Source organism: Eublepharis macularius, chromosome 9 (genome assembly GCF_028583425.1).
Source record: "Eublepharis macularius isolate TG4126 chromosome 9, MPM_Emac_v1.0, whole genome shotgun sequence".
In the NCBI taxonomy this organism is placed as follows: domain Eukaryota; kingdom Metazoa; phylum Chordata; class Lepidosauria; order Squamata; family Eublepharidae; genus Eublepharis; species Eublepharis macularius.
Window position 1 is genome coordinate 82,288,339 of NC_072798.1, and position 72,089 is coordinate 82,360,427.

The following is a 72,089-nucleotide window of genomic DNA, read 5'->3' on the forward strand; positions in this document are numbered from 1 at the left end:
AGCCAGGGAGAGCCGAGCGCACTGGCGGCAGCAAGAGGGACAAGGAGACAATCACCACTGCCAGCTCCCTCTGACCATCGCCGGCGCGCTTGGCTCCCTCTCATGACTGCCAGCGTGCTCAGCTCCCTCTGGCTGCAGAGTGCTGTTAGGGGAGCAAGGAGAGCTGGTGGCAGTGAGAGGGAGCTGACCAGATTAGACGAGATGCCTAAAGAGCGAGCCTCTGCCAAGGAGAAGAGGGATTATCTCCCTCTTCTCCCTGCCAGAGGCTCTTTCTCACTACCTTTCCCATAGAACCTTGCAGGAAACTGACCCGTGAACTCCACGAGTCAGGTGTTTCATCTGTTTTGGCTTTTACACTCTTGCCACTCTACCATGTCAGCTCTCTATACCGGTGAAGGAATATTTGCCACCAAAGCATGCATGAGGGCAAAAACAAAGAACAGCATCAATGGCTGCTTGGACAGGCCACCCAACCTCTCCTAGTGGTATCTTCTCCTTTTTGACCACCACAACACCTTCTGGACATAGTCCCAATGTTCATGTCTCATGCCAGCTCCTGAAGGAATAGGTGACCAGTGTTTTGCACATATAACTTTGCCTTGCCACAGCTTTGGTAAAAGCCAGCTCTCAGAGCAGATGTTATTCTTCATGCTCACATGAACAGGTGGCCTTGTGGCTCAGGGTTCTGCCATGTTGACTGGCCAATTCTCCAGCCACACTCTTGCCACAGAGATCATCTCCATAGATGTTTTGTTCCTACCTCTATTTACCATTGAACATGGAAACTCTACCTCCTCATGGCCTCAAATATGACAGGATTTCATGGAATGCCAGGGTCCACATGAGACTGAACAACAGGGAATGGGCCTTATTGGTGATAATGGAGTGATAGGAGGAAGATACTTTCCTGAACTCTCAGAACCAAGCTACAAGTGACCCCTGACACAGGTTGGACACTTGTCAGCTTCCCTCAAGTTTTTTTTTTTTTGAAAAATTTTTATTGGGTTAGAATCCATTATTTCCACATTTACATTCAATTTTCCCCAATTTTTTCATCTCTAACCCCCTCCCTTTCCCCCCCCTTTTTGTTGACTTCCAACAGCTTTCCAACCCTTTGTCCCCTTTCCCTTACTTTTATTAGCTTCCTCTATCTAAAACAAATATATATTCTCCATTATTCTAAGCAGTACATCCTTAACTATTTTTAACATTATATGCCCAAACTGTAAGCCTTTGTTTCCATCTTAGATAAACAATTTATCCCAATTTTTCAATTTCAGGTATTTCTATATATCATAAACCATATAGATCATACATTCGTTTATATCAAACAATTTGACTTATTCTCTATATATATTACTCATTCTATCTTTTTATAATAGTTCTATATATCTCTCCTCACGTAGTCAATCAATTTGACCCATCTATATCTTCAGACATTCAGTTTGGTACAAAACTTGTCAGAAAAAAAAGAAAATATTGTTAGTTAATCGCTCCTTATATTTAGTCCTTATAATTAATTATTTTCTCTATGTTCTGTTTGTTAACCTATATATATCTATATATATGTCAATCTATTAATCTGACTGCTTATTAATTCACATTTATCTCTTCTCCCCCCGGTAAAGTCTCCCCCCTCTACTTCAATACTTCAGTAGTTCTCAAACTGCCACAGTTTTCCTCCCACCTCCCATTTCTTCTCCAGGTATTGTTTCAGCTTCTCCCAGTCTGTGTTGAACTGCCCTGAGTCCAGATCTCTCAATTTTCTTGTCATCTTGTCCATTTCAGCCATATACAGCAATTTGTAAGTCCAATCTTCAATAGTTGGCACTTCTTGTACTTTCCATTTTTGCGCATACAAAAGTCTAGCTGCTGCTGTCATATAAAATATCAACGTCCTGTGTTGGGCTGGAATTCCCTCCATTCCCAAGTTCAGTAGCAGGAGTTCTGGGTTCTTATTAATTTGAAATTGTAAAATTTCACTCATTTCTCTTATTATTTCTCCCCAGTACTGCCTGGCTACCTCACACGACCACCACATATGATAGAGGGAGCCCTCATGCTTCTTACATTTCCAGCATTTATTAGAAGTATTCAAATTCCCTAGCGCAATCTTCTTTGGTGTCATGTACCAACGATAGATCATTTTATAAATGTTCTCTTTGATATTAATACATGTCGTTGTCTTCATTGTAGTTTTCCACAAGTGTTCCCATGCCTCCATTGTTATTTCTTTATTAAAGTTTATAGCCCATTTCACCATTTGTGTTTTAACTATCTCATCCTCGGTATACCACTTCAACAGTACTTGGTATACCTTGGATATTCTTTTCTTATCTTCTTTAAGAAGGGTCTGCTCTAGTTCCGAATTCTCTATTCGTATACCTCCCTTTACAGAGTCCGAATTATATAAGTCTCTGATCTGTCTATACTGGAACCAATCGTAGTTAGGTGATAGTTCCTCTTGTGTCTTTATTCTAAGTTTGGATGCTTCAGTTTTAGTTATTTCTTTATACGTTAAACATTGTTGTTCATTATCAACAGCTCTCGGGTCTATCACCTCATATGGAACCACCCACAAAGGGGTTCCTTCTTGTAGATAAATTCTGTACTTCTTCCAGATTATGTATAGACTTCTCCGAACAAAGTGATGCAGGAACATCGAGTTGACCTTTACTTTGTCATGCCATAAATATGCGTGCCATCCAAATATTTTTTTATATCCCTCTAGGGCTAATAGTTTCTTGTTCTTTAATGTCATCCATTCTTTCAACCAAACTAGGCAGATTGCATCATGATAAAGTCTCAGATTGGGCAGTTGCATTCCGCCTCTTTCCTTTGCATCTTGTAAAACTTTCACTTTCACTCGAGGCTTCTTGCCTGCCCAAACAAAATCTGATATTTTCCTCTGCCATTTTTCAAATTGTTTGGAGTCTCTGATGATTGGTATTGTCTGTAGCAAAAACATTACTCTTGGTAACACATTCATCTTAACTGCTGCAATCCTGCCCAACCATGACAAATTCAATCTATTCCATTTAATCAAGTCTCTCTCTATCTGAGTCCATAGTTTTTCATAATTGTTTTTGAATAGATCTATGTTCTTTGCAGTTAATTCGACTCCCAAATATTTCACTTTACTTGTTACTTCACAATCCGTTGTTTCCATTAACAATTGTTGTTTCTGCTTAGTCATATTTTTGCATAATATCTTTGACTTCTTTTTGTTAATGAAGAAACCTGCCAAGTCTCCAAACTCCTTGATCTTATCTATCACTCTTGGCATGTTCTCCAATGGGTCCTCTACAATTAACATTATGTCATCCGCAAATGCTCTGATCTTGTATGAATAGTCCTTTATTTTTATTCCACGAATTTCATCATCTTGACGTATTTGTATCATCAGAATCTCCAATACTAAAATGAACAACAATGGAGATAACGGGCAACCTTGTCTTGTTCCTTTACTTATCGTCAATTTCTTGGTCAATTCATCATTCACCACAATTGCTGCAGTCTGGTCTCTATAAATTTCCTTAATTGCTCTGATGAATCTTTCTCCCAATTGTAGCTTTTCCATAGTGGCAAACATGTGTATGCATCTCTCATACACATGCAGCTGTAATGGAGAGCCAAGCTGTAAAACCAGGACACCTACATTTCCCATCAAAACTTGAGGTAAGCTGACAAGTGTCCAACCTGTGTAAGGCATCACTTGTAGCTTGGCTCTCAGTGAACTTGTGAGTGGGCTTCTGGGGATTTATCATTCTGTTCTGGTGTAGGGATGCTGCAAATTTTACCTCAAACATGAGACAATCACCAGGTCAGTTCAGGACATCACCAAAGAACTTGAATACTTGCTGAATAGGTTTGCATTAGATTTTTTTCTAAACGGCACATGTGCAAGAATGGCGCAGATTGCCAGCCATTAACATCACTAAAGATTTCTTAGGATGGAAGGATTTATTTTTAAACAATGAATTTATTTACGACTGATTTATATGATTTGTGATTGTTTTTTGACTCTTTAAAGAATGGCCTGCTGAGTGGAACAGCAGTGTAGCAAAGTTGGGTGTGTGTGTGAGGAGTAGAGCTCAACTGGGCTATGTCAAAATGCACATGCAAAAAACAAAACACAAAACACAAAAAACAAAACCATGATCGCACTGTCCTGCACTGATAGGAAGGAACAGAGTGAAGCTACCTGCCAAACAGCCATGAGCAGGCCATTGAACAAATACTCTGTGGAAAGATGGTCCCCCGTTTACGACTGGCAAACAGGACATGAGCTGAATTAGAAGGTGTTCAAGCAACCCCAGTCTGGAATGGGAACTGGGGACTGTGTGTGAATCTAACGATTTTGTTTGTATTCTTCTGGGATGAGTATGTGCAGGGCTTTTTTTCAGCTGGAACATGGTGGAATGGAGTTCTGGAACCTCTTGAAAATGGTCACATGGCTGGTGGCCCCGCCCCCTGATCTCCAGACAGAGGGGAGTTCAGATTGCCCTCCGCGCCGCTCCGGCGCGGAGGTCAATCTCAACTCCCCTCTGGAGATCGGGGGCGGGGCCACCAGCCATGTGACCATTTTCTCCGAGGGCAACCCACTGAGTTCCACCACCTCTTTTCCCAGAAAAAAAGCCCTGAGTAAGTGGCTGCACCAGGCTACATAACATATTGTCCTTTTAATGTTCATTGACTGTGGAGGCCGTGTTGTCATTGGATGCTTACTGAGAGATGCATACACAGTTTTCCACTTGCTGGCTGTGCCTCCAGGATGGCAATGTGCCTGTTCCACCAGTGAAAAAAGAGTGGAAAGTACCCTTCCATTAGTGCTTTTCCAGAGGGCATGGGATTTTTTACAGACTTATGAAGGCAGCTTTCTCTTGCTCGCTCTCTTGGATCAAGCTGACATCCATGGGGAAGTTCTAGTGAAGTGAAGCAAAGTAGGGCTAGCAAGACAAAGCAAAATCCAGCCGCAAAAGCAAGGTCAATCCAGGCAAGGTATGGCACAACAAAGCAATCAGCCATTTGCCTGGAGCCAAATGAGTGTTGAGCTTGTCCTGCAGGTCAGTGCATCTTGGACCCCACCTGTTGCGAAAAAGCTGTTGATGCCATTCTAATCATTCTGTTGTGCTCCACTAAAGATCACCTAAGGACTCTTGCCTATTGTTCTAGGAATTGTATCCAGCATTCAGGGGCTCAATTATCACAGATCTCAAATTACAACGCAGACCTTTTTAAGGAGACACAAACAGTTTCTAGGTGAAGGAGGTCGTTTTTCTGTACTCTCTAATCCAAGTTTTCATGTGTGTTTTTTTAGCTGGCAAGCAGAACACTGATTGAACTTCTGGCCTTGTCTTGCTTAGACCCAGGTCTTGCCAGCTTCTGCTTTCAGGATACTCAAAAAGAAGACTAGTCATTTGAGATAAAGGTGGCGTTTATTAAGGCTTTACAAGGGGCTATAAGCTGGGTGATAGTTACATGGCAAAGCAAAACAAAATAAAGGTAGGTTTGCAATATTGGGGACCCCTGTCAATCCGCTTGAGATGTCACGCCATGACACGGGGCTAATGGCTGGTCACGTGTCTGTGCACTTCCCCATCAACCAGAAAGATCCAAAGACCTTGAGGCTTGCTTAATCTTTTAAAAGTTGCTGTGACCTACTTGCAAGCAAGTTCCAGCACCTCACTGTGAGATGATTTCCTACAAGCAGGCTGTTTACTGCCTTCATGCCTAGAGCTGAGGCTAACTAAGGGCCAAGCTAGCAGTGACGAATTACACTTGAATGGCAAGTGAACAGACTCACGTGTATTCCTCCCTGTTCACTTGTGCTCCACTTGCACTCCACTCGATCACAATCAAGTGGAGTGCAAGTGGAGTGCAAGTGAACAGGGAGGAATACATGTGAGTTTGTTCACTTGCCATTCAAGTGTCACTGCTAGCTTGGCCCTAACTGGGCAGTGCAGGCCTTAAGGCTGAGATAGAGTTTAAGAGGGCCCTCCAAAAAAAGGGGGGCCTTCTTGGGGATCTGTGTAGATTCGCTTTGTTCTCACCATATGATAGTCTTCAGCATCTATCCACCATAAGACTGTCACAATGGCCTCTTCTGCACGGTGAACTTTACATCAGGTTTTCTGTGTATTCAGCCAATGCAGATTGGATCTGCTTTATTCCTCGATTCTGGCCGCACGCAGTGTCTGGGTTTTTTTTTATTTCTGCACTAGAAAAATTTCCCAGTTCTGCTGCTGACTTTGAGGACTTGTCAGTTTCCTCAGTGGATTGTTGAGGAAACTTACAAAGATTTTTTTTGGTCTTTTTAAATTGCACCAACATTATAACGTTACCATTTGATTTTCTTTTTGAAAGGGGGGGGACTTGATGGGTTGCTTTTCAACCAATCAAGATGCAGGGGGATAAAGAAGCAGGTGAAAGGCAGAGCCAGGCCCAGGCCTCACACCAAAGAAAGCATTCTGCACTGCAAAAAAGCCCCGATTTGACTTTGCTGGAAGAAACAACAACGTTGAGGTATGAGTGCAGGAGAAAAAAAGCTGCAGAAATGCCAGGGAAAGATAGATTCTGCTGTAGTTGCAGCTTTTCTCTGTGCAGAAAGTCTGGGAAGCAGTTTGGATACTGAACCTGTGTCTTTTGACCATGCATGCAGAAGACTGGAAAGAAATTGATGCAATATGGGGCCAGAACTGATGAAAAAGCCCAATGTGGGAAAGACCTATGTTTCAAAGTGGCAGACACTTAGAGCCAAACTACAAAAGATGAATTACATGAGGATGCTCATGTGAAGGGAATTGCAATGCTAGTCTGGAAACCGAGTTTTAAAAGACAGATTGGAAGGCTCTGCCCATTTCCCCTCTCTACAGAGCCACAAAGTCACGAACAGTGCAATCCTATGGAGAGTTACTCCAGTCTAATCCCATTGACTTCAATAGGCTTAGACTGGAGTAACTCTCCATAGGATTGCACTGAAAGGTTTGTTAATTTCCTCTTTGCCTCCCAAAGGTTCTGTCAGCTGCGCCTCCCCTTCTAGGAGGCGAAGAGGAAATAAATCTCTGAGGAGCGAGCTTTGCTGCTCTTGTTGTTTAGCTCTTCATTCAACAATTAGCAACAACAAAAATCACAAGTAGTTAAGTAGTAAATTTCACTTGCATTTTTACTTACTATATCAACACATGTACCATTCTAGGCATTATTAATGGAAACATGGTTAGACGGACCTTGTTTACTATACTTCTGATAATTGTGTTGTTGGTGTGGAAGAATAACTTGCCCATGTGACACAGTACATGCCCAACATTTTGTTTAGACTGAGCCTCAACCATACACACCCAGTCTTAGTACACAAAGGATCCATAGCCCAAGAGGGTGTTTTAATGGCACGCTGATATTGCTATGTGTAGCAGGATTGCATGCATAAGGGCCCAATTTTTAAAAAAATGCTGCCTGTCTATAATATCGTATTAACGTCTTCTATCCTGCTATTGACTTCTTTAAATCAGACCCAAACCATACTGCTGTTATTTTATTAATGTTGTTTATAACTAGAATAGTTGGCCTAGTTTGAAACTGTTATGTAACCACTGCTGTTATATTTTGCTGGAACTGAGAGATAAACTTTTGTGGAAAAACTTGGGACACTAAATGGATGCTACGTATGTTTCTCACAACGCTTGCATACAGTGTTCAAAAGTAGAGCCACATGCACTTTTGCATTGCAACATGGGATTTGTGGTCTTTAAGCTCCATAAATATTGGATACTTATTGTGCATGCCAATTGGCTGGTCATCACAATGCTGAATGGAATTGCTAATTATAAATTGAAATGTTGCTTTGACAGCTGACATTTGCTCAGCTTAACCTAACTCACCGGGTTGTTGTGAGGATAAAATGGAGGACTGGAGAATGATATCAGCCACTTTGGGCCCCCATTGGGAAGACAGGTGGGGTATAACTGAAATAAGTAAGTAACTAAGTAAGTACATGTAAAGGTGTTTAACAACGTATCTTGAGAATTCAAATAAAAAGCCTTAACCATGAAAGGGTTCTAAAGAAAACCACAATGACAGTAGTGTCAGGAGGGGGGAACACATTCATATTTCTGGGCTGCACTTATTTATTTATTTATTTTATTGATGTCATTTATAGTCCGCCTTTCTCACTGAGACTCAAGGCGGATTACACAGTATTCACTGTGAGCAATGCAGATTCTGAGAACGTTTGGCATGTATTGCTTATGTTGCCAGAATGTTATGAGTAATGTCACTCAGGTATTCTGTGTTGTCAGAAACCCTGTACTCAGGGGTCATTTCATAGAAAAAGAACTGGAGGAACTCATTACCATAACTCATTAGCATATGCCACACCCTTTGACATCAGTGGACGTGTGTCATTAGTATAACTGATTTGCATTTGCCACACCCCCTGACATCACCTATCTTGGCTGTTTTGGACCCAATCCTGTCCATTCAGGGCAGATATTGGGCTGAAAATGGCAAAAGGGGCCCCAAATGGTCAGAATTGGGCCGCTGCTGAGTGGGAGAGTGATCCACCACCTGTCAGAGGTCCGATCTGGGCCGTTTTGGCCCCAATCCAGGCTGAAACAGGCCCAAAATGGCCGAGAGTCAGGTGGGCAGGGCCACCTGACAAGTGACCTCTTGGGAGAACTGCCGGAACTGTGTTCCTGCGTGTTCCCCCTCAAAATGAGCCCTGACTATACTAATATTTGACATTCACTGCGTGTGAAAGCAAATATTAATAGCTCTGGATGATATATGCAACCATAAAATAACCATACTCATAAAATAAAACAGCCATAAAATATTCATAAAATCACACCACACATAAAAAAACCATACTATAACACAACAAAAGCAACAAAAATAAAAAATCCTGGCAGTTCTTGTCACCTTTGTTGTGCTAATGTTTCTTTCTCTGTTTTTGCATTGAGGAAGTTGTGCCCAAAATATCAGAAAAACAGCATAGTATGCGCCATCTGTGGATCAAATGGATAGCTATCAAATTGTGGCTCATTACGGCTGATGGAGGAGGTATCTTACCCACAAAAGCACCACTATTCCAGAACAAACCTTTTGTAGTTCTTTGGAACGCACCAACTGAAAAATGCCGCCTGCGCTACAACGTGGATTTACATCTCGATGTTTTTGACATCATATCAAATGCCAATGAGACTCTAAGCGGGTCCAGTGTGACAATATTTTATCATAATCTCTTAGGGTACTATCCCTATTTTTCTGATTTGGGGGACCCCATCAATGGAGGGATACCACAAAATGAGAACCTTACCAAGCACCTCACCAAAGCCAAGACGGATATTAATAAATACATCCCAGTGAGGAAGTTCCGCGGACTTGCAGTCATTGACTGGGAAAACTGGAGGCCACAGTGGGACAGGAACTGGGGCAATAAAACCATTTACCGAAATAAGTCTCTGGAACGGGTCATGCAACGCCATCCACAGTGGCCGGAGCACGTAATCAGAAGAGTAGCTAAGAATGAATTTGAAAAAGCTGGAAAAAATTTTATGAATAGAACCCTCCTTCTGGCAGAACATATACGGCCAAATGGGCTGTGGGGTTACTATCTATACCCAGACTGTTATAATTATAATTACAAGGACAATCCAGCTGCATACACAGGAGAATGTCCTGTTATTGAAACAAAACGGAATGACGAGCTGCTTTGGTTGTGGAAGAGAAGTACTGCTCTGTATCCTTCCATCTACCTCGAGTCCCTCCTGAAGTCAAGCCCAAATGCTTTGAAATTTGTGCGCTATCGGGTTCAAGAAGCATTACGTATTGCATCGATGGCTAGAAATGACTATGCCTTACCTGTTTTTGTTTACTCCAGGCCATTTTATGCCTACACGTTTGATGTTTTGACAGAGGTAAGGGGGCATCGTATAGCTAGACTCTGACAGCGACCGAGAATCTGCTTCTATATTCCCTTTCCTGGCTTTCTTGCAAGTCTGTCGCTATAGTGAGCACAGGGGGCAGTGCCTCCTTAGAAATATCGTGTGCCCCCTTTCTGAATTCTCAGCTGTCCTTTTAAATAAAGTTTCTAGCCTTTTTCTTAAGGAGATACAAAGGAAAATGTCCAAGTAGTTTCCCATCAGAATGCCTGGGAAGGAATGGGGGAGGGGACGTTGCATGAGGGCCCTGAAGCTGTGTCATTTAACCTACTCCTTGACTGACTGACTGACTGACTGACTGACTGACTGACTGACTGATTGATTGATTGATTGGACTTCTATCCCACCCTCCCTGCAAGTGGGCTCAGGACAACAAAACATAATTTACATTTAAAAACATCAATAAAACAGCAAAATTCCCACTGACACCACCCCCAGACAGCAATCTTGCAACCACCCCCTGCCAGTAAAATACAAAGAGGGGGCTAAAAAGAGGGGGGACAAGCCTTTTCAATCAGGCGGCAACTCATATTGGGGGCAGATGATCATATGCCCTCCCCTCCACCAGGATACTGGTTGGGAAGCTTCCGGATGACTACTGATCCGGCCTTAACCAATCTGAATTCACTCTTAGCTGCTCATTTCCATCACATTTTCTCCTTGGACCTTTTGCTTCTTTCTTGTTTCTCTCTCTTTGCTTTAATATCAGTGATGACAAGACAGAACATCGGTCCGAAAAATTGAATGAAACTTATATTATTTGGGGGTTACTTCCTCTATCGGCAAAAGAAAAAATTGTCTTAGTGGTAGATGGGGGGAGGGGAGCAGGAACAACTTGGAACGTCCAGTTTCACTTAGTCTGGCATCAGTTTTAATCAATAATTGCAAGCCACGCTGCTGCAATGTGCCGGTGTAAAAGAATGTGTGCCTCTGGGTGAGTGCAGAATGTCTTCTACTCACCAGTGAATAACCATTGTCAAGATTCTATGCTCACCTCCCCCTAAATTTGGGACGGAAGAGGCATAATTCTCAGGGAGGTTTAAACTCTGGAGCCCTCTCACTACATAAAAAATAAATATGTTACTGGAGAAGGGCAAAGGACTGAGAGACCACAATATTCAGTCAGTCTTAAGTCCTGTCACTTCTCAGACAACCAGGGCCATTTTTACACGCACCCATAAGATAGCGCAAAACTCACGGAATGAAGCATCTTCCTAGTGTGATTTCCCAGCACAATCCCCTTTAATGGCGTGATGATGTCAGAAATCGCGCCATTAAATGGGATCGTGACAGGAAATCGCGCTAGGAGGACACTTCGTTCTGTGAGTTTCGCGTGATCTTCCAGAGGCTTTGGCTGAGTGGAAAGGGCTCAGCTCTTGTTGGGGTGAGGGGGGTCTAAATACAACTGATTAAGAATAACACCTGCTTCAAAGGTCCACATTGTGAATACTTTGTGGAGTGCTTTCCCATCACTATATAATAAACATAAATCCAAACAAATGGTATTAAGGTATGAATTTCTATGTTGGAAGAGAGTGATACGCAGGCAGGTGTAAATCTAGAATCTCCCCTTTTAGAAACAAAAGCAATGAAAAATAGCTATCTTCCATTTTCTGCAGTCTTCCTTAACACAGTTTTCAGGAGCGGACTGGGAAGTTAAAACAGCCTAGTCCTTGAAGAGGTCACCAGTGCTACAAGCAGTGGTTACTGGCTCACCAGTTGCCTCCTTTAGTTGGTAGAGGTTAGGGCAGCAGGAGCAAAATTGAAGAAAAAAACTGGTGTCACAATGGTACTGTGATATCAGTTCCAGCTACAAACTCAGAAGTGGCATCACCTTATCATGGCAACACTCTAGGAATTTATCAAATCTCTACAGTTTACCTTAGAGTTTTGGTAAATTCCTAGAGCATCATCACAATGCTATAATGTCACTTTCAGGTATGTAACTGGAAATGATGTCATGGTGTCATGTGCTACAGTATCAACCCTTCCTTGCCCCCCAAACTCACAAGAGTTGCCAGAAGAAGTGAGCGGTGGCTCAGGAAAGCTCATACCCATCCACAAATTTTGTTAGTCTTATAGGTGCTACTGGACTCTTGCTCTTTTCTACCACTTCAGTCAGACTAACACAGCTACCCGTCTTGATTCAGAATGTGGCAGTCTTATCATCAAGGGTTAGCTGACAGGATCACAGCTACATCTGCCAACATTTTTTCTGAGTTCATTTCAAAGTGCTGGTTGTGAAAGCCTTTCGTGACCCAGGACCCTGACATCTAACCATCTCTTACCATTTGTATCCATGGCCATTTCCACACTGCTTACCAGCCACAGAACATTGCGCCAAGCTCCTGGAACGACAGCGTCTTCCAGCAAAATCGCGCCAGGAAGACGCTGTCATTCTGGGAGCTTGGTGCAATGTTCCGTGGCTGATAAGCAGTGTGGAAAATAGCCCATGTGTCAACTACAGACCTCAGACTGTCCCCCACTTAAGGTAGCCTGTTTACAACATTCTCTCTATCATACCTTCCACACCATGGAGCAAATTCTTTGAGATGGGTGGGGATTCTGTTTTTAGGAGATAATGCAAGGGCATTTTATTTGCTAAGGCTTTTTAATAGGGTGTAAGCTGCAGGCGATTTTATAGGAGGAGAGTTTTTTCTGGATTTTATTGCATTTTGCCTGTTTTTAGTTTGGATTTGTAAGCCACGTTGACCCATGGGGAAAGGTGGAATGTAAATATTTAAAAAGTAAGTACAGTTTAATATCCAGGCCAAAACGGGTGGCCATACAAATTAGTTGTTCAGCACACATTCTCAGAAATGTGGTAGGGAACAAAATCTTTGGATCTACCATCAAAGGGCCTGGGGAAGAGCCTTTTTGTCTAAGTCTTCTAAATTAGAAGAAGAACCACCTTTCTCATTAGATATTAAAGGATGGGAATAAGATTTCCTCGACATCTGCTTTTATTGACCTATCATTGGATCGAGCAGATGCTGAACTGGTGATGGTAAGCTGATGTGAATACACAGCTAGGACAGTGGAACAATTGGAACTGACGGTGCTGAGGTTACATGTAGATTAGTTGAGGTTAGCACCAAGCCACTGGCAGTCTGGAGATTGGTCCCTTGTTGAGGTGTCTCAGGAGTGTGTTCTGAATGGTCTCACTTTTTGAGATAGTAGCTGCTGGTGGTGGTGGTGATGGAGAGTGTCCTCAAGTCACAGCTGACTTATGGCAACCCTTGGTGGAGTTTTCATGGCAAGAGACTAACAGATGTGGTTTGCCATTGCTTGCTTCTGCAACCCTGGTCTTCATTGGAGGTCACCCAATGACTAATCAAGGCCAATCCTGCTTAGCTTCTGAGATCTGATAAAATCAGGGTCACCTGGGCTATCTAGGTCAGGGCAGTAGCTGATGGTACTGGTGGTAAATTCATACATCGTGATGGATGTATATAGCAATTTTGGAATGGGATGGTCAAGCTCTAGATGAGATGATAGAACAATGATCCCCATCTTGGTTATTGCCTGTTCTCTTCCTTCCATGGGTGATGGTGGGAAGAGGAATGTGAATGATGCTAATCCCAAGGATACAGATCCAAGGCATGGTAGTAATAATGGGCTCTTGGAGAAGAATTTTGAGAAGTATCTGAGCTGCTTAGAAATTGACCTCTTGGTGACTGGCCTCTTGAAGACTCACAAATCCTAAGAGGTGAAGTTATGCATACCTTGTGGCACACATCTGCCCCTTTGAGGATGAACCTGTGAGTTGGAACACTCCATGGAGGGTGTTCTGGGCAATGGAATTGCCTTTCTGGTACCAATTGCAGATGCTGTTCAGAGAAAACAGATGCTTCGGTGGTCCCAGCACTGTCACATCACAAGCTTCTGTCATGGTGAGCATTAAAGGGAAGACAGTCAATTATGCACTCACAGTTGAAGTTTCCTGATGTTCCTGAGATTGAAATTTGCTCTTCTTCCTTTTCCTTTTGGGTCCTCAGAAGGAATGAGCTTAGTGCTTCAACTTCAAAGACATTGGCTCATTTTCATGGCTGACTCTTGGTAGTATTTTTAACACAACTCTCACCTTTAGGTTGACCTTAAGTCACTTCAGAAAACTCAGAAGTATGTCAGAAGAGTTCACCACACTATGGATTCAGTTGGTCTTGTACTAATATTTGTTTAATTTATATGAAGACTTGAAAAATATAATTCTTTAACAAATATTTATGTTCCCCTAAGCATAGAACAGGCATGGTTTTGGATCCACCAGAGGATTTCCACAAATGGAAGGAAGATACAATTGTGTCTCCTAATGCAAACCCTTGACTCCCCCCTCATCTTGTTCCTACATGTTCTCTGGAAGCAGCATTTTAACAGGCATTGTAGGGTGTCGTGGGAGACAAGGAAGCCACGCTCCACTGCCAGAAATTGGTTGTGGTTGTAGAAATCCTCCAGTGGATCCAAGCCATATAGGTCACATAACACAAGAAGCATAATGTTTCAAACAAAGTCATTGGGAGCTTCATAATGTAAAAAAACCCCAAACAACTATTAGGGTCGATCCTATGCTTATTCACCAGTTCCACTGAACACAATTTGTAGCCTTTCTCCAGTCTAAGGAGACTTCCACCAAATTAAGTAGCTCTCCTGTTGGCAGACAAGTCACTTAAATTGGAGGAAGGCTGGAGGAAGACTCTTTGGAGGATGGTTGGATCGCAGAAGTCCATCAGTGGCTATTAGCCACAAGGTAATAATAACAATAATAATAACATCCGATTTATATACCGCCCTTCAGGACAACTTATTGCCTACTCAGAGCGGTTTACAAAGTATGCCATTATTATCCTCACAACAAAACACCCTGTGAGGTGGGTGGGACTGAGAGAGCTCCCGAGAACTGTGACTGGCCCAAGGTCACCCAGCTGGCTTCAAGTGGAGGGGTGGGGAATCAAACCCGGCTCTCCAGATTACAGTCCCGCACTCTTAACCACTACACCAAACTGGCAGGTATAGATGGAACTCTCTGCCTAGGGCAGTGATGCTCTGTATTCTTGGTTGGGGGGGCAATCAGTGGGAGGGCTTCTAGTGTCCCTTCGCCACTGGCAGACCTCCTGATGACACCTGGTTTTTGGCCACTGTGTGACACAGAGTGTTGGACTGGATGGGCCATTCGCCTGATCCAACACGTCTTCTCTTATGTTCTTACGTTCTTATGATCTACTCCACTAATCTGTAGAAAAGAATGTCTTATTCCAGAATCTTAACATCAGTTATTTAATACTCTTCTAAGGAGTCAGGAGTGAGGTGCTGATCCTGATATCCTTATTCTGCTTTGGTTTCACATTTATATGTTATTTTCACACTCAGCTCACTAAAAACCTACCTACTGATATCTGAGGGAAAGAGGTTTTGCAGGGTCGTTGCTGTGCTTTAAAAACCTGCCAGACCTGTTTGACTGGAGGTAGAAAGTAGGACACAAGAAAGGAATAGGTGTGCGCATCATGGGCTCTTTGATCATTGTGCACGATGTTGTACTCTATTATGCATGTTCATTCTTTCATTTTCAGGAAGATTTGGTGCACACTATTGGTGAAAGCGCTGCACAGGGGGCAGCAGGAGTTATCCTTTGGGGAAGCATCCAATATGCCAGCTCCAGAGTAAGTGAGTGTGGATTAAGGTTAAGAAATCGCCATCAATCAAATGACACAAGAGTTCTTAAAACACCAAGATCTCATAACAGTGTCACTTTCCCCTTTTTTTAAAAAAAAACACTTAACACTTGTTTGAAACCAAACCATGAGAAGTTAGGATTTTTTTGGAAATGATTAATGCCATGATATAAGCTGATAGAATAACCATCTTCTTGCATAGTAAACCCACTCACCATATTAGATAGTATATTCAGAAAACATGCAATATTTATGGGTTTGATGACAAGGTTGCATTGTGTTAAAAAGCTCTCTTCCACCTGAATGAGAGAATGATGATGTGGGGGCAAAATTAGGAGGTGCCTTGTTCAAATGTGCATGCGCATCAACTTGAGTATAGTACATTGTCTTATGTGATAGTGGACAGCAGAAGGTGTGAATTAACCAATGACAGGCCCTGTCAGGTGTTACCTGAATGTGCCAATAAAGGACCAATTTGCACATTTGAGATCACTAGATACAGCAGTGGTAACACCTGTGACTGAGAATTTGACAGAGTCTCCTTACAGAACCAATACAGATTTATGGATGTGATTTGCAAATTGCAAGAAAAGGAATGCAGCGATTAATTGCGAGTTTGAATAGACAATAATGTGGAAGAACTGGTGGGGAAACCTTTCAGATCATTTTTGGAATTAGCAATAAATGCCATTCCCAGAGTCTTCATACCTCTAGGGCTCTATTGCATGTTACTCAAAATCTGGGCTGCTATGAATTTTGCCACAGACTTGTTCAACTGCCAATCTTACCCTGTTTGAAGGTGGCGATCAGATATGGGCCAATTATTCAGCCTGTTTGGTTCATGCCAAGCTGCTAAGAGCCTCGCTACAAGTGACATTTTACACGTGAAGGACACTTGATCATTTTCACAAGTCTTTCTGGGAACTGAAGTCCCTCTCCCCCACCCCTTTTCCTTCTGTTCCTTCCCCTCTCTGTTAGAATGGCTGCCTGAAGAGACAGAGAAAGCCTACGGCAACAACAGCTTTTGCAAATCGTTTTGCTGGGGGATGGGGGATGCTCTGGAGAAAGCTGACATGTCGGTGAAGTCCTAGTGTCCTTCTCCTCTCTGTTAGAACTGTTAGAATCGCTGCCAGAAAAGTCAGAGAAAGCCTGCGGCAAGAGCAGTTTTTGCAAATCGTTCCTCCAGTCACAAGCCTGCTCTTAATGATCTTTGGGGGCGGGCAGCTGCAACTTTCTCTGCTTTCTCCAGAGCATTCCCCCCCCCTCCCCAAGCAAGACGATTTGCAAAAGCTGCTGTTGCCATAGGCTTTCTCTGTCTCTTCAAGCAGCTATTCTAACAGAGAGGGGAAGGAACAGAAGGAAAAGAGGTGGGGGAGAGGGACTTCAGTTCCCAGAAAGACTTGCGAAAATGATCAAGTGTCCTTCACGTGTAAAATGTCACTTGTAGCGAGGCTCTAAGTCTGCTGAGCCAGTTTGCATAGAGTTTCCCCAAAACTATGCATGCATATTCAAATTGATTGGCAGGTATTAATGTCACTAAGGACTACTTAACTGAACACTGAAACACAGCATTTACTGATGACTGTTTTATATGATTCACCGGTGATCTAGTTGTCTATTTGAACAGTTGCCTGCTGAGTGGAGCAGTTACGCAGCAAAGATGGCAGAGGGGTAGTAAAGAGAAGTTGTGAGAGAATGTGGAGGTGCAAACCTGGCTCACTGGCAGTGTAATGATGTCACTGGCAATGTGCTAATGTCACTCCCCATGTGCCCACAAGTGATGTCAGCACATTGCTCGTGGACATTGTGAAAGTTTTCCCAAAATGTCAAAGCATCTCTGGCATCCCTCAGTGATACCCTGTTGACACAATGACATCACTGTGACATCAGCGCATCAGATTGTATGTTGGATCCCCTGGAGTTTCCTTACTGTTTCCCCCTCACTGGCCAGCTGAGTGCAATGGAAAGTGCCTGCTTGCAGTGGGGGATGCTCTGCCCCCACTGGGAAAAATGGCAACCCTAGCTAAAACCAATTGCATTACGCTGCATGGTTAGTAAGGAATACAGTTAAATGGCCTGCCCCAAACCCCCAAACAGACCAGCTATTGAAGAAGTCACTGAAAAAGCAGGTCTCTGTTCATGAACAGCAAATAGGAGGCAAGCTAAACCAGGGGCAGATGGAGCATCCCTATGAAAAACTGTTTACAGTGTTTGTGTTTACTTTGTCCATCTATTTCTGTGTCAAGATATAAGTTAGGAAAACTTCTGACTCTCCAGCACTAAGTCAGAATTACATGGGCACAAACAGAAATAAAAAACCGAAAATGGTGTTCATTGTTTGTTGCCATCCACGAACAACGAACAACAAACATTGACAAACACGACCTGTTCATGAACATGTTCATTGTTCATGGGGCCCAGCAGGCCCTCCTCCAGCCATCAAGATCTCTACCATACCACTCCCAGAAACCCTACCTGAGCAGGCAGCAGGAAATGTACCAATAATAAATAATAGCTTGGCCCCGGAGCCTGGCAGCAGCCCTGGAATGTGAAGGGGTAGATCCCTACTGCACCACTCCCAGAAACCTTACCTGAGCAGACAGCAGGAAAGGTACCAGTAATAAATAATAGCTTGGCCCAGAGCCTGGCAGCAGCCCTGGAACTTGAAGAGGTAGATCCCTATCCCACCACACACTAAGAAAATTCAAGCTCCAATGTACTCTCCCTGTCTCTCTCTCAAAATGCCAACAGCAACTCTCTCTCCCTCACTGTCTGCAAAACCAGAACTGGGAGCCCCCCTCCCCCCTCCTCTTTGCTCCCTTGTAACAAATTTGGAGCTCCACACTTGAAAGGAAGACCTGCCTATCAAGCTAAATTGGGCTTAGATTGGGGTTTCCAGGGCAACAGCAGGAGTTCAGACAGAGTTCAGACAATCCCTGCCTAAGTTGCCAAGGGAATTGATTGCAGATGCCAGATTGTCTGGCTTGACGAACAGCAACAAACAGCAATGAATGAGGCTTGCAACAACCACCTGTTCATTTAGAATGGGGCCTCACGTACAGCTTGTTCGTGAACAGCTGATTGGGCTGTTTGTGGCTTTTTTTAGTTCGTATTGCTGTTCGTGCCCATCTCTAGTCAGAATAGATCTGAATTTCACAGAGTAGCATCATACATCCAAAATGAACACCTGCAATTTCAAAAGAGCAAAGCTAGGTCTAGTTATATTCCCACTGATGTTAGAAATTAGGGCTTGCTGATTGACAGGGCCTAGAGGACTTTCGGAAGCCTGCACCTGCTCAGGGCCCTTCCTACTTCTCCAGACTTACTGTAGGGGGGGTACAGAGCATCCAGAAATAAGTTTTCCAGGTGCCTACTGGCAATCAGCGGGATGTTGCAAGCTGCCTGGTGATTGCCCACCACCACAGGCAACCTGGGCAAGCATGTGGAGGGGCACACCTACAATATCATTTCAGGATTGCCACACTGGTGAGTATTGACTTCCCCTTCTCCCACTCGGAGGTTTAGGATACCAGGCAACCCTATCCAGGAACCATAAAAACAACAGTGCCTCAGTGTTCATGTCCTAAAGCCTAGAATCATGGGAAATATGGACTCCAATTCAGTCCCAACAAACTGCTCTGCCTTTCTTAAAAGCTGGGAAGAATGAAAGGTGTTGGTTTCTAGTTTAGGGCTGCCATCTCTGGACAGATAAAATTCTAATAAACGAAGACCAGGTATAGAGGGTTCAAGGGATAATAACAACTGTGCTCATATACTGTTCTTCTAGGCAGATTAGTACTCCACTCAGAGCAGTGATCAAAGTCATTGTTGTTATTATTCCTGCAATACAGGAATAATAAGTAGTGGGAGTCAAACCAGCAGAGGGTTGATTCACAACCCATCCACTCAACCACTCTTAGGGTTGCCAGGTGTTCGGTTTCCCCCCGGACAGTCTGTTTTTTATCAGGCTGTTTGGGGGAAACATGGTTAAAATACTGGACATATAAGTGCCCTGCCATCCCAGCAACCTCCTGCACCTGGGAAGCAGCAGACCTGCTTACCCCTGGAGTGCTGGAGAAGTGCCTGGCCAGAGAAGCTCCTGGCTGGCCCAACCTTGTCCTGTGGCTAGGAAGCGGTGGGCTTGCTTGCTCCCTAAATGCCAGAGGAGCACTGAAAGTGACATCATCATGCAGGAGTCAGGAGCATGCACATGCTTTGTGCACATGCGAAAAAAAACTTCGGTGAGTGAAGGCCCCTGTCTGTTTTTGTGGAGGAGGCCATCTGGCAAGCCTAACCACTCTGCTATAGCAGCTTTCTCGATGTGATATGGTGGCACCTAGCACCCCATAGGATGAGTGGAGCTGGGAGGCATGCACTTCAGAAGGCAGACATGCAGCCTACAACGGGATGGGCAGAGGAGAGAGGAAGAGGGTGAGCAGAGAGTGAGAGTCAGGAGCAGGAGGTGACCAAGTGGAAGGGGCTGGAAACGAGTCAGCCAACAACAGCTTCAGTCCAAGAGCAGGAAAGGCCTGAGAGAGCCAGCAGGCACAGGAAAGCCGAGAGAAAGGGGCTGGCACTCTAGAGACAGAGGTCGGGCTCAGCAAGAGGGATGAGAGCAGCCAGCAAGGCTTGAGGCACAGTTGGTCAGGACCGGCAGCAGACAGCCGAAGACACGCCTTCCAATCTGATGCTGCAGCCCCTGAACTTAAGGGGCCAACTGCACAGACTCTAAGCACTCAAGTGAAGTTGGCGTGGGGGAGTGCAGAGGCAGCACATGCATGAGGGGGCATGGGGTGAGATAAAGGGCAACCACCTGAAGTAACAAGGCAGAGCCTGCTCCAAGGCCCCAGAGAACGTCACACTTGATAAAGCCCAGAAGATTCAAGGGACAGAGTATGTTCATAGGCAACCAGTAGCAAAAACAGCTCATAGATAAACACATAGAATAGCAGTCAAGTCCCTAATCTTGAAGCAATATATTCATGCATGATACTAGGTCAACACAGCGAATAAAATTCTTGTGATGTTCATGACCTCCTTGATGTGGCTTCATTGCACCTGATTTCTTGATCCTACTGATCAGTTGTTTTGATAGTAATTTGGACACAGTGCCACTTACTTAGTAAACAGTGTCTCATCTTTGTTTTCTTTTAGGGCAGCTGTACAGTTGTGAAAAATTACATAGATGGCGCCTTGGGACATTACATCCTTAATGTGACCTCTGCAGCCAAGCTCTGCAGTAAAGTTCTCTGTAAGAAGAATGGGCGATGCATTCGTAAAACTGGCAAAACAAATGCCTATTTGCACTTGCCTTCTGACAGTTTTAAGATGAGCCGCAGTGCCTCTGGCAAAGGGAGGAAAATGCGCGTGATTGGGAAATTGACAAAGGAAGACACAAAGAGCATGAGACAGAAATTTAGGTGCCAGTGTTACAAGGGGTGGGCAGGGGATTTTTGTGAGCTGCCCGTTTTCCGAAAAAAGGGCAAATATATTGGTGATACAAGCAAAGCGAATCTATTCCCATATTCAAAACTTGACTACCAAAATCTTGTTGAGACATGGTATTCCAGTCCAACAGTAGCCAAAAGCCAGAAGGACTTTTATTAAATATTAATTAGTATTCTTGGGATGTTAGTCTGATTTATACTAGAGAACTAATCAGCCCCCTTACTGTAATGGTGGTGGTGGAGAGTGCCCTCAAGTCATAGCTGACTTATGGCGACCCCTGGTGGGGTTTTCATGGCAAGAGACTATCAGAGGTGGTTTGCCATTGCCTACCTCTGCAACCTTGGCCTTCGTTGGAGGTCTCCCATCCAAGTCCTAACCAAAGCCAACCCTGCTTAGCTTCTGAGATCTGACGAGATCAGGCTCACCTGGGCTATCCCTGCTTAGCTTCTGAGATCTGACGAGATCAGGCTCACCTGGGCTATCCCTGCTTAGCTTCTGAGATCTGACGAGATCAGGCTCACCTGGGCTATCCCTGCTTAGCTTCTGAGATTTGGCGAGATCAGGCTCACCTGGGCTATCCAGGTCAAGGCCTTACTCTAATATTATTATCAATAAGTTTACCAGAATGGCGGAATGGTCTTGGACAACTGAGCTTCCAGTACAATCCTGTGTAAACTTATGCCTTTCTAAGGTCACTGATTTCAATCAACTTAGACAGGAGGACCTCTGCATAGGATTGCACTGTAGATGTCTCAGTTATTTCTGGCTCATCTTATCCAGTGGGACAGCCTAGATCAGTCATGGAAGCTGGGGAGATCTCGGAGAGAAACTCCAGAGATTCAGAGAGAGAACAGGAAAATTATTATTATTTATTCGATTTATAGGGAAAGTGGGAGTGAAGGAATAAGCTACTGAACTGGGAGTTTAGCTTGCACAGCCCAGAATATAGAATATGGGCTTCAGGTGCTCAACAAAAAAGTTCCAGGAATAAAAATTGTTCTTTAATTTCCTGGCTTAGCTAAGAATACAGCTTTCTTTTACTGATTCATTTCACAAATTGAATCATTTTACCATGCATAGTTAATTTGCTGTCTTGGTTTCCATAAGACGTCATGAAAGCCACTGGCTTAAATGACTTTTTATAAAATATCAGACAATGTATGAAGGACAGGTCTATAAATGGCCAGGAGAGCTAAATGGAACCTCCATGTACAGTAGAAGTATACCTCAAGTAAAAGATTCCGTGAAGAAGTGGCAGAAAGTGATCAACACCATCAAGCCGTGCTTGTGAGCTAATATAGATTTTTAGTGGATTACTTCTGAAAACAAAAAAAAAAATTATATTATTCTAGTTCCAGGTCAGCTGAATGACATCTGATCACATTTGTTAATACAAGAAGGGACATCTGATCACATTTGTTAATACAAGAAGGGACCCACATGGATTTGCAAAAGGCATCTCATTTCTCCTGCCCCACTGTTTCCACTTTCCCTTATCTGAAAACTTGCACAGCCTGTCCCCTTTCACTCTTCTCTCCCCTGGTCTCCTCTTCTTGAGAAGGTCTGACCAAGTTGCATGACATTGGCCAGGCTTGGCCCAGTTTGGTGGGTAATGAGTGGTTGCCACTGTCCCTGGTGAGTTCTCCTCCATCAGGGGAAATGATGGAAGGAGGGCAATACCTTTGCTGGGCTATTTTGGCTTCCAAGTACCCACCTCCAGGACTTTGCTTTACAGAAACCAGAGCTTAGAAGGCTCATCAACATTGTTGTGGTTGCCTAGCAGCCTCCAAAATAACCACTGAAAGCTCAGTGACATTCTTTTCTTAAAGCTACAGTCATTGTTTATATTATTTTGGTTTCATTTCTTCTCATATACAAACTGGAAGGAAGTCCCAAGTTTGCAGGGAAATCAGAAATGAAATGAAATTATTAAAAGCACACACACACACACTCCCAATTACCAATAGGCTTTTATTAGTATATCTCTTTTTTACTTTTGTACTTTGGTTATTTGTTTTAAATGATCAGCGTTCCTTCTTTAATTCTAATTCCATAGCAGATTTGCCAGCTGGTAAGAGAGGCACAATGACTCTAAGGTTTTTACTCATAAAAATGAAACTCTTACACTGACTCCATTGGGATTACTCTTAAAGAAATCCCAAGCTATTTCATTGCTTTGAACCTTATGCTGAATGTGGTGTCCGTACTGTTCCAGTCAACATCTCATACTACAATGCTAATTAATTTCTTCCAACCATCTCTTTAAAATTGTGGCATGGGGAAAAAACCTTGTTCAAAGCATGCTTATGAAAACTGAGATCCAAAGGAGTTAACCGTGTTAGGGACAAGCTAGAAGTGATGAGTTACACTTGAATGGCAAGTGAACAGACTCACGTGTATTCCTCCCTGTTCACTTGCGCTCCACTCACACTCCACTCGATCACTACGATCACTACAATCACTACTCTAGCTTGGCTCTTAGTCTGTAGTTGCAAAATAGTAAAGAGTCCAGTAGCACCTTTAAAACTAACCAACTTCTTAAAGCTGGTACTGGACTCTTTACTATTTTATGAAAACTGAGATGCTGGCTGCTTCCACACACATTGGATAATGCACTTTCAATGCTCTTTAGTGATCATTTGGAACTGGATTTTTGTGTGTGAAACAAAAGATCCACTTCCAAAGGATCGCTAAAGTGCATTATCCAACGTGTGTGGAAAAGGCTGCTCTGCCTTACCGACAATACCCATAGCAGAGTAATAAGGCAGTTACACCAGTTAAAGCCAAGACACTGAAATTGGTCTGATTTCAGTTAACTAAAGACTGGGCAAACGCCTCCCATTTTCCTCTCTGTCCTGAGTCACTCTTGTAATGACATGTTTTGGTGAAAGCAAACCAATAAAAGGTTTGACGTTCCACTTCTCTTCAGCATGAGATCGCTGGCATGACTGATGGCAAACCTGAAGGTACTCAGACTTGTATTTCCATTTCCATTTTTAAAAACTGGGGTTTGTTCTCAGAGCTGAATGGGAAGCTTTGGCTTTTTATGTGATTTATTCCTGCTGCCTTTGGAGGGGACCCTGGGCTGTGAAAAATAATTTAAATTAGCACAGTGCTAGTTTTGCTCAGTGGGTGTTTGTTCTTTTAATGTGTAACACAATGTGGGCTATATTTTTGAACTGTAACAGGAGGACACACTACAAGAATTGTAGTGGGTGCTATATGCCCCTGGCAAACTGTATATTACCTGGAATGAATAAGAGATGTTATTGGAAGGGTAGTGACTAAAACTGGCATTGATAACTAATCTTTAAGCTTTTTGTAGCTGAGAATGACTCAGTTTCCCAATCACCTTGTTGAGAGTTTTGTGTAATTAAAAAGTTTGCCTACTGTACTGCCTTTCCAATTTGCATCTCTTATAGTCTGCCATGAGAATATAATCTTAGTGACATATTGTATATTATTACTCTAGAATGCATGCTTTGGCTTCTATGAATAAATTTTTTTGCTAGCAGAACTCATATCCTGTGATAATACAAATGGAACCAAATACACAATGCAAATTTGTTTGAGGTTCACTCCCCTAATTTATTTTATTAGGTTTTAACCCCACCCTTCCTTCCAAGAATTCAGAGGTGTGTCCATTTTCTGACTTTTTCTCATAACAAGCCTTGGAAGTAGACTAGATTAAGAGTCTCTTTGCACAAGGCGCCTCGACACATGTTCTTCAAGTGCAAGGAGATACAATGTTAGCTGGGAGAGCTGGCAGAGATTACTCCTCAGAGAGTTTGTTAATTTCATTGTTGTCTTCGGGAAGGCTCTGTCAATTTCACCTTTCCAGTCTAAAACTGTGTGGGATCTCAACCACAGGGCAGTGAGGAATGGAAATGGGTTGGAGCTGTCTTCTAGAGCCAGGTTTGGACCGTGTTCTTCATGTGTCCGGTGTCTTGTGTAGAGAGATTCTAAGAGAGAGTAACTGCCCTAACGAAGCTTCAAGGCAGACTGAGGATTTGAACCAAGATTCCTCTAGCCATTGTACCATGCTAGCTCTATTAAACTATCTGCATTCCTCATTTTTTAAAGGTAGCTTTCCATTTGTTAAATAATTAGCTTTCCATTTGCTAATTTAAAGCCATGAGTGGCTGCCAACAGAATGATTTTACTGATCACGTTTGTTTGCTGTCCTTCCTCAGAAGAGCTTAGTGTGGCATACATAGGATTGGTCTAATTTAATCTCAGAACATCCTTGTGACATAGATTATTTCAAGATATTTAAAATGGCTTGGGAGCAAGCTGAGCAGCCCCAAATGGGGCTGGTTGTTCTACAGGAGCCACCTGGCTGGAACCTGGGCTGTGGTAGTGATGGGAGTAGCTCTCCTCCTACATGCTCCTCTGACAGGTCTGAGCCATGTGGACTCCACAGCACTGCTGGAGCTCTCATTGGTTTGCTCCTGGCTGCCTGTAGCTCTTCTGGGCAGTGGCCCTCTAGGAACCTTCCCAACAAGTTTCTGCCCCATTCTCTGCAATGAGGGCTTCCAGGTTCTTTGGGGCAGCTATTTCTGCACTTAATGGCACAAAAATCGCACAGAGCACAGTCTTTCCTTTAAACCACACACCCAACAAGGGACCCTAAAGAAGACAAGTGTTGGCGGGTGCACACTATGGCTAAGGGGCAGAGGCGGTGGCATGAAAAACAATCCTGTTTTATGTTCATGTTTTTCTTTTTCTATAGTGACAATAAATCGTTACCTTTGCATCCTGCTGATGCCTGTTGGTGCCATGTTTCTTTGTGCTTTGCAGTTTTGTTTCCACAAGGAGGAGCAAATCCTTCCCTTTGACACGAGCATTCCGCTTCAAAATGGGGTGTTCTGACATGAATCATTGCCAGTCTCCATCACCCAAGTGCAGGCAGGCAGGTGGGTGGGCAGGCAGGCAACAGGACTGAGAGCTACGAATCAGTACTTTATGGTTTTAATCCTGCTACTGCCATGGGCTCAGTAGGTGGCCTTGGGTCAGCCACTCCTCTCAGCCCCAGCTCCCCAGCTGAATTGTGGGGATAATAATAGCACTAACTTGTTCACTGCTCTGGGTGGGGCACTAATCTGACTAGAAGAGTGGTATATAAGCACAGATATTATGATTGTCTGAATCCCCCCTCCCCAACAGACCTATGTTTTCCCATTTCTGTGGCCAAGCACAATTGTTTTTTTGAAAAGGCAGAGCAGGTAAATGCCTCATAGGGGGCTTGACTTAAGCTTGATTTGGATAATTTGTTTTTAAGTGGATACTCAGTTGAGGGAAGCAATTCTAAACAGGTTTAGTCAGATGTAAGTTCCATGTTATTCAATAGAGCTTACTCCCAGGGAAGAATCTTTAGAATTGCAGCCTATGATTGAAGTCTGCAAATTCTGCCTTTTGAACATTTCCAAAGCTGATAGGACCCAATTGGCAGGTAGCCAAGGGGAAAAAATGTGCTTGTAAGCATTGTGCATATTCCCTCTTCCTGCCAACAGAGGGCCAAGCTACAAGTGACGAATGACACTTGAACGGCAAGTGAACAGACTCACATGGATTCCTCTCTGTTCACTTGTGCTCCACTTGTGCTCCACTTGATCACTTGAGTCTGTTCACTTACTGTTCAAGTGTCATTTGTCACTTGTAGCTTGGCCCTGAGTTAATTAGTAACATAAGGGCTCTCTCCTTGGGATCCAATTGGTGAATATTGTTCAGGAAAACAAGATGCTGCCATGTGAGCCCAGTGCCTGCCTACCTGGCTATTGCCACTGCTGCAGAGTAAGAACCAAAACAAAACGCACAAACTTTTTGGTGGGAGGGTTTTGTTACAATTTCATTTCCTGGATCTGGTTCACCGTTCCAGAAGCTGCTTTAACCAAACGAAACAGTGATGTCTGGAAGTATTTCCAACTTGTTTGTTTTGTTTTGCACACCTCTATTAATTAATACTATTAACATGAGTATTAAATATGAAAATCAAACGGCAACAAGGCTATCAGTTGAAGTAAAAAGACCTCTCCTCCTCCTCCACCATCATGGCATTTGAATAATTCCTGAAGCTGAATTGGGGCTAGCATAATGAGTGGTATAGGGAAGCCATTCCTATTGCTTAAATGGAAATAAAGGTCTATAGGCAGCCAAAGTCTATATTCCACTACCATGTATGCAGTGGATATTACAAAGGAAATTTGGAATAACATCTCAGTTGTATAACATATGTAGTTGTGAACAGCATGAGCTATGAAATCTCCAGTTCAAAATTTACCTCATAGACAAGCCCCCAATTTCTCTTATTTTGATTCCGCACTCCTCCTTTTGAAGTCAGCTGGGTGACCTTGAGTCAGTCACAGCTTCTCAGAGCTCTCTCAGCCCCACCCATTCTCACAGGGTGATTGTCATAAGGATAACAATATACTTTGTAAACCGCTCTGAGTGGGTGTTAAACTGTCCTGAAAGGCTGTATATACATCGAATGTTATTATTATTGTTATTAGTAAAACTTCCATCTCCCTTTGCATTCCAAAGAAATGAGTTTAAATTATGTTATATATTATTAAAGTATGCAAATTAGTTCCTTCCACAGCCCTCAAAACATTTCCCAGGCACTGAACACTTTTCTCCCTTTGAGCTGATGCTCTTTGCTTGGATGCGAAATAAGATCTTGACCAAGGAAAACTCACCATGCTATCCTAAGTAGAGTTCTAAGCTCAATGGATTCAGGTTGGCACATCCCTTTAATGGATTAAAAATTATGCTTTTTAAAAGCACCTCTTTGCATTAGGAATTGCATCTTGTAAATTTGTTTACTGAGACACTGACAGGCTGTGCTGGCTGTATGAATGTTAATACCTTCTCTCAGTAGGCATAGCCAAAACACATTCCTCTACGTTAGAGGGGAAATCATTTCCTGTCAATCTGTGCCAGGTTCAGAGAGTGGGAGTATTGGCAAATACAGGTTATGCTAAAAATACTGTTGAAATGATAGTTTAGCACATGCAGAATGAAAGCCTGGAAACAATTTGGGGTTTTGAAGGGAAAACAACACCCCCCTGGCCAAAATCCCATAAGTAAGGTGATCCACTCTCGGGAGGTTTTTGCATATAGTAGTGGTTGGATCAGGGTATAAGTTTCTTGTGCATTCAGATGCCCATTCAAATATGCTCTGGAATGCAGATGTTGGTTCATCCTCAGTGGACAGTATCCTACCTGAGGCTGAAGGAAGTTCCTTGAGCCTAGGAGACTTCCGCCAACTTAAGTGGCTCTTCCATTAGAGGAAGAGACACTTAAATTGGAGGAAGTCTCTAGACTTCACTTAGTGGAGTTGTAGGATACAGGGCATTGAGTTTATTTCAAATGGATGCATATTTATTTATTTATTTGGGTTTTTTGTCTGCTCTCCTCATAAACAGGCTCAGAGTGGATTACAACATGAATAAATAATTACAATAAAAACATTAAAATCATGAAATACATTTGGCCGGCAACCCAAGTTGTTTAACCCCCATCCAAAAACATTCCATGAGGTGGGAACAGGAAGAATATATTAATATTCCAGTGGGAAACTGGAGTGAGGATTTTTTTCAATCCCCCCCCCTCCAACAGGAGACCAGCATGGAAGCCCAAAAGCCCGCCTGTACCTCAATCTCAGCCATATGCCTGGCGGAACATCTCCATCTTGCAGGCCCGGCGGAAAGATAGTAAATCCTTTTGGATGTATCCCTATTCACTTTCTGTTACAATTAGTCACATGTAGCTGTACACAATCATACTGTGACTGAGGTGACTGTTTATTTTACATAATCTAAAATCAGCAATTCTTCCTTAATTAACATAACTGCGGTGGTGGGGAGTGCCCTCAAGTCATAGCTGACTTATGGCGACCCCTGGTGGGGTTTTCATTGCAAGACACTGCAGCCTTGGGGAGATCTCCCACCTAATTGGGAACCAAGGCCGACTGCTTAGCTTATGAGATCTGACGAGATCAGGCTCACCTGGGCTATCCAGGTCAGGACAATTGACATAAGTAGAGGCACAAATTTTGGCTATCCCATAAAGTCTGTTTGGAAGGTGGAACTGACAGTCTGGATCAATGTTACACAGCTGAAGCACAAAAGCACATAGAGGAGGAGGCATACATCGGTGCCTCCTTTCTCTCCAGCTGGTGTAGTGTGGTGTCTAAAAATGTTACTTGTGTGATAAAGTGTCAAAATGCTGCCGAGCGTGTTCACGAACAAAACAGCATGCTCTGTAACACCTACCCTTTCCTATTTTCTTACCCACAATTGGTATCAACCAGCTATTTGGCTTTCCTTCAGTGAGGGGTGTGTGGTGGCAGGAGAAGGCCTCACTTTTGTTTAGAGCTGTTTCAGTCACCTCTACTATGAATCCATGATAGCTCACCATGTATGGTGAACCAATCATTTGACATAGTCAGTTTACCACTCTGCTCTTGGGTCTTTGAGAGCAGCTGGAGCTGAAGATGTTCACAACTGATTATTGTTATCACCATTTCTGCAGGATGGATTAGTAGTACAGTACAAGAGCAGGCCCAGGGCATTTTTTCCTCTAGCCTTTCCCTTGCAATTTTGCAGACCAATGCAAGCATCCAAAATTGACAGCTTCTTCTTCTGCTGTGTGTGCAACGAGCAGGACAACTTGCTAGCCAGGAGCTGTGGAGTGCTGAAGAAAATAAACACATCCCCTTTAAGCACAGAGTTCACATGAATCAGTAATCAATTGGTTTAATCCAGTTGCTTTAATTATATGGGTTAGTAGTGTGATATAGTGATAGTTGTGGGACTAGGGTTCACATCCCTGCTTAGGCATGTGGCTCACTGAATAGCCTTTATCCAATCTCAGCCTAACTGAACCTAGAAATCTTTTGGAGATAAAAATGGAGGTTGGAAGGGCCCTCTTGGGGATCTCTTGGTGAGATCAAAATGGCATAGGCAGATAACACTTCAAATGAGGCCAAATTCATTACTTGTTGCAATGTTCTGGTCGCAGCTGAGGCCTTCCTCCCACTCTATTCTAGAAGCTAAATAATATTGGTATGTTGAGAGGATGGCCTTGAAAGGACAATGGTAGCATCAGAATCTAGGTCCTTCGCAGGATTCTTTCTGCGTAAACTTATGTGTAAAATGCCATCATCACAGCCGACTTGTAGTGACCATGTAGGGTTTTCAAGGCAAGAGATGAACAGAGGTGGCTTGCCATTGCCTGCTTCTGCATAGCAACCCTGGTCTTCCTTGGTGGTCTCCTATCCAAGTACTAACCAGGGTCAACCCAGTTAGCTTCTGAGATATGATGAGATTGGGCTAGTTGGGAACATCTGGATCAGGGATAGTATATGTGACTGCTTACACACTACCACTCTCCATAAACTTCTCTGCACAGGTTTGAGGCTTCACAGGAAGTTCAAGGCAGTCACTGTTTGCCACCCATCTAGTCCCTAATTATCAAGCAGAGAACCTTGACCCAAATCCACACAGAGTCCCCTCTCTTCTCTTCCCTGGAACGTCACCAGACAGGCAGTCAGTTTCATATATTCACTCTCCTTATCCAGCTAAATATGTTTGTGTCTGTTATTTTCCCTCAGGCAACAACTTCAAGCCAGCCAGGGTGAAAACAGACACCCCCTCCCACTTTTATTTACCAGATGTATGACACAGGAGTGAATTAGTCAAACACAGAGATACATTACTCTTAAAAGGTGAATTTATAACATCACATTCTTATAACAATGGATGGATACAATATAATACAACAGGTATCAGCAGCCAGTTATTTCGGCTGCTACCCTTCAGAAACTTAAAATTCTTCCACCCTCATGAACTGACCTAACAGATTTTTCAACTGTCTCAAGCCCCAACAGTCCATTAACTCTCATTGGCTGTTTCTTGAGAGAGGTGGAGCTGGAACTGGTATTGCCCATCACAGGGTAATCCAACCCCCTCTGTATTGATTTTTGGTGGTGGTTAGAGCCATGGAGGAGTAGAAAATTCTGTACTTGTACTATTAATAATTAAATTATATATTTAAAATGGTGTGAATGCATATGTGTTAATCAGGTCCAATAAATGACATTAAATAATACTAGCAACCTCAAAAGCGTATCAAAGAGAATGCTGTTTATGCCTAGATTCAGGTCCAAAAACACCTTGAAGACCAACTAGATTTCCAAGGCATGAGCTTCTGAGAGTTAAAACTCCCTTCATCAGATAAATATAAGGAGTAGAAAAGGTTAGGAGTCTTTATAATCCAGGCAGAGGGTGGAAGAGGTATTGCTAATTAAGTGTCAGGAAACTAACTATAATACATGTTGTAATTAGCTTAATAGAGCATGTAATGTGAGAAAAATCCTATGTCCCAATTCAACCTGAGGTGGGGCAGGTCCATTGTTCCAAATTTGCAAATAAACTCAATTTTGAGAGTCTCTCTTTATACAAGATGTCTTGTGTAGAGAGACTCTCAGACTCAATTCCTTATCTGTAAAATGGAAACAACAGTAAATTATTTCAAATGAGCAAATGAATGCCCTGGCATAGAATTAAGATACGCATCCAAATAAACAAATAATGAATGTGTAAGATGTAAAGTTACAGTTAACTGAAACCTTCCTTCACTCTAAAGAGCCACACTTGCAGAAGAGCCACTCAACCTGGGCCGTTTCCACACGGCTTACCTTATTCTGCAAAATAGTGAAATCTCATGTGAAATCTCGTGAGAAGACGCTGTTATCGCACGAGAAGACGTTATCGCGTGAGAAGACGCAATAACAGCGTCTTCTTGTGAGATTTCGCTATTTTGCAGAATAAGGTAAGCCGTGTGGAAATGGCCCTGGAGGGAGGTTCCAACTTTGCTGAAGCAGAATAGATGCAAGCCATTCTGAAATGGCTTTATATACGCATTAGAAAACGTTATTGTAGACTACAGCGTATGCTGTATTTATAATTGTGGGTTACTATTATTATTATACATTTGCTTCACTTATACCCCACCTTTCCCCCCAGCAGGAATCCAAAGCAGTTTGCATTGTTTTCCTTTCCTCCATTTTATCCTCACAATAATCCTGTGAGATAGGTTTGGCTGAGAATAGGCGGTTGACCCAATGTCACCCAGCAAGCTTCCATGGCAGACTGGGGATTTGAACCTTGGTGTCCCAAATCCTAATATGACACACTAACCACTACATCACACTGGATTAACTTGCCTCTGTTTTAATTACTGAATAGATTGTCTTCATGTCCTTGATGCGGAGTGTTCCTCTCCATATGATCATAGCAATTGCATCACCTAGCAAAAGATTTTTCATTTCCCTGCATTCCTACTATTGTTTGAATTCCCTATAAGCCACATCAAACTGCTAGCCTTAGAAAATCCTTTCCAGCTTCTGTTGCCTGCCAATTTATATTTTGTATAAGCAAAAAACCATAGACATTACTGACTTTATATAGTAGCAAAATTAGAATTGTTGATACTCATGTTAATTCATATTTCTTATTTCCAGTATGTGCACTGGATAACTCCAGCATTTTAAAAGAACTCCTGATTTGCTCAACTTCAACACAAGCAATGAGTCTCTAAACTTGGAGATATCTGCAGTGCAATCCTAAGCAGAGTTATACCCTTCTAAGTCCAATGAAGTCAATAGGCTTTGAAAGGCATAACTCTGCTTAGGATCACACTGCTGGAAACTTTCCCCATGCACATGTTGGAATGATTAGCACTTTCCCTCAAATCCAGCAGACTTGCATAGCATTTCTTTATTCCAGCGCCAACAGATTCTTTTCAAAGGATGACTTGCCATTTCCCCTTCTGAAATGCAAAGGCTAAGACAAATGTGATCCTTCCAGTTCTCCAGCTTTGAAGCCTATTGCAATTATTTCCAGCAATGAATAATGCATAGAGATTCTAGGAGCCTCATGCATGTATTGACATTCTGGGAGATAACAGCAAAATAACCTCATCATGACACAACAGTTGTGTTGAATGTTCCCAGTCCATATTGCCTCTCTAAATTTTCCAACATGTGCATAGGAGTGGCACACATGTTCGTCATGGGGCAGATATGAACACAGGCTGGTATGATCAGATGTGATTTATGCACTCGTTGTACTCGTGTTTTTCGTATCGTGTAGTTCCGCTCTGAGTCTGAGATTGAGAAATTTCAGTTTCAGCCTAATTGAGTGAAGTTGCTAACCAACTAACTATTCTGTGAGCAACTAATGCCTGATAGTTAAGAAGCAGCATCATTCTAGGCTACGAATAGGAATGTTTAGAAGGAAATAAGAATAATATGAAATTTTTATAGGCCAACTACTGGAGGCAATCTTTCAGGCAGCCCTCTCATCTTTACAGAAGATCTTAAGAACTCCAATTCTATCACTGAAGAATCCATTGCTTTCCAGGGCGGTTGACTTCCAGAGCAGTGACTACAGTTTAAAATACACAGTTGGCCACCTGTGATAAAGTCATGGACGTAGATAAAGGAAACTGATCACAGATGGGTTTGTACAGATGGACCAAGATGAAAGAAATCTTTCTTTGGACATCCTGCACTCCCACTATGGAGTTATAAGGGGTGACGGTTCCAAGTTGTTCAGCAGATAAATCAGACTCCGCATTGCAATGGCATCATCCTTTCAAAATGCTGGATTTCTTATTGTACTTGGGTCACTTCCTTTTGATGCTGGAACTTGATCTATTTATATATAAGCTCAGCTGATGTCATGCTTGATTGTAGCTCTGCGCCCGTACACTACAGCACAGGTAATGGTCTTTAACCATGGTGCCAGTTCTGAAAATTGTTGTTTTCTGTTTCAAAACTGAGCATTTCAAACCATGAATATTTAAACAATGGCATTCCCATGCCAATTTGGTATATGTTTGCGAAGGAAGAACCCAGATTAACATAAAGCTATTTATCTAAGTCAAAACACTCTCTGTAACCTACCTTAAATAGCTTCTTGTTTGTTTAAAGGAGCATGAACTAGACTCCTGGTGACACTCAGTGGCAATCGAGTGCACCTACAATTATTCTGAGTTAGGTTGTTTTAAATATAAAATGAAATGAGGCTACTTTATTGAAGGCAAAATCCAGAAGTAGTGAAAGGACTTACTCGAAGTCCGAGATTTTAAGGACAGCATGTTAAAATTGTAAACCAAGCCCAGCACTTCAAAGTGGTGGGAATATAATAATTGCAGTTGGGATTGCTGTTTGCAAAAGTAAACCACATAGGGTTCAATGTGATTTGCTTCCAAGGGTGGGCAACTGGTTTTAGTATTAATTGCTTTATTGTTAGAGCTTTTACAGTCTCCATTGTGTTTCCAAGTTTATTTTCATAACCATGAATATATATATATATATATATATATATATATATACATACATACATACATACATACATACATACATACATATATATACATATATATCTATATATATATATAAGCTTCATGCAGCTGGAAATATAAAGATCATACCACCACAGTATTATTGATACTTACCTATTCTTATCAAGGTGGACCCAACATAGCTTACAACTAATTTCCCCTCTTCCCTCTTATCCTCATAACCACAGGCAAAGTAGGTTAGGCTGACAGTAACTGGCCCAAGGTCACCCAGCAAACTTCCATGGTGGACTGAGGACTGACTAGGGATTACTATATCCTAATCTAATATCAGCAATACCTGTTTTCCTTGAAGATAAACAGCAATATACAGTGGCGGGACTCTAAGATAGAGAACCAGGTTTGATTTCCCACTCCTCTGCTTGAAGCCCGCTGGGTGACCTCGGGTCAGTCACGGCTCTTTCAGAGCTCTCTCAGCCCCACCCAACTCACAAGGTGATTGTTGTGAGGATAATAATAACACACTTTGTAAACTGCTCTGAGTGGGCGTTAAGTTGTCCTGAAGGGCAGTATATAAAACGGATGTTATGTTATTATAATTGTGTGTATATGTGTGTGAGAGACACCCACATATACACACCTTCACATGGTCCTATTGAAAACTGAAATGTTGTTATCTGTTACCCAGCAGATCCACCTTTCAGCCTGGTTACAGATTTCATTTATCTGGTCTTCTGCCTTGAAGCCCACTCAGATACCGGCGTTCCGAAGGAAGCCTTTCATAGCTGCCTGGAATGCACCAACTGATCATTGTTCCGTGAGATATAATGTTACCATTGACCTCAGAATGTTCCATATGATTGGAAGCCCCTTTGCCAGAGCAAGAGGACAGAATGTGACTATCTTTTATGTCAACAGGCTGGGATATTACCCTTGGTACACTCCCCAGGATGTCCCTGTTAATGGTGGACTACCACAGAACTTAAGCTTGCAAGCCCATCTGGAGAAAGCCAGCCGTGACATTAACTACTACATTCCTAATAAAGATTTCACTGGATTAGCTGTCATCGACTGGGAACATTGGAGGCCACAGTGGGATCGTAATTGGAGCAGGAAAGATATTTACCGCCAACAGTCCAGAAAACTTGTTTCCAAAATGCAAGGGAATGTTTCTGAGAACATTGTTGAATATTTGGCAAAACTTTCCTTTGAGCAAAGTGCTAAGGCTTTCATGAAGGAGACAATTCAGCTCGGGATGAGAAGCAGGCCCAAGGGCCTATGGGGATACTACTTGTACCCTGACTGCCACAATTATAATTTCTATGCCCAGAACTATACCGGCTCCTGTCCAGAGAGTGAGGTTTTAAGGAATAATGAACTGTCCTGGCTTTGGAACAGCAGTGCGGCTCTGTATCCTTCCATTGGTGTGAAGAAATCCCTTGGCAGTGAAAACATACTGCGCTTTTCACAGTTTAGGGTGAATGAGTCTATGAGGGTTGCCTCCATGACATCCCATGATTATGCTCTCCCAGTATTTGTATATACCCGACTGGACTATAAAGATGAGCCTCTATTATTTCTGTCTGAGGTAAGTCATTTTGAGTTATTGCTGGTGCTTCCAAGCTGGTGTGAGTCAGGAAGACCTCAGATCGAGTCTCTCCTCAGGTTTATTTAGGTCATCTGCTGTCTTTCAGATTTAGTGGCTCATCTAGTAATTTATGGGGCTGCTGTGAAGATTACTCAAAAATACCTATATAACACTTTGAGCACTCAAAAAACTAATGATATAAATGCTAAATATTAAACTGTATTCAACAATCTATGCATGGAACATGGAGCATTCCCATGTAACTCCCTGTTCCTCTAATACCTTCCAAAATCCCACTTAGACTATCCCTAATATCATGGAAGCCATGTGGATTTGGGGTGAGGGGAGAGATGGAGTGAAGAGGGACAAGGGGGTAGAATTGGTCTTGCTTCCTTGCTCCTGAATATTGAACAGTGAAATCATAAGAACGCTTTACAGGGAATAAGCCCTATTGAATACACCTGAGTAGACATGGACACAAACAGCATTATAAACAGAAAAAATCCATGAACAGCCCAATCTGCTGTTTGCGAGCAAGCAGTTTGTGAGGCCCCATCCTAAATGAACAGGTGGTCATTAAAAGCCTTGTTTGTTGCCTTTGGCCGCCCTCGGCAAGCCAGACAGTCTGGTGCCTGCTGCAATCAATCTCCTTGGCAACCGGAGGGAGGGAGGGACTGAACTCTGTCTGAACTCCTTCTGGCTTTCCTTCTGGCTTTAACCCTTCAAAGTACTTCCAGCAGAGAGTCCCGTTTTTGCCACTATGAAGAGAAAATGACAGCCAACGGGGAAACCCGTGGATCATGCCTTTCCTGGGGTGCAATCTCTCTGAATCTTGGGGGGGGAGGGTCTTCAGAGGACAGTGAGGACTATGTCCCCTACAAATTTGGTGGGTATTGGACATTGGGAAGGTCAGTTTGTGGGATGTTTAAAGGGCCCTGCTCCTTGCACGTGGCAGGAAAGGGCCCTTTAAACTATCAGCTGGCAGGCGGCAAGGGGGAATCCCTCCCTGCCGCCTGCCAGCTGATAGCTTAAAGGGATCTTTAAAGGGCCAGGTAAGTGGGTTTGAGGGGAGGGGGGCTAAGTGGGGTAGTTGGGGTGGGGGTGGTTCTGGCCCCCATGAACAATAAACAACGAACATGTCCAGGAACAGTTCATGTTCATCCATGTTCATTGTTCATTGTTCGTGGATGGCACCAAACGATGAATAGGGTGTTCGGGTTTTTTTTTCCCGTTCGTGCTCATGTCTACACCTGAGTAGGATTCTATCTGCTTGAAATTGCTCTCTAAAAATGCCTGGAAGATCCAGTCACAGCCCTTCTAATATCTTGTTAGTTTGAGTCATAAAAATGAAGCAAGGTTGGTATTGTTTAACCAATGCATGTAAAACCAGCCAATTATATCTTTTCAACTTCTAGAGCTGTTATTTTAGTTTTACCAATCCAAAGAGAAGAGCGAGAAAACACATTTCTGGATATCTGTCTTAGTTTATCCTAAGTCATATTCTTCTCTTTGGTCAGAAAAAACGAAAACCACTCTTGCATTGTGAATGGGTCCTGTGACCCCAGGATTGATGGTTCTGGGGTGAGGGTTGAAAGGATCTCTAGGAACAGAAAGGATTATGGGGAAACTTTGTGTGCTTTTCATGCACGGGATGGTTGGATTCAAGCCATCATTTAACATTTATCATCATTTAGTGCATTTGTAAAACAAAATATTTTATTTTATTTTAGCTGTCATGAACATGTATTAACTCTGTGCTTCTTAAAGAATGTTACAAAAGAACTGTGCACCTTACATAAAATGACTGCATAATGAGGATCCATGGGGAGATTATTCCTGTTTTACCAGTAGTTCTTCTACATTGACATCAAATTGGTAAATAGGGTTGTCTACAGACCTGAAGAAAAATGTCCTGTCCTTTTAATAGAGAAATGTGGAAATACGTCATGAGGCTTTTCATGGCATGGAGGTAAATAACATCACCTGGTAAATTCTCTGTTAAGCTACTATTAAAGGGACAGAGCATTTCTTTCTCTACATGTTGAGCAATCCTGTGAACTGTACAGTACAGCTGATGTTAAAAGTAATAAGGCATCGTTTTCTAAGAATATGGGATTGGCTTAATCACTACTGAAATGCTGAATAATATAAAGGATGGCTGCAATAAAATGTATACAGAAATATTATTCATCATTAAAAAAATTATCATCAAGATGCTAGCCTAGTTCCCAAAGGATTGGTCCCTCCTAATCTACTTAGTCCTTCAAGTTTTTAGCTTGTTATTTTCTTCCTGAATTTAATGGGATGTGTGGCAAAAGGTCCATAAGAGAGGGATAATTTTTTCCCCTGTTTTCACTATAGCAAGATCTTGTTAGCACTATTGGAGAAAGTGCTGCACTGGGAGCGGCAGGAATTGTTATTTGGGGAGACATGAATTTAACTTCATCGGAGGTAAGCCAACACTTCCATTCTAACTTGGGGGTGTGATTCAAGGAACTAGATAGAATTTCTATTCCATGCTCTTTCATTCTGCTTTGTTTACACTTTTGATCGTAGCTCACTTTATTCTCATCTGTTTTTCATGGTCTGTGTGAGGGGCTGTCTGTGTGAGGGGAAAATGCATGGTACTATTGTTGGACTATTGTCTGACAGAGACAAGCAAAGCAACCAACAGCTGGACAAAAAAAGTGCTAAAATGTCAGTCAGGAAGGTGCCAGTATTTATTTATTTACTTATTTCACTAATACTCCACCTTTCGGTTCATGGTTCGTCAAATTTCATGAACCATGAACTTTCACAAACCTGCCCTGGTTCATGAACTGGTTCGTTTGGCTCGTGAAAATGTCACATCCAGGTCAGAAAATCATCACTTCCGGGCCAGCAGAACTGCACTTCTGGGCCAGCAGAAGGTCACTTCCGGATCAGCAGGAGGTCTGCAGGAAGTCCATCCCCTGTTGCCTAGGAAACCAATTGATTGGCACCAGGCTTTCTGCAGTCACGAACCAAAAAACGAACCAAATGAACCAGCCTAAAGTTTGTGGTGGTTCGTCAGAACTGGGATCTTATGAACTGCAGTTAGCGATCCATGAACCGGCCTGGTTCGTGCTTAATTTTGGTTCATATTTCGGTTTGTGCCCATCTCTATTCATGACACCCAACAGGTCTGTCCAATGGGATAATCAGATCTCAACGTAATATAAACATTTCAATGCTGGAGTCATAATTTTGTCATGGGTTTGAAATTCTTCTGGAAAATAACACAGTCAAGGTTAAAATCTTAGTTGGAAAGTGAAAACAAAAGAAAATGTTTAAATTCCAGAAGCCCGGGAGAAAGAATCTGCCACTGAGGCAAATTTGTCTCTTGTGTGCATGTTCAGCTTCAGTTGTGTGCACACATAGGGCAATAGGTGAGAGGTCCTTAGAAAAAATCCCTTAACACCATCCTCTACATTGCTTCAAGCCTAAGAGTCTCTCTAACAGAAATGTTTCTGCAAGGGCCTGCACTGGTTTTAACATGTTCCCCACAGTCACATATCAGCTGAGGGGAGCTGCTTCTTTTTGTAAAAAAGGAGAGTTCTAATGAGCTGAGAACTGTACTGCATGGGAAGGAAAGGCTTCCGCCCTCCCCCTAATGCCATTTTCTCATGTGAAAACTGTGTGTGAGGGGAGTTATCTGTGCACAGATTCTTTACAAGGAGCAGCAAAATCTGCAAAATGATTTGCGCTCCCATGTGCTGTTTTCACACAGGAAAAGTGGCTTGGGGGAAGGCAGAAGCACTCCTTAGGGTGCTGATCTGAGTGTAGGGTATGGTATATCTTAAGAATGATCCTGAGTCTGATTAAGGAGTGAATGCAGTTTATTCAGGAACTACTACTTTGACAGAAAGCTGAGAGCCAAGCTACAAATGATGAATTTCACAAGGACTGCATGTGAAGGGAGTTGCAATGTTAGCTGGGAAGCTGTTTTAAAAGAGATTGGAAGGCTTTGTCAATTTCCCTTCTCTACAGAGCCCAGGAGCTCTTCAGAGGGTTTGTTAATTTCCTCTTCACCTCCTAGAAGAGCCTTTGGGAGGCAAAGAGGAAATTAACAAACCCTCTGAGTAGCATCTCCCTGGCTCTGTAGAGAGGGGAAATTGACAAAGTCTTCCTATCTCTTTTAAAATTCAGCTTCCTGGCTAACATTGTGACTCCCTTCCCATGCAGTCCTCGTGTAATTTGTCATTTGTAGCTTGGCTCTAAGAGAAACAGAATAGATACTAACTGCCTCACTAAACAGGGAGGAGGGACTTCTGGAAAGAAACAGGAAGTAGCCTAAGAATACCAATCTGGAGACATGCAAAAAAGATGAAAGAAAGAAAGAAGGATCCAGCTCTGCTAGGGTTGCCAGCTTCAGATTGGGAAATTCCTGGAGATTTGGGGAGTGGTGCCTGGAGAAGGTGTAGTTTGGGGAGGGACCTCATTAGGGTATAATGCTGTAAGGTCCACCCGCTAAAGACACCATTTTCTCCAGGGAAACCAACACTCGGCCTTCTGTCTAACTGTCTCCTGCAGGTATTCTCTCGCTTCTGCCTTCTCTGTACACAAGACATTGTATTCCCAACACGGATCTTATTTGAGCTCTCTTTTTTCAGCTGACATGTGACTGAAGGGAGCTGACATGTGACTGTGGGGAACATGTTAAAACCAGTGCATGCCCATGTAGAAAAGTGTCATCTAGAGAGCCCCTTAGTGAAAGACAGAAAGGGGCCTGTGAAATAGATCCTAATACACAGGCAGGACATTTTATTAGCAGTCATAGATATGGCTTTTGCTATTTTTTTTTATTTAGAATATTTATTTGCTGCTTCTTTAGATTTGGTTGAGGAGGATCATAATAAAAGACAGGACAAAACAATAAAGACATCCTAGCAGTATCTGAAGAAGTGAGCTGTGATTCACAAAAGCTCATACCCTATCATAAATAAATTTCGTTAGTTTTATAGGTGCAACTTGACTCTTGCTCTTTTCTACTGCTACAGACAGATTAACAGAGCTACCCATCTTGACCCCAAACAATAAAGATATATCACGCTGATAATAAAATAAAAACAAGTCAGGGCACAAAAGCACAAAAAACAAACAGAGCAGCCTGAAATTATATTGATAAAACTGTCCTCAGGCTAGGAGCAGACTATAAAATCACTTTAAAAATGGAACTTCTCAGTTTAAATCCTTAAGAAAAATAAATGTTTTGTCCTAGGGTCTAAAACTGCCAAGCAAGTTTCAAGTGGAAGGGCATTCCAAAGACCAGGTGCCACCACTGAGAAAGCATTGTCTCTGCTCACTACCCTCTTCAGACTGGGGGTGCAGAAAGCAAGGTTAGAGAAGAGTTATTAACTGGTGGGCTGGACAATATGAGCTAAGATGGTCCTTCATGTATGCTATGCTTTCACACAATGGAATGTCTTATTCAATCTTCTCTTTGAAAGGTCAACTGTACAAAGGTGAAACAATTCATTGCTTCGGAGTTAGGTTTCTACATCATCAATGTAACCAGAGCTGTGGAGGTATGCAGCAGGCATCTGTGCCAGAATAACGGGCGATGCATACGAAGAAACTGGACGTCTTTGGACTACCTTCATTTAAACCCCAACAGCTTCCAGATCAAAGCCTCTGAAGACCAGGGATTTACTGTGAGAGGGAAAGCTTCACTTTCAGACCTCCAAATTATGTCAGAAAAATTCACCTGCCACTGTTATCAAGGGTTTAAAGGACCCGATTGCAGGGAAGGGGAGATTTCGGGCAAGCAACCAGGAAATTCAGCCAATTTACTCTCGTCTGGACTACTAGTGATGATAAAACTAGTTTCCTTGAACTGTTTAATTCCCGAGACTTCAGGTTTGACTTAATCAAAGTTCATGGAGTACTTTTGGGGGCCTATTATATCAGCAGACTTGGAGGCAGAAGGCTGAAGGAATTTCAAAATCAACAAGTCATGCAGCTGGATACCTTATCTCTTTACCTCCAAATAATTGTGTGTAGGATAGGAGCTTTAGAAAATGAGATACTTAAAATCAGTGCATTGAAAAGGAAAGGTATTGTCTGTCGATGGTTATAAAACAAGCAGAGTTTGAAAATGTAGGTACTTCCGGATAGTGGCTTCCCACTGCTCTATCAACATGGAAGAAGAAAGAGAACTGGGGCTGGGGCTGCACACCCAGTAATTGGTCCTTTATTAATACTTTCCACCACCCCCCTCTGCATTCCCTGTGTTTTCTTGATGGAGCATTGGAAGAAAAAATGGGTGGCAGTGGTGATGTCACCTCATCTATGATGCTCTGGGAACTTCCTTAAATCTCTATGGTCTTTGCCATAGAGATTGGGGGGGGGGGATTCCTAGAATGTCATGGATGCCGTAACATCACTTCTGGGTGCTCGAGCATAAAAAGCTCCTGGGAGTCGTCTCCATGATGCAAAGGCAAAGATCAGCTGTGCTTATTCATCAAACATATAGAAGCATTTTCAAAATATAGCACTTCATGTTTTAAAACCTGTGATGCTTCTTTATGTTTTGCAGCCCAATTAAGCCTACTTTTGGTTTCTCAGGCAGAGCAGGAGGATGGCTTGGGGACTGGATGTTTCCTGTGCTCTCCTACTCACCATGTTATGTCCTGGCTATATACACATGGCACTTCCTTCTATTGAATCAGACCATTGGTCTATCTAGGACAGTGTTGCCTTGTCTGATTGGAAGTGGTATCCCAGGTTTCAGGCAGAGGACTTTAACACCACCAACTACCTGATCCGTCGGACTGGGCAGGGATTGAACTCAAAACCTTCTGCATGAAAAGAAGACACTCTACCATTGAGCCACAGCTCTTTCCCATAGTACAACAGCCATGTGGAAGGTGGTTGAGATGGATTCTAGGTGGTGACCATGAGCATAATGTATACAACAGCTTCCTATGTGGGCTGACTGCAGAGAGTCTCCACTAGTGGCTGCTAGTGGTGCCTGGTAGCATCAGGGAAACTCCATGTGAAAGCCAAGGTACAATTTATCCCCATGCTAAAGCTGCTACAACCGGCTTCCCCATGGCTGGTGTAACACAGTTACCAGCCACCTGATCTGCAATTTGTGGACTTCTGACTGAGAAAAGATGAGAGTGCTAATCATCTGCTCAGAGTGGCAGGGGAGGGGAGCAATCTCCAGTCTATGTGCTACTGGCCCCATCTAAGCAAGTTCCATGTAATGGAAGTGGACTTGCTTCCAAGCAGATATGCTTAGGAATGCTCCCTTGAGAGCATGTATGTGTTATCTATGTGCTCGTGGGCAGGATCTTTTGTAGAAGTGATACACACAATAAGCATTGCAAGACCCTACACTCCTGTCCCTTATAAAAGTGACACCTCCCCAAGCTGTTCCCCACCTTACAAATTCCAAAAAGCAGGCTTTAGCTTTGCATTTAAAATACATTACCATGTAAAGGGGTACCACCAAGGACTTTAATGCCAGAGTCTACAATTACCCAATTACACTTCCGCCCCCGCAACCCGGTGGCCCTATCTGATCCCCCTCTGTGATTGCTTTGATCTAAAAATAATTATTAAGGACCCCCTCTCCCCTTTTATTTTCCTCCATAGTTGGAGGCAGGCTTATACTTTCTCAAGAGCAAGGAAAACAAAGCTCTTCTCTCTTTCCTGTTTAAGAAAGCTTATTTGCAACATATGGATCAAACATGACTCATTTTGGATTTACATGTGCCCTGGCTATTCAATGCAGAAGTCATTCTACGAGTTATATTGCCTGTAAGCAATTAAAGACAAAAACATAAAATACAGATAATATGTTAAATACATTAAGACTCTTAATGAGCTTGCACACAAAGTAGTTGCTTTATCTTTTATATGCGGGATATAAAAACATACTACTACTACTACTACTAATAACACTCAATTTATATACCACCCTTCAAGACAACGTAATGCCCACCCAGAGTGGTTTACAAAGTATGTTATCATTATCCTCATGACAATCACCCTGTGAGGTGGGTGGGGCTGACAGAGCTCCAGAGAGCTGTGACTGACCCAAGATCACCCAGCTGGCTTCAAGTGGAGGAGTGGGGAATCAAACTTGGTTCTCCAGATTAGACTCCTGCGCTGGTAGCCACTACACCAAACTGGCTCAAATTGTACATAAGGTACAATTCAGTTAATATGACACGCTTTTAAATGGGACTCGACCAGAGGTATTCCAGCATGCTTTGAATCCTCCTGCTGGAATCGACAGGATTTAAAAGAACTTCGATTGGATCATGTCTTTTCCTTTTAATTTCATATAGTGATGCTCTGATCCTTGTAGATAACATGTTCAAAAATATCGCCCTTCTTTCAAGCAAAATACTCCATACACTTGGGTTATTTATCTGCAATTTAAAAGAAATGGTATTTGGAGTGTATCAGATAGCATTTATATTTTATGAGAAGCAGGCTCATAGCAGCTGTTGGTACAAGTTCAGAATGTATACTCATGTACTTGAGAGCCAAAAGAATTGCTTGCCCTTAGAAGATGCTGTTATGGGCAAGGAGTATCCCCACCCCTCAGCTTCAGGCTTATTTTCTTCCATACGTACTCATAATAATGCCATATGCAGAAACACAGCTAATGTTCTGATTTGAAGGCAAGTAATTCTTATAGATTTTAAAAAATAATCCTTTGTTTGCAAGACTGAAGAATGCCTCCAGTTTTATTGTAGGGGAGAAAAAGTGTGTGACAGCTCATAGAAATTTAGGGAAGAATTGCCATATGAACCTGACTAAATCGATCAACCACTAGAAGGCAGCAAAGAGATGAAATGTAACCATTTTTCACAATTTGGTGTGGAAAGTGACTCCGGTCTGTTTGCATCTTTCAAATTTATCTGAGTGAATATCTATCTAGGCGATTTTGCATTGACTTCTTTTGTATCGCACAATTTTGAGAAATTGTCTCAATTAAACCGGAAAAAAAAATGACATGGATGTATTCGCTCCCCTGTCTCTGCAACGTAATTTAATGGTGGGATTGTTACAATGTTCAATGTTAATTGAACATTGCTCCAAATGAGTTCTCCCTGAATCTAGAAAATGACTGGCCAGTCTTGGACATTATCTCTTGTAGGACAGGTGATACAATGGGGAATGATAGGCCAGTCCCAGGTTCTCTTAGATAAGACTGATGGGTGGTCTTGTAACAAAACTGCCTTGGTTTTATGGGAGAGAAATACTTCACTAGGAGATAGACCGGGGGAGTAGAAATGTGATGCAATTGATGGTGGTATCCTATTAGAGTGCCTTGCTGGGAACGGTCTCTGTTCTTCAGGGTAGCTGAAAATATTTCATTTTCTGGTCTTTCTGTACAAAAGAAGAATAAGACAGGGGTTTCATTTTATATAATAATCATCATAAATGGAAAATCTGTTCATTAAAAAATAACGGCCTTGCAGGTATACATGACTTTTTCAAATGGGTTGCACCCAATCTTTCTGCAAACGAGTGCTGCGAGGGGAGGGGTGGGACTGAAATAAGCAGAGGGACTCTATAGGAATTTTCTGGCTCTAATGCAAGAGGGAGGGCAATCTCTGTTGAGCCCCCCATCTTTCTTCAGCCCTCTGAACGGCATGGCGTACCGGAGAATGCCCCACAGCAAATCAGGCTTTTGGGGGGAAGGACTCTTGAACACCCAGCAGTTCAGCTCAGCTCGTGTTATGGTTAGAATCACAGAATCATAGGGTTGGAAGGGACCCCCAGGGTCATCAAGTCCAACCCCCTGCACAATGCAGGAAATTCACAACTACCTTCACCCCCCCACTCCCAGTGACCCCTGCTCCATGCCCAGAAGATGGCAAAACACCATCAGGATCCCTAGCCGAACTGGCCTGGGGAAAATTGCTACTTGACCCCAAGGTGGTGATTGGCCCTACCCTGGGCATGTAAGAAGGGGCCACGAGAATGAAGTGCTGAAGCAGGTTGCAAGCAGGAAGCTGATTTGTCCTCGAGTCTTCTGGTTGTTTGTGAGCAGCTTGAGCTGATGTGGTGAGTTACTTTCCATGTGTTCAAACAGTCCAATCAGTGACATTTCAAGCAAGGACACAGCCTGATACATGAGATGTAATCCTAGTTGTCATCGCCTCCCCCCCCCAATAAAAACTGTCATTGCTACACGCTGTTTGGCACCCAATCATATAAACAAAGAGTGAGCAAACCACTCAGTCAGCCAGTGATTACAAACAAACACTGTTTTTCCCCCTGAAATCTTACCATCTGGTGTTTTTCTAAGTCCGCGTTATCATGGAGGCTATTTCATGCATGTGTATTTGCATGCTGCCTTACGAGGAGTTGTCCTCGTGTGTCACTTAATTACCTGATCTGACCTTAGGGGAGAATCAATGGCTTTTATTGTGCAGATGTAAATGTGGCTGCAAGGCAAAAATAAATAGAACTGGTCTGGCGCAGCTATTGTGAAGCAGCACAAGTCAGAGGGCGGAGAGACAAGGAGACCTGTGGCTTGGCTCATGAATGAGAGTGGCCGTTGAAAATGATATATTCACTTGCCATGCATGCTTGTGTCTGGGGTCAGTTCCCCTGCCTCCACACTTACCGGTTTGGAGAGGGCTGCCCAGGATAAAGATGGAAGACAAGGAAGTGAAGGCATTACTGCAAAATGGCCATCCTCCGGCAGGGCTTCCTGAGCCGGGACAGGGTCTGCCAAGGGAGAGCTATCTGGGAGCAGGACAGGACTACCTCTTTCGTGGGCTGGGCCAGCCCAAGCAGAGTGGTCAAAGTCCAAGCACCAACACAAAGCTAAAGGGGAGTTCAAGATTCCAAAGCCAAGGCCAATCCATAGTCAGAGCTAGAGATGGGCACGAACAGCAATACAAACTAAAAAACCCCATGAACAGCCCTATCTGCTGTTCGCGAACAAGCGTGAGGAATGAGGATCAATCAGGCCACATATGCAAATGACATCTGTGTTCCGAGGACGGCATAAGGAGTGGAATATTGTGAACCTCAGTCAGTTCACATATGCAAATGACTTTGAAAGGCTGGCCCGATCAGGGAAGAGTGGCCAAGCTGGCAGTGGGTGGAGGCGCAAGCAGGCAGCAGCCTGCCAGCCACACAAGTAAGGTTCCCAGGTGCCTGCCGTACAAATCTAAGGTAAGATACTCACTATTTGTATGTAATCACAGAGACTCTTCTTTTAGGAGATACTGTGCTGATTGTGGTAATTGGAGGTGGGAAAGATCTTGCCCTTTGGTGGCTGGGTCCGATGGTGGGGGGACACAATAGTTAAGGTCCAATAGTTAAGGACCTTTGGCTCTGACCTGAATGATCCAGGCTAACCTAACCTTGTCACATCTTGAGAGCTAAGCAGGGTTGGCCCTGGTTCGTACTTGGATAGGAGATCATCAAGGAAGTCCAAGGTAGCTACATAGATGCAGGCGATGGCAAACCACCTCTGTATGTCTCTTGCCTTGAAGACCCTATCAGTTTGCCGTAACTTTATTGAAACACTACCTTGCCCGGTGGTGGACAAACTCCTGGGGATTTGCCCCCTTGTCATCGAGGAGATACGTACAGTCACCGAAAGCAGTTGCATTCCTTTTGCCATGGGCCAAGGATCCATTCCACTGCTTTACTCAAAGGCTGACTCAGAGCCAAACTTGCAATACTGCTTTAGGCATTTTCTTTTTCAGTCAAGCCTCCCAGGGCTAGGTATCTTTATTAATAAATAAATTATCCATCTGGGCTATCCATCTGATTCTATTTTACTATTACATGTCATTCTCTGACTACATACTCAATATTATTTCCACTGGTTTTAACAAAGCTGCTTTGTACTTTTGACAGATGTGTTGCCAAAACAGCTAACAATAAATGAAATGAATTGAGCCTCTTTCTCATACTCCGGGAGTTGTGTGTGCTTCATTTGCTTGGAAGGATGAATGTAATACTTTGAGTTCAACAATTCTTCCACTAATAAAATAAAATCCTAAAAGCTAGCTCGCATTCTATAAACAATGGCTGAAATCGCTAAAACAGAAGGAATATATATTCATTTTAATATAACCTGCCTGCCTGCCCTTAAATTCTTTGGAAAATATCACCCACAGCCCTCATGTTCTTCTATCTATTCTATTCCAAATAGTTCATTAAAATCTTTCAAAACTATATATATTTAAAAGCTTTTGCTCATGGCTTCTGAGAATTACAGTAATCATTTCTAGCTTATAAATGATTTTTCTAGAATCTTCCAAACAAATGACAAAAGATCATGCATTTTTAATGTCCAGTTTTTCTTTAAAGCTTCATTTTTATGTGCTGCTAAATCTACCAGCACAACATTTCCTTCAGCGGGAGGGCAGGAAGGGATGAGCCAGTTCTCCGCTCTCATGGCCCCATCTTCTATGCTGATTGTCACTTCGGGGTCAGGAAGGAATTTTCCTCCAGGCCCAATTGGCTAGGGATCCTGGAAGTTTTTTTGCCTTCCTCTGGCACTGGATCCATCTAATTAGCTTCCCTGCCAGTCTCCTGCCAGTGGTGGGGAGCATATGGTCCATCTGCCTCCCCATGCTTGAGGAGTTAGAGGTTCACCAACCCACACCGCCACCCTTTTCTTCCCTTGTGTATGGTGGGCAGGGAAAGGGGGAAAGGTGCACCACCTGGAATGTTGAAATCCATGTTGGTACTGAGTTGTATTTTACTGGTTTTATTTGTTGTAATTTATCTATGATTGTAATCCGCCCTGAGCCTGCTTGCGGGGAGGGCAGGCTAAAAATCCAATCAATCAATCAATCAATCAATCAATCAATCAATCAATCAATCAATCAATCAATCAATCAATCAATCAATCAATCAATCAATCAATCAATCAGGAGTCACTGAGGAAGTGGAGGAGGTGTGTGTTGTGAATTTCCTGCATTGTGCAGGGGGCTGGAGTAATGACTTTTGGAGTTCCTTCCAGCTCTATAATTCTATGAAGGATGAAACATTACTGCTTGTATCCAGTAATCCCTGTACAGAGGTAGCCTTCCAAGTGCAATTTATCTCAAAGTAGATTGCAATCAATTTAGAGATCCTCAAGGCAGATTATCAGGAGTGCCATCCTAAGCTGAGTTAGACCCATTGACTACAATGATCTCAGTATTAGGAATTTAGTTGTATTTCATTTATGGCAGCAAAGTTACTTAGTCAGAAGTGTTTAACCCCAAATAGTGTGTATTAATTAATCTTCAGACAAATTATAGAAAGAACTTATAGTTTTATTGAAGTAGATTCCATCCATAACAATATCTTGGAGAAGAGGGAAAGAGTCCTAATCTAAAGGGTCACTTTTCCTATTACTAAACCACAGCCTGAGATTGGCAGTGAGGCTGAGGTGTGGGTCATGGATAAGGCCTTCATGGCAGAAGCTTAGTGTCATGTATGCCGGCCTGCAGTACATGCCATGTGTATGTTACGTGCAACCTATTAATCCTCTGACCCTATGGAGAGTTCTGAGTACCATTCAGTGCCTGTTATGTGGAAGGTCAGTGTGTTATCTCTGCTTTGAAGTTAAATACTTTCACTACTGTAGCTAACAGCCTTGAGGCCAGATGCAGCTAATCTGAATTGTAGCTTCCCTGAGAACAGGGATGATTTCATACCCAATTTGCTATTGTTGCTTATCGTAGTCTAAACTCTCATACTTTTTGTCTCTGGCATTTGCGCCAGAATTTCAACGGGCTACTAACCTGGGGGTGGGACATTAACCTATATCTAACCATGCTTTCCCTCAATACGTCACTTCTGCCAATTCCACTGTCTGAGCACCTTGAACCTGATAGATCTCTAATAAAAGTTTCTTCAACCAACACACCTGTGTGATTGCTGTGGAGAACTTGGGGATTTCCTTGCCAAGGACTGACACTTAGAGGATCACATCCTTCCTTTGGAAGACCATGAGACGAGAGAGAGAGCAATCTCCCAAGAGGCACAGAGACAGAGGAGGAGTCAGGAGGCATTCTCACCTTAGATAAAGAGAAGCAGCTTACTTAGCAAGAGTTACATATACACATAGAGAGACATGCCACTCCCCCCCCAATATCCAAGGCATGCTATTCCTATTCCTAGTCACATATTCCAGCATTTAGAAGGGTGTAAATCTGCTTGGCATGTCACTGTAAATAATTTAAAAGAATCCCACTCAGAAGTTCTTGATCCACTGGTGAGTAGCAGAAGTTGGAGTGTCTATCTCCTCCCATTTATAGTGCCTAGAAAACTGGAGATTGAGAGCGGAACTACAAGTGAAAAAAGGCACAGGTTGGACACTTGTCAGCTTCCCTCAAGTTTTGATGGGAAATGTAGGCATCCTGGTCTTGTAGCTTGGCTCTCTGACTGCTGTCCAATGGACTTTTCAACTGTCACTTGTCCAACATTCTGCCAAGCTGCCTACATTTCCCATCAAAACTTGAGGGAAGCTGACAAGTGTCCAACCTGTGCCTTTCGTCACTTGTAGTTTCGCTCTGCGTACAGTGTTCTTTCTGAGAAGAAGGTGGTGCCAGACTGATCTTCCCCTGGAGATAGTTTTCTGCCCAGGAAGGAAAGATGCAACCTTTTATCAGACTGCGGACCTCTGGCTGGTAACAGACGCTATTGTGTACTTCTCTTGCATATGTGTAATAAGTTGTATTTGGCTCCGTAGAATGGACTGGGATATATTTTATTATATATGGGGAAGCACCCCCCCCCCCAGAACTTCCAAACTCAGTGGCGCCATGGTAATCAGTAAAGCAGGGGTCCCCAAACTTTTTGAGTGTGCTGGCCTGGCACCACTGGAATTCTAACACAGTGTGGTAGGCACAGCTGCAAAATGGCTGCCACAAAATGGCTGCTGCAGGAGGTGGAGCCAGCCACAAAATGGCTGCGACATCTTCCCTTCAGTCACATAGTGAAGATCCTTGTGCTATGGAAGCAGCTTCTGCCAAAGCAGTGTTTTTAGAAATCTGCACAGCCAATAAAATCTCCAATGGCCAAACAGAAACCGTGCTTAGTAAAAGCCCCACCTGGCTTCACTCACTTTCTAAAAACACTTAGTGGGTACCAGGAAAGGTGTAGATGGATACAGTGGTGCCCAAAGGCACTACATTGGGGGACCCTGCAGTAGAGCAAGGAAACAGGATTATCCACAGACAAAGTAAAGGTTAGTTCATACTACAGGGACTTGTCAGATATGCTGAAAAAACAAAATAGTTGAACTTCATCATATTAAATAAACCCCCAAACCCTTCTATGGGAAGAACATGCATGCAAGATTAGCTCCTGGGAAACTACTGGTGACAGATGAAAGTGACAAGTGATTAAAAATGTGCAACTAGCTGATCAGAACTGGGGTACGTTTTGTAAGGGGAAAGGAAGGTTACATACTGAACCACAGGCCAGTGCCTGAGATGGAAGAGGAAACATAGCCACAAAGTGATATAGAAATGGCAATCGCCTGTAGAGAAGAATGAAAAGAATCACATAAGCAGTGGGGTGGGGGAGAGATCAACATCTGACGGAGAGAACTGTGGTTCTTGAAAGCTTATGCTACAGTAAAGTTGGTTAGTATTCAAAGTGCTACTGGACTCTACTATTTTGCTACTACAGACTAACACAGCTAACTCTTCTGCATCTATGACCATCTTTTATAACTACTACATATATCACTGGTGGGGGAGAGTGCCCTCAAGTCATAGCTGACTTATTACAACCCCTGGCAAGAGACTAACATGACAAACAGAGGTGGTTTGCCATTGCCTGCTTCTGCAACCCTGGTTGGAGGTCTCCCATCCAATTACTAACCAAAGCTGACCCTGCTTATCTTCTGAGATCTGACAAGATCAGGCTTGTCATATTTATAGGGTTCTAACAATAGCTGTCTGTCCCACTTCAAAGGGGCACACATTCATGGCTAACTTACTATCTTAAAAATTCAAATACTGGACAAGGGTATCCATATTTGAAATGTCTCCCTAAAATATATAGAAACAGTTCATTCTTGCTAATTCTTATATTAACAAAGGCTACGTAACATTAATGATTACAAGTTTCTCATACATATGAATATCTTTTGGCCCTTCACCAATACATCCATTTTTGAATTAGACATTCCTGCTATCCTCAGATGCTCTCTGCATTTGGGCCTTAATACATTGTATATAGTGATATGAGTTAGAGCCGAAACAGACGTGATGAGATACTAGAGTTCAACTTGTGTTTCCTTACCTCAAGGTTTGTCAGGAAGTGTAGGTGTCCTTGCAGCTTAAAGTTTAACATTTACAGAGCGGCAGGGAGGGAAGTGCAGGTGTGGGGTGCCTTTCCTCCTGCTCTCCAGGTGCATCACTGCATTTCCCCTTCCCCTGCTTACGCAGCCCAGAGCTACATAGCCCACTCGCATGGAGCGTCGCTGCACCCCCCCTTGATCAGCCCCAGCAGAGCGATGCCGAGCTATTCAGCTCTGGGCCATGCGGCTTCAGGCGGGGGCCAGGCGAGCGAGGGAAGGGAGATGCAGCGATATTCTGGGCGCCTTTCCTCCCGCTCTCCCAGTGCAGCCTGACGTCGTTCTGTGGGGGCCAGGCCGGGCCAGAGGGGGGAGATGAAGCGATGCTCCATGTGAGCGGGCTATGTAGCTCCAGGCCATGCGAGTGGGAGAAGGGGAAATGCCACAATGCACCTGGAGAGTAGGAGGAAAGGCGCCCCACGCCTGCACTTCCCTCCCTGCCACTCTGTAAATGTTAAACTTTAAGCTGCAAGGATGCCTACACTTCCTGACAAACCTTGAGGTTAGGAAACACGAGTTGAACTCTAGTATCTTGTCACATCTATTTCGGCTCCTAGATAGCTCTTCTAATCTACACAAAGCCATACAACTGTGTTACTCCTTTGTTTTGTACTCCTCTTTGAGGTTGTTCTATGTAGGGATTCTAAGTAGGGATCCCATTCCCCTGGTGGAGGCGAGGGGTCCCCCCTCCCAGCCTTCTTCCCCTTGGCCACAACTTACCTGGCCCACTGGGAGGGGTTACAGAACTGTCCTGGAAGCTCCAGTGTGTGCTTCTGTGCACTCTGGAGGACTTCCTTGTCACACTGGGAATTATGTCAACAAGGAAGTGAAGGCCTCTTGTGGGGCAGATTTTTATCAAATCAGATCCATGCAGGGGCCTTCAATTGCTTGTTGCTCAGAGAATGAAGACTGAGGGAACATTAGATGGCTTATATCCATCTTTTAAAAAAACTTTTTAAAAAAGGCTTGGAAGTGCCAAATGCATAGAATAATAGTGGACTACTTACTTTCTTAGAGGATTGTTTACTTACACTTCAGAATAGAGTAATGAAAGCAGTATAAAAAAAGAATGTGATTTATCACAGAAAAGACTAAGAGGAAGATGGAGTTAAAAAGTTGTTTGTTCATTGAACCAGAGATATGATACAAAAAATAGAAAACAGGTGTGTGGTGCTTTATTGAAAGTGTTGCTGGAACATGCCATGTGCCTAGACATTTTAAAAACAGACTTCTTTGGAGTACCAAACACACCATCAATTTCGATACAAGCATTTTGATACTTAAATGTTATTTATTGCTCAGCCAAACATTTCAGGTGTGAGAAAAATGATGATTATGTAACATGCTGTCCGAATGGGAAGGCCGTTGTCCAAGATTTTCACTAAATCTCTCAGCAGGCAAGCATTCACCTGTATAACATCGCACTTACTTTTGTAGCTGAAAGAATCAATTAAAAATTCCACCTGGACTTGAGGGTTACTTTAATATTCTTAAACTCAGGAAAAAGTGTACCACAATATCACAATCCACATATCTGAAAGAGTGGCCCTCCCCACAGCAAGCTTCCTGGTAAAGAATCAGCCTAGGCACTGGAGAAGTGGCAGTGGTATGCTGGGCCATTGTGGTACTCACCAAGTGGATGGTTTCCTAAAGTTCCAATACTGACTTCCTATATAGTTATTAATTAGGCTTCTGAAGATGTCTGACTGAAACCCTCTTAAACAAAAGAACTCCAGTAGGAAAGAGGCATCATATCTGGTTATATGGACATGCGGCAGTTAGAGATGGGCACGAACAGCAATACAAACAAAAAAAAGCCACGAACAGCCCAACTGGCTGTTCGCGAACAAGCTGTTCATGAGGCCCCATTCTAAACGAACAGTAGGGATCTTGACCAAACTTGGATGATGGCTCGAGGAACGCCTACTGCCCCCCATGAAAGAGCTAACCATGAACATGTTCATGAACACGGCCAAGTTCATGGTTGTTCATGAGTCCCTGTTCGTGGATGGCAACAAACAACGAACATCATGTTCAGTTTTTTTTTCTGTTCGTGCCCATCTCTAGCAGCAGTTACATGGGTAGAAGGATGTAGCCAATTAAAAAAAAAAGCAATGAATTTATTATAAGGAAGGAGTGACGTCACCCCCTTGACCTTCCTCACTCTTTCCCCTCCCAGCTTGCATGAGTATTAGAAAATGTGTTCTGCACATGGAGTACATAAGACACTGCCCATTGTTTTGCTGGACTGTGGCCTATGAGCTTCCTGTGCTGGGAGATCTCTTGGCTCTCTCATAGCCACTAATAATCAAGAATAGCACACAGTCATAACAATGCTAAAATATCCCTCATGGTTTCTTTAGAAAAGCTGATTAATCCCTGTATCCTGAGACTCTCTCTACACAAGACATTTTACACAGGGATGTGTAAGTGAAGGATCTTACCAGGGGTCATTTCGTAGCAAAAGAGCTGGAGGAACTCATTAACATAACTCATTAGCATAACTCATTAGCATATGCCAGTGCCCTTGCCATCACTGGAAGTGTGTCATTGGCATAACTGATTTGCATATGCCACACCCCTGATATCACCTATCCTGGCTGTTTTGCACTCAATCCTGGCCATTCAGGGCCAAAATTGGGCCCAAAATGGCAAAAAAAGGGCTGAAAAGGGGCTCCAAATGGTCAGGATCAGGCTGTTGCTGAGTGGGAGAGTGATCCACCACCCGTCAGAGGCCCGATCTGGGCCATTTCAGCCCCAATCCAGGCTGAAACGGGCCCAAAATGGCCGAGAGTCAGGTGGGCGGGGCCACCTGACATGTGACCTCTTTGGGAAACTGCTGGAACTGTGTTCCAACACGTTTCCCCTCAAAATGAGCCCTGGATCTTATGCTTGTTCTCCCATTGTGGATACACGTGCACCGCTAGAGAGACAGAGTACACTTGAACATAAGACCCCACAGAAAGTAAATCACTTGAGCGTCTCCGTGTAAGATGTCTTGTGTAGAGAGACTCTGAACCGCAAGATATCATTCACACCCTGCCACAGAACAAAAAAGTACGCATTGAAAAGCTGTAATTCTTTATTAATGTTGCAAAATAAAATACAAAAGACACAGCGGCTGAATTATCATCACAGAGATAGCACACTGAACATTGCTTGTTTACAAGCAACCTTTGTTCTTGCACATGGTCTTTCTTCTGGAGATCTCAAAGCATGTTTCAGAAGAGGTCTTATTAACCTTATTTTTTTAACTCAGAAAAGCATATACGGAACACACTTTCAAATGCAAATACATTGTTACTGAGTTCTCATGGTCTACCTCACAGGGGCAGGATTGATGCTTCGGGCAGTGTGAACCCAATGTCAGTCTGACAGAATTTAGAGAGACCAAAAAGAAGCTTTTACTTCAAAGTGCTTTGGTAAATACTATTTACTGAAGAAATTATGAAATAAAAAGCAGTGAAGAAGGCCCTTACACCACATTTTGAAAGCACTCCACATGGTGTATTCTGTTTGCCAAACAAGCACAGATTTGGGACACATTTAATTCTGCTACCAAATTGTAATTCTTTTGTTTTTAAGAATTGCATGATGGAGCAGGAATTAAAACAAATGAATATTTCTACTCCCCCAGCAGCTACATGGAAGAAAAGCTTATCCCAGATGACAAGTACTCCTAGTGACAGACAATGGCAAAGGGAAGAAAAAAATAGAAGAGGACAGTACCTCAGGGGGAGATGCAATGACCTTTCTTGCCACTAACCCCTGCTGGAATAGCATTTACTATTGCTGTTTAAAAAACAAAGGCAAAAAGGCTGAATTATATTCAGGCCACTGTCAGCAATTATTGTCCTTTCAATTAACTTTGAAGCTCCTTTGAGGCAGCAGACTGACAATCTTATTGCTTCAGGAGGGTAGCTGTGTTGCTCCATAGTAGAAGATTTAGGTCCAGTAGCACCTTAAAAACCAGCTAGATTGCCAGTGTATGGAGCTCAAGATTCAGAGCTCCAAGGGAGCTCTGACATTCAAAACATTCAAAAGCTCATACCCTGAAAGTCTTATTGCTGCCACTCAGGGCTTTTTTCCAGCTGGAATGTTGTGGAACAGAGTTCCAGCACCTCTTGAAAATGATCACATGTCTGGTGTCCCCACCCCCTGATCTCCAGGCAGAGGGGAGTTTAGGTTGTCCTCCGTGCTGCTCCAGCGGTATGGAGGGAAATCTAACCTCCCCTCTGTCTGGAGATCAGGGGGCAGGGTCACCAGCCATGTGACCATTTTTGCTGAGGGTGATTTAAACTTTAAAAAACTCTCCCTTCGTTCCAGTTGACCCAAAGTGATGTCATTGTGTAGTCCTGGGAGCGTGTGGTACCAGGGGCACTACTTCCTGCCAAGAGTAGCCCCCTGTACTGGCAACTCACTGAGTTCCACCACTTCTTTTCACAGAAAAAAAGCCCTGCTGCCGCTAATCCATTCTGCTACCTCAGCTCTCTGCATGCACGGACCATGCCTTGCTTTGGTACAGGATCGTCAGGCCTCTGACAGCACCTGCACTCCCACCCCTGAAGCTTTCTGAGGCAAAGCCTAGGGAAGGTCACATCTGAACTGAAAGTGATATCACTTCTGGATGATGCTCTACGAATCCCCCCCCCACATTTGTGTGGTAAAAAACAGAGATCGGGGGAGGGGGATTATTGTAGTGTAACCTGAAAGTTACGTCACAGACCTGGTTTGAATTTGAAGGCAAACTATTGGCGAGAGTCCCCGTTGAATTCAACACATGAGAACTGATAGACGTTCCCTTTAGGTTCTCCCTTCCATTTCACTCAGCACTGTAATGGTCTGGAAAGGATCTGCCAATATTGTATTGGGGGTAGAGCTCCTTCATCAGTCTTCTATTAAAGAGCTTTTATACTTTTTGTTGTGTCTGCTATGAGAACAATGGCCACTTCCACACGTCCTTATAGGCATGGCCCACTCACGGGCCATTTCCACAAGGCTTACCTTGTTCCAGAAAACAGTGAAATCTCGCACGAAATTGTGCGAGAAGATGCTGTTATCGTGCAAAATTATTAATTATTAATATTATTAATATTATTAATAATTATTTACTTCTCAGATGATACTGGATTGGATCCAATTTCAAAGTTCAGGATACTTCAACTTTTTCCTCCCTTCCATGACCATGAATTTAGAAGCAGGGTAGAGTGATAGCCAAACTGCCTAAAAGATGGGAAAGTAATAGGCAATTGGCATGTATTTTTGGGGTCATAACCTGTGGATACCAGGATCAGAGTTTCCGGAACATGCATAATAAAAGAGGAGACTGATACTTAAAATGAATCCAGGTTTTTACTTAAGAACTCTTCAAGCTTACAGGGTCTAAGAATATATACATTCAATGCAAGGCTAGGAAATAAAAGGGTGGAAAGAATATAGAGACGGTTGCATTAGTAGGAATATTGTTGATGGGTGATACACATCTTTCCTATGAGAAGCAGAGATCCAGCAGCAAGGAGCAGAATGCCTAGTGTAGTGGCCCGCACTACACTAGGTGGGATGGAGTAGGAGTGGGGGAGAGAGAGAGAGAGAGAGAGAGAGAGAGTGGGACTCGAGGGGTCCAAGCATCTCCCTTAAATAGCCAATTTCTATCCTGAGGCAGGACCCAGGGTGGGTTTCACACCTTGTAAGTGGTTCTCAGGAAATTTACCAAAAGTAATAAATGTGCCCCCTTAGTGGAACCAAAGGAAATCCATGATGGATACTTTGGAGTCTAATGTTATTTTTGTGACACCTCCGAAGGGATAAAAGGGCAAGGAGGAAGGAAGGGTAGGGAATGATTGCAACTCCTGATGGTCCATGGTTTGATGGGTGGAAGCGATTGTCTTTGATGTGAGGTTGACAGAGTCCAGAGGTGCCTTGCTTCACACCTTTATCTTTGGCTGGGCAATAACATCTACATGAGGCACATCTGGTAAGTGGTCCGTGGCAGGTGCGCCGGCATGTCATGGCTTCCACAGGAAAATAGTTGTTCTTTTAAACTGCTTCCAGAACATGGCTTCTCTCTCTCTCTCACTACTGCTCCTGGCTCCTGTAGGGATCTCAGCAGTGGCTGGCATCTTGGCAAGCAGGCACATTGATTTGGGTGCAGAGTGGCTACTCCAGAATGCTCCCGGGAAGGGTTGCTTGTGGGCATTAACTAGGGGGGGTGCCCTGCCAGTCCCATGAAGTTCCTTCCCTTGCAGAGGATTGGCCTCAGTGCTAATAATACTATTATTAATAATATTATCAATAATATCAATATCAATAACAACAACAACATTCGATTTATATACCACCCTTCAAGACAACTTAATGCCCACTCAGAGCAGTTTACAAAGTATGTCATTATTATCCCCACAACAAAACACCCTGTGAGTTGGGTGGGGCTGAGAGAACCACAGAGAGCCGTGACTAGCCCAAGGTCACCCAGCTGGCTTCAAGTGGAGGAGTGGGGAATCAAACCTGGCTCGCCAGATTAGAGTCCTACGCTCTTAACCACTACACCAAACGGGCTCTAGATTTTGTGCAGAGTTCATATATAAAGTCCATGTCCAGGTTCTGGGAGAAGGTTCCAGACAACAAGAGCCAGCTCTAGATTTTTGTCAATGCTATCCTAACGTTTTCCTGGGATTAAGACTCATTGAATGGACTTTATTTTTTTATTTATTTTATCGTATTTGTATTTCGCCCTCCCTGCGAGCAGGCTCAGGGTGGATAACAGCATTAAGAACATTTAAAACATTCCATATAAAGCATTTAAAAGCATCATACAAAACTATAAAAAATAGCAGCACTCTTTTTCCTGATGGCGGCAATACAGTTAATAACAAATAATGCAGCAGTACAATTGAACATAGCAGTGGCTTAAGAACAGTGGTGGGCAGCTCTCATAGGGAGGGGTGGGGGTAGATGTTGTATCCTCCAGCGAGTGGAGGCCCAGCCTCAGCCATAAGCCTGGTGGAACAACTCTGTCTTACAGGCCCGGTGGAAAGATAGTAGATCCTGTTGTGCCCTGGTCTCAGTAGACAGAGCGTTCTACCAGGTAGGAGCCAGGACTGAGAAAGCTCTGGCTCTAGTTGGGCCTCCTTGGAGCCAGGTACTGAATGATAATTTCTTTCCTCCTGATCGGAGGGTCCTCTGGGGAATATATGGGGAGAGATTGTCCCTCAGGTACGCTGGCCCCAGTCCGCACAGGGCCTCATAGGTTAATACCAAGACCTTGAACCTGATCTGATACTCCACTGGCAACCAATGCAGCTCGCGCAATATTGGTGTAATATGTGCCCTATTTGGTGCTTTCATAATGATGCGCACTGCGGCATTTTGCACCAGCTGTAATCTTCGGGTCAGGCTCAAGGGTAGGCCCGCGTACAGCGAGTTACAGTAATCTAACCTAGAGATGACCATTGCCTGGATCACTGTAGTTAAGTCACAGGTAGACAGGTAAAAGTTAAGTTGCCTGGTCTGCCGCAGGTGGAAAAAAGAAGACCTGACAACCGCTGTGACCTGTGCCTCCATTTTCAGGGAGGCATCTAGGATCACCCCCCAAGCTCTTAACTCTCGGAACTGGCACAAGCTGTGCCCCATTGAGGGCCGGGAGCTGGAGTCCCGAATCCAGACTTGAATAGGATTCTAAGTAGACCTATTTAGGAATGTTTTTTGTGAACCTTAGACAACAGTCCTACACTCTCCCCCTCTATATCCTTTCATAAGTGGAGCTCTCTTGTTTTCTGAATAGTGGCTTAACGGCAATCTTGCTCTAATAATGCAATACACTCGAACACCTACTTTCCTCATCCAAAAGCAAATCCATCACCAAATTTGTCCCTTGTGTTATTTTCCATTTCCACAGCTTTTCTTTATCCTTAATGTAAAAATAGACTGTGTCAGATTAACAGATTAGCAGCCCATTTAGTGACCTGTCTCTGACAGTCAGGGGAGTAACAACTGTGAATCCTGTGGTAAAATGGGGATTAAGACAAGCCTGAACTGAATTTTCATTTTCTGTCACAACTCAGGATAACCTTTTACTACAGAAAACTTAATATTAGCAATCAGTCCAGTCTGGTGATATGCTGTAATGCTGTAATGAGCAAAGCCTTGCTTTGGAGACTTTCCTTTTTTTGGAGAGTATTATCAACTGCACAATGATAGATTGCACACCGACACTGGAAAACACACAAAAATTATACACCCACACTGCTTCAGTTTGGAGTTCCTTTTTTCCTCTTTTCTCCAACCTTCTATTCCTTCCTCTTGCTCCTTTGGGAAGTCTTTCTTCCCCAGGTTATAATAAAGAAACAGGGGGTGTTGGGAAATGTAGTCCTTCCTGTCACCAGGATCATTATACTACTTTTTTAAAATTTATTTATCTCACCAGTATCCTGCACTTCTTCCAAGAGGTTCCAAGAGACATATGAAGTTGCAACTGTGTCTTAATGTAATCCTTTTCCTATTAAGGGTTATTACATGCTAAAATAAGTTACAGCGTGTTGCATTTCCACAGTACATTGTGCCAATACCTTTCCCATCATGTATGGAGACTGAGATATACATGCAAATGCATAGGAAACATATACAGGAAAGTGTCAGTCAACCACATGGCACCTGGGTCTTTTTCACCACTCACACATGGTTGAAATGCAGTGAATCTGTTCTAGCTGTGACATGACTAGCGGTTCAAAGATCCACTGTTTAGCAGATTGTTTAGCAGATTCTGCTAGACTGGAAGCAAGCAATTTAGGGCCAAGCTTCAAGTGATGAATGACACTTGAATGGCAAGTGGATTGAGTGGAGGGCAAGTGAACAGGGAGAAATACACTTGCTGTTCAAGTGTCATTCGTCACTTGTAGCTTGGCCCGTATATTCCTCCCTGTTCACTTGTGCTCCACTTGCTCTCCACTTGATCACTAGTGGAACACAAGTCGAGCGCAAGTGAACAGGGAGGAATACACGTGAGTCTGTTCACTTGCCGTTTAAGTGTCATTCGTCCCTTGTAGCTTGGCCCTTAGATGGACTATAACTATGGAACAATAATATAGATAACTGGTAGACTTCTGCATTTCTTTCATTATTAATTACAGTAATTATGAAAATGAGGTGTTTTGTAATAACTGTAACTGATATGAACACGAAACAAATTTGCTATATAAACAGTCTATAATGGAAAAAACACAAAATGGAACATGATTTTCTCTAGTTTTGCTCTCGTCTTTTGCATTATTGCAGTCTCTGCTACTGTCTGCTCGCCCAGATGCCCTACCCTCCTTGTGCCACCAAATGCTCTTGCCTTGTCAATCTGCCTTTTGCTGTTCTTCAAGCTAAGTGCCTCAGTGCTATCTGTGTTATTTTTTGGAATCTTTCCTATCAATTCTCCCATACACTTTAATGTTAAACATGGGTGCATTTCATTGCCTCAGATAGGAGGGAGGGTTTTTTGTTCTATCTGTCTAAAATTTGGCAATGTAAGTGTTCTAGTGGAGTACCACAGTCCTTCTGACTTTGTTCGATATCTGTGGTAAACCATGAAGGTCCAGTACAGAGAAAAGGGGTGGCGACGCATTCTACTAAAACCAATAGGAAATAATAACAAAATAGAATTATGAAAACAAAGTAACCAATGAAAAAATAATGAAACAAAGCCATACATTTTGGAATTTGTAACAAAAACAAAAGAAATGAAACAACTCTGATGCACATGTCTAGTAACTGGAGTTTATCTGTATTTTCAGTCTGTGATATAAATTCTGCATTACTCAGAAATACATTCCACAGCTTCCAACTAACGATATTATCCCAGGTTATGAAGCATATCATTGCCTTAACTGACAAGGTAATAATAACTGACTTACATAAATAATTCAAGCAATAAATAACTGTGTTTAATGAATGGGCTTTGCTTTTTTTACCATAGCCAGATAGGATACAAGCAGACCTATTAGTGTGGCTTTTTCATTCTCATAGTGCTAGCCATGTAACACATTCATGCCAGCCAAATACTGTCCTATTGACCGTGCGTTCTAACAGAACACAGATGATGAACTGACAAGTTACAAATCTCTGACTGTGTTTGTGTGGAGAGGCTAATCATTAGAGATGGGCCAATCATTAGAAATACGAACCAAAATTAAGCCTGAACCAGGATGGTTTGTGGTTCGCGAACCATGGTTCGTCAGATCCCATTTCTGATGAACCGCCACGAACTTTTAGGCTGGTTCGTTTGGTTCATTTTTGGGTTCGTCACTGCAGACAGCCTGGTGCCAATCAATCAGTTTCCCAGGCAACAGGGGATAGACTTCCTGCAGACATTCTGCTGGACCGGAAGTGACCTTCTGCTGGGTGGGAAATGATGATTTTCTGACCTGGATGTGACATTTTCACAAACTAAATGAACCGGTTCGTGAACCAGGGGCAGGCTCGTGAAAGTTCGTGGTTCGTGGTTTGTGAAATTTGATGAACCACGAACCACATGGTTCAGTTTTTTTCCAGTTCATGCCCATCTCTACTAATCATTGCAACAGCAAAGCGAACGTTGCTTTCTAAGATTCTTTTCCTTCATGATAAAAAGCTACCATCATAAGCGGACAGTCTGGAGAGGGTTTAAACTTGACAAGGTTTTCCAGGAGTTTCCCCCTCTACCTTTAAATCTTGACTGCATCGTTTGTTGCTATGTTCTTGTCAGATAGGCCTCCAGCATATCTGCCATGCTCTCAAGTGTATTGTGGTTGTGAAAGTATTGTGTCTCTGAGTACATGCAGAGTAAAACCAGTATTCTGTTGCTTTGTTGCTAACTGCTTATCTTCCAGGCAAAGTGTTTTGGTTACCAGTTCCTGCTGAAGCCTGGGAACCTGACCTCGGACTTAATACAGAGACTGAGCAGGGCTCCTTCCCCCCCTTCCCCCTTCTTCCCAGGCAATGTGCACCAAAAACTCCAATGGGCTCTCCTTCCCACTGGGGGGGGGGGTGGAGACAGTGTCCTTTAATTGAACCTGCTTTACTACTTTTAGGCATTCTGGTCAATTCCATTGTTACAGCTTCTTGAACTGATATTCTTCCTAATAAAATCATCTTTAACTCATACAGAAGAGTAATGCACTGAAGTGATTGGGGAAGCATCTGGCAAGACCTGACAGTTCTATATGTTTGCTATGTCTTCTGACATTAGTTAATTTCTCATGAACTAAATAAGAGCCATCAAATTTGCATAGTTGTAGCGTTCTTACACATAGCAGTGGTTATACTGCCATGGACATAGTCTGAAATATAAGAATACTCTTGCTGGATTTGACCAAGAAACTCAAAGAGGATTTTTCTACATGCAGAAACAGAGTTAGCCTGGCCTCAAGGCTAGACATGACAGAAAGGGAGTCTAGAGACCCAGAATAAAATAGCCTTGGAGAGGGGCATGATACAAAGAGTTACACAATTGTTTGGCCTTGTGTAGGAAAAGCTAACTAGATACTTAGAGCCAGTTTGGCGTAGTGGCAGTAGGACTCTAATCTGGAGAACTGGGTTTGATTCCCTACTCTTCCACTTGAAGCCAGCTGGGTGACCTTGGGTCAATCACAGCTCTTCCAGAACTCTCTCAGCCCCACCCAACTCACAGGGCAATTGTTTGGGGATAATAATAACCATGCTTTTTAAACTGCTCTGAGTGGGCATTAAGTTGTCCTGAAGGGCAGTATATAAATTGAATGTTGTTGTTTGTTATTGCTCTCCCTGCAATCTCCACATTACTCTATCTACACAAAATGGTACACTTGTGTATCCGGAGTAGAGATGGGCACGAACAGCAATACAAACTTTAAAAAGCCACAAACAACCCAATCAGCTGTTTGCGAACAAGCTGTTTGTGAGGCCCCATTCTAAACGAACAGGTGGTCTTTGCAAGCCTCGTTCGTTGCTGTTTGTTGCTGTTCATAAAGCCAGAAAATCTAGCACCTGCAATCAATTCCCTTGGCAACTGGAGGCAGGGACTGCCTGAACTCTGTCTGAACTCTTGCTGTTGCCCTGGGAACCCCAATCTAAGCCTAATTTAGCTTGATAGGCAGGTCTTCCTTTCAAGTGTGGAGATCCAAATTTGTTACAAGGAAGCAAAGAGCAGGGGGGAGGGGGGGGCTCCCAGCTCTGGTTTTGCAGATAGTGAGGGAGAAAGAGTTGCTGTTGGCATTTTGAGAGAGAGGCAGGGGGAGTGCATTGGAGCTTGAATTTTCTTTGTGTGTGGTGGGATAGGGATCTACCCCTTCAGGTTCCAGGGCTGCTGCCAGGCTCTGGGCCAAGCTATTATTTATTATTGGTACATTTCCTGCTGTCTGCTCAGGTAGGGTTTCTGGGAGTGGTGTGGTAGGGATCTTGATGGCTGGAGGAGAGCCTGCTGGCCCCCATGAACAACGAACAATGAACATGTTCATGAACAGGTCATGTTCATCAATGTTCATTGTTTGTTGGTCGTGGATGGCAACGAACAATGAACACCATGTTTGTTTGTTTTTCTGTTCGTGCCCATGTCTAATCAGGAGCATTGTGGGTAGCATATACTTCTGTTTCTGAGTGCCTGGTACGTATGTGGTTCATGGTATGTGGTTCGGCAGAGAATGTTGCACGCCTGTGTGTAGCTTTTCATGTTTTTAATACGTATGTGTCTAGCTGAGGAACACGCTTCTGCCTCTCCAGAAAGCAAAATGACTTGTCACTTTCATAATTTTCCAAATCATTTCCCCTCGATGCATGCCTTTCCACTAACAGTTGGAACAAGGATAGAATCTACTATTATTTACAAGTCTTATTTGTGCTTCAGAGGGGCATTCAAATGTTTTTCCAGCAAACTTTTTATAAAGAGACTCTCCAGCTGAGTTTGTAAGAATAATTGCCCTACTTTCCCTAGGTGGCTATTCCTTCTCATCATTCCCTTTTAGTTTCCTTTGAAACTATTTCATAGTCATTTGCATGTAATTCCCCCCCCCGTACAAATCCAGAGAGCAGAGCTTTTGCACTGCATCTCCTGGAAACATTTGCATAGTGAAATCTAAGCCAGTATTATGAGCTGGAAATGTGGTGAGCTCAGGTTCTTTTGTCATGCTTGTGATAGAAAAACGCAGAGAGGAATTCAACTACAGCTAATAGGGGCAGAGACCTCAACATCTATTTTTTCTCTCACTTCAACACCTATACACCATCACAAGGAAGGGCAGCATTTACGTAATCTATCTACGGAGTGCAAAATTGTGCTTGAAACGGCAACTTTAGAACACCTCTTGAGATGCACGTAGAACTTTTCAATTATCTTGACCTCTCGCTTACTACCTCCATTCTTCAGCCTGCTTCAAAATTAAAAAGTCATCAAGTATTTTCCTTTTATACAGTTCGGTTCCCACCTCATGAGATATTTTTGGTTAGAGGTTGAGCAACCTGGGTTGCTGCCCAAATGTTCTGAGCCCATTTAAATCTCATTGTTGTTGTTGTTGTTGTTGTTGTTGTTGTTGTTGTTATTTCTGATGCATGTATTGTATATATGATATTGTGACTATGTATTTTATAAGAAATGAACTTTATACAATACACTTAATCAGGGATTTTTTTCTGGGAAATGAGGTGGTGGAACTCAGTGGGTTGCCCTCGGAGAAAATGGTCACATGGCTGGTGGCCCCACCCCCTGATCTCCAGACAGAGGGGAGTTTAGATTGCCCGCTGCGCCGCTGAGTGGCGCGGAGGGCAATCTAAACTCCCCTCTGTCTGGAGATCAGGGGGTGGGGCCACCAGCCATGTGACCATTTTCAAGAGGTTCTGGAACTCCATTCCACCGTGTTCCTGCTGAAAAAAAGCCCTGCACTTAATAATTCATTTATTTTTGAACACATAGCCTATTATATATATCTCTTTACTGGAGGTTCTTAGTTAGTATTCATGATTTTGGTTTCTTTTGCTAGTTCTTTGTTGTGATACTCTCTATTAATTACATGCCACTGGCAGGCAATGGGAACCCTATGCTAGGTGAGAGGTGGCTGGGAGCGGAGACTGGGAGCAAGAGATTCCCCACTGGGGGAATGGGATGCCTAGGCTTAGCTGTCAATTCCTCTGCAGTCCTACAATTCCCAAGATTCTTCCCAGCTATAGAATAGGGCTAAGGGAAACTAGAGGGAAAAGAAAGGGCCATCAGCACCAAGGAGGCTGGGCCATGGGGAAAATAATATGAACCCCCCACCACACACACACAAAAGGGGAAGGCGTTCTTCTCCCAGTAGCTGCCAGGTAGAGAGGCTGCTACCAGCAGGAAATGATCTCTCACCCAGAGGGGGGGTTGGACCCATGAAGGGCCAAATATTGTAGGGACCAGTCAAGCAGTTGCATTAGGAGGCTTTATTGTTTTCTTGCCAGCTCCTTTATGTGTTAATTTTGCCCTGCTTGTTTTAAACGTAACCCCTGTTAAATCTGTTGCTCGCAAGTTTTCATCTCCCCCCCATTTGTTTAGTGATTGCCCATCTTGTTAAATAAAACAGTTTATTTTACTCTGCCTGGGTTCTTTTATCTCTACCTCAATTGGTCATCTTGCAACAACAACCCCAATAGAGAGGTGCTGCTTGTAAGATGAAGGAAGGGGGCTACTCTGGGTATTCCTTAGCCGAACTTCCAGACCAAAGTGGTGGCAGCCAGTAAAAGGCCCTTGCCTACTCCAGGGCTGAAGAGACCAGGAGGGAAAGAGGTGTGTTTGTGAGGCTAGAGGGCTCCTGGGATGGGACGCTTTTATTGGATAATCTCCTACAAGGTCCCTTTGACCTGTGACATATGGGGAAAGAGAAAGGCAAATCAATTGACAGTTTGGTATATTAGTAACTGGACTGCAATGTGAAAAATGCCCAAACATTTAGAACCAAGGACAGTGATATCATTTCTGTTAGATGCTTAGCAGGCATGAATGTGGCCTTTTCCTTTAAAAAGTAAATGCCAGGGTAAAAGCAGTGGCCTCATAATACAAGCAGTCCTTTGTGGCTAGCGAAAAGGTCTCATCCATCGGAACAGTGCACTGACCTTTCTGATGCCGAAATAGCTTCTATATTAATTTAATACTATTCTGCTTGATGAGATTAGAGCCATGGAAATGCCCACCCTTGCCACTTCCGTGGCATTTTTGAGAACCGTTTGTTTTCCATCTAAGCCTGGTTCATTAATCATACACCTCCACTCTGGAGCTCTAGGCAGAGTGAAAAACATTGGGCCTATCCAGCTTAAAAGAGGCTTTTGATTGAGCAATGACGATGCCCTTAGCATTTGTGTTAATTATGTTTCTGTGTGAGGAAAAGTGTATCCGTTTCCCCAAAGGCCTTCCCTGGGCTTAGCAGGGTGTAACTCTGTTTACGATTGCACTGTTAGGCTGGGGAAATGGTATGGGCAAAGATGTCATGCCCACTCCAGCATCACACATCTACTTGAATTTTACTCCTTTACCCAATCTTTGGCTGCTTAACTTTTTAAAAAAGGGAACAAATCCATTTTGTTCCAAATATTTTCTCTTAACTAGGTCCATTTTCACACTGCTTACACAGAACATCGCACTAAGCTCCCGGAACGACAGTGTCTTCCTGACGCGATTTCACACGAGAACTGCAGTTCTTGCACGAAATGGCACCAGGAAAACACTGTCATTCTGGGAGCTTGGTGCAATGTTCTGTGGCTGGTAAGCAGTGTGAAAATGGCCTAGGACATAGACTGGATTTCACTGCTTTGCTATAATCGCCCACCATTTTATATACTATGGTTTTCCAGTGCTGGAAGCAATTGGGCAAAAGGTTTCAGAGAACAAGCCCTCTCTCCGTGCATCATCCTAAAGATGAAACAGTAAGAGTACAGCATCAGGAAATATCTTTCTTCCACTTTGGTGCTGGGAGGCACTTTGTCATAATGAAAGAAGCCAGGGGTCATTTCGTAGAAAAAGAGCTTGAGGAACTCTTTAGCAGAACTCATTAGCATAACTCATTAGCATATGCCATGCTCCTTGACATCATCAGAAGTTTGTCATTAGCATAACTGATTTGCATATGCCACACCTCCTGACATCACCTATCCTGGCTGTTTTGGACCCAGTCCTGGCCATTCAGGGCCAAAATTGGGCCCCAAATAGCAAAAAGGGGCTGAAAATAGCTGAAAAGGGGCCCAAAATGGTCAGGATCGGGCCGCTGCTGAGCGAGAGAGTGATCCACCACCCATCAGAGGACCGATCCGGGCCATTTTAACCCCAATCCAGGCCGAAACAGGCCCTAAATGGCTGAGAGGTGGGCGGGGCCACCTGTCATGTGACCTCTTTGGGGAACTACCAGAACTGCGTTCCTGCACGTTCCCCCTTGAAATGAACCCTGAAAGAAGCGCTATCCAAACATTGATCATCTGTGCAGTGGGTGGGAAAGGAGGGGACTGGGATTCGGAGTCTAAGAGGACTCATTTTTTTCCAACTCCATCTGCCTCCGCCTAGCAAGTGATCAGCTTTGCTCAAAGTGAACTAATGTTTACTTCTTAAACTATACTACCAGGATGCAAAAGCCAGCATGAACTCCCTTGAATGCTCCATTTCATTGTCTTCCAAAGAATTTTTTGGGATCTTTGGATCAGGATCTTAAAAATCCTGCCTTTCTAACAGACTGTAATGTTCAATTTAATTGGTCCATTGGCCAATTAATCAGGTAAAAAGGCAGACAGTGAATGAAAAATGACTGTTAGCGGTTTCTAATATCCCTAATAAATTACAATTATTGATCACCTGTCATGATCCATGGAACTCTGTTGCATATTCAGGACTGATTTTAAAAGAAGCACATACTCAAAAGTAAAGCTGCCTTACTTATAATGTACTCTTGTTCGCTGTGGCTAAATGCCAGTTTTATAATAGAACTGTATACAAATGAGAGGGTATAAGTTAATAATTTGACTATTTTTCCATGGCTTTCCTAACAGACTGCCTCATCATCCTCACTTTTTAATATTCTTCCCACTGAGAGCAGAAAGAAGGAGTTACAAGAGACCACTCCTTTGTCTCTACTGTTCCAATTTCACTTCTTTGTGCTAGCGAAACCTCTGATTCTTTTAAAAATTCCCCTCCATTTTCTGTTTTCTTGCACCACATTTTCCCCATTTAATGTTTACATTTTTCAACATAATTTGTACATTAATAGATCAGCGTGATCCAGTTAAATGATGTACATTGTACATACACATATAATATAAATTATATATAGTATCCATACAATGTGTATACACAGTAAAAAAAAATGAATCAACAACACTAACCAATAAAGACAAAGAACTAAAACCATGGATGAAAATATAAATTAATATGAAAATAAGCAACATTGGGAACATCTACTCATTCCTCTCCACTTTCTTGCTCAAGGGTTTCTTTCTCAAGGTTGTTTCTCAGCTGTTTCAGTAGCTAAGAAACAATTAGGCACATGACTTCTCCCTTTGTAATTATTTCAGAAGCATGACTAGATGACAGGCTAGTTATCCATCTATCTTTCTAGTTTGATGAGGCATCCAAGGAAGCTTGCAGTGTTCCATTTCAAATGCTATAAAGATTATTTTGTTTACATTCTATAATTTAGTAACTGTGCACACTCTTAACTATTCAATTGAGACTGGGCAGAGGGTTATCCATTCAAGTAACCCAACCACTTAGTATCAAGGACCCCAAATGGTCACCAGAATTAATCTATACAACACTTGTAGGGTTCCCAGTTGCCCACCAGTGGCGGGCAATTTCCTGCAGTTTGCTCCATTGCCCGCTGATTGCTGACAATCGGCAAGAAGTGGCAAACTGTCCAGCAATTGCTCCTCACTGGTAGGCAAGTGGGGCATGTGCACAATGGGCATACTCCCAGAAGGATGTGACCATGTGACTTCCTCAAGTGATATCATTCTGCCAACGGTGGCATGCTCCCGCACTTCACAGGGACCAATTTTGGCCCCAAACAGGTTGACTTGTCCCCGCGCAAAGTGTGGGAGAACGTCCTCCACTGGTGGGATGACATCACTTTCAGAAGTGATGTCATCATGTTGGTGCCGGGAGCTCTTGCGCCTGAGGATCATCCTCCTGGTAAACACCAGGTCTCTCCACTCCTACTGGGAGGGTATATAGGTACCTGGCAACCCTAAACACTGAATACTTTTTATCTATCCCAAGCCTGAAATGTGCTATGTTATAGAAAATGTAGCCATTTTTACCTTTCCTTCTTATTTAAATTTCCCTACAACACATGGCCTCCGGCACCTCCCCTCTAACGGATTGACTAATTTAGTGATGTTATCATTGCATTCCTATTTATGGCCTATGTTGATGTTGATTGGTGATGCCTTCCATACATACTTGATACGGAAGCCTCACTAGAAGCAATGTTCTGATTGGTGGGTGGCAGTACAGTTGCTAGGACAACAATCAGAGAAGCCATTAGAATACCGCCTCTTCCCCCCACCCCCACCTCCTCTCCTGGTCTTCTTTTGCTTTAGAAATTGCTTGCTGGTACAGTTCAGGATAACAACTAGTTACACAAGTGTAAGCTCCAGCATAGTAGTGTCCAGCTTAGCTGGACAAAAATGTTGGCCTTTCTCAGTCTCAAAAATAACACAATAGCTATTTTTGTAGACTTGGGGGCACTTAAATTGATCAGTATGTACTTCTAGCTAGATAACCTGAAAGCAATTAGCGTTAATATATTCCAGAACTATTGGATTTTTGACAAAAACCAGAGCTGCTTTATTGCTCAACTCACTTAGACCCAGATTCATAAGAATGGGTGGAAAAGAACAACATTTATTAGACTCGTCATCATTAAGCTCGGCCATAGGCAATTCTTTTAAAATGGGAGCTATCAGGTCAAAATAATCTATTAACTTTAATGTACAAATCCATTACAGTAATACCCAAGGGCAAAAAAAAAGAAAAAGTCTTCCCAACAGTCAGATGAGAAAATCATCGTTAAATTGCCATCGCGAAAGCTTGCCTTCTTGGCTACATGATGACTATGGAAATCTGCATTAGAATGCAATTTAGTGTGTCATACATTGTTTCCCCTCCTCTGTTTAACCTTCACAACAGTCCTGTGAGGTAGATCAGGCTGAGAGTATATGACTAGACCAAGGTCACCTTGTTACACAGTGGGGATTTGGAGCTGGGTCTCCAGATCCTGGTTTCTTTAACAACTACACTAAACTAGAAAGATTCGGAGTCAAGAACGTAAGCATGAAGCAGGGCAACCTGTTCCCTTCCTGTCTCCCCATCTCCTTCAGCTGCCAGCAGTGACTGATAACTCTGGATTTTCCAGCTGATGATGGTAAACTGCACCCTACATCAGCTGCACCTTCACCAACTCCCTGAATACTTGGCACAGAGATGGCACCACGTTCCTGCTGAACGTGCATGATGTTGGCATTTTGTACTGGGGAAAGAACTTCACAATCATCTTCACTACTGAGAAAGGCAGGCAGCTCATCAATAGAGATGGACACGAACAGGAAAAAAACGAACATGATGTTCATTGTTCATTGCCATCCACGAACAGGAACTCACGAACAACCACGAATATGGCCCTGTTCACGAACATGTTCATGGTTGGCTGTTTGTGGGGGCCAGCAGGCTCTCCTCTAGCCATCATCCAAGGCAAGATCCCTACTGCACCACACCCAGAAACCTGACCTGAGCAGGCATCAGGAAAGGTACCAATAATAAATAATAGCTT

General features: G+C 43.1%; 2 protein-coding genes across 2 annotated transcripts; both read left to right on the forward strand.

The window, feature by feature from the left end:
* Positions 1–8,975: 8,975 nt before the first annotated feature.
* LOC129335349 (hyaluronidase-4-like) lies at positions 8,976–21,217 on the forward strand. Its single transcript, XM_054987785.1, has 3 exons — positions 8,976–9,917; positions 15,509–15,598; positions 20,765–21,217. Exons 1-3 carry the CDS (start codon positions 8,997–8,999, stop codon positions 21,215–21,217), a joined length of 1,464 nt encoding a protein of 487 aa, XP_054843760.1. The 5' UTR covers positions 8,976–8,996.
* Positions 21,218–35,072: 13,855 nt separating this feature from the next.
* Positions 35,073–41,902, forward strand: LOC129335350 (hyaluronidase-4-like). The gene is made up of 3 exons (XM_054987786.1): positions 35,073–36,014; positions 38,376–38,465; positions 41,483–41,902. The coding sequence occupies exons 1-3, from the start codon at positions 35,073–35,075 to the stop codon at positions 41,900–41,902; spliced, it is 1,452 nt and encodes a 483-aa protein (XP_054843761.1).
* The last annotated feature ends 30,187 nt before the right edge of the window (positions 41,903–72,089 follow it).

Excerpts from the sequence above, each read along its gene's own strand:
- LOC129335349 (XM_054987785.1), top strand. The coding sequence starts at position 8,997 with ATGCGCCATCTGTGGATCAAATGGATAGCTATCAAATTGTGGCTCATT. Across the intron at positions 9,918-15,508 it reads CGTTTGATGTTTTGACAGAG|GAAGATTTGGTGCACACTAT; the intron begins GTAAGGGGGCAT and ends TTTCATTTTCAG. Across the intron at positions 15,599-20,764 it reads TCCAATATGCCAGCTCCAGA|GGCAGCTGTACAGTTGTGAA; the intron begins GTAAGTGAGTGT and ends GTTTTCTTTTAG.
- LOC129335350 (XM_054987786.1), top strand. The coding sequence starts at position 35,073 with ATGGTCCTATTGAAAACTGAAATGTTGTTATCTGTTACCCAGCAGATC. Across the intron at positions 36,015-38,375 it reads CTCTATTATTTCTGTCTGAG|CAAGATCTTGTTAGCACTAT; the intron begins GTAAGTCATTTT and ends TTTTCACTATAG. Across the intron at positions 38,466-41,482 it reads TGAATTTAACTTCATCGGAG|GTCAACTGTACAAAGGTGAA; the intron begins GTAAGCCAACAC and ends TCTCTTTGAAAG.